This window comes from Miniopterus natalensis, chromosome 15 (genome assembly GCF_054644295.1).
Source record: "Miniopterus natalensis isolate mMinNat1 chromosome 15, mMinNat1.hap1, whole genome shotgun sequence".
Lineage (NCBI taxonomy): Eukaryota > Metazoa > Chordata > Mammalia > Chiroptera > Miniopteridae > Miniopterus > Miniopterus natalensis.
In genome coordinates this window covers 613,451-684,233 of record NC_142095.1, presented here as the reverse complement: position 1 = coordinate 684,233, position 70,783 = coordinate 613,451, and the positions used below count along the sequence as shown (strand labels likewise).

General features: G+C 53.2%; 1 protein-coding gene across 1 annotated transcript; it reads right to left on the bottom strand.

Moving 5' to 3' along the window:
- Positions 1–22,652: 22,652 nt before the first annotated feature.
- CHL1 (cell adhesion molecule L1 like) lies at positions 22,653–63,506 on the bottom strand. The gene is made up of 25 exons (XM_087825068.1): positions 63,222–63,506; positions 59,819–59,924; positions 57,779–57,966; positions 52,204–52,326; positions 50,754–50,924; positions 49,788–49,835; positions 48,648–48,768; positions 45,830–46,014; positions 41,721–41,852; positions 40,296–40,436; positions 39,470–39,581; positions 37,666–37,832; positions 35,946–36,111; positions 34,246–34,370; positions 33,456–33,557; positions 33,108–33,305; positions 32,435–32,505; positions 31,770–31,992; positions 30,583–30,698; positions 30,269–30,473; positions 29,963–30,085; positions 29,209–29,388; positions 25,027–25,158; positions 24,082–24,154; positions 22,653–22,869 (listed from the first exon to the last, which is right to left on the bottom strand). The coding sequence occupies exons 1-25, from the start codon at positions 63,310–63,312 to the stop codon at positions 22,653–22,655; spliced, it is 3,516 nt and encodes a 1,171-aa protein (XP_087681194.1). The 5' UTR covers positions 63,313–63,506.
- Positions 63,507–70,783: the final 7,277 nt, after the last annotated feature.

The window sequence follows — 70,783 nt, the reverse complement described above, 5'->3', positions numbered from 1 at the left end:
CCTTTGCTTTTCACCAAATACCACGTGCGTGATATGTAGGATCTTAAAGATGTTTTTTAAAGCTACATACTAAAAAAATGCATCTCTAAACCACACAGAGGACAGAAATGACTTTGAAGATCCAATTCTCCTTCAGCCTCCTGCAGTTTGTAGCTAAGGGCATTTTTAGAAGTTTTATGCAAGGTTAAAGATTACTCAAAATGTGAATATCAGATGAGTAGGTTCGCTGTAAAGGTTAGGAGACAAGATTAGAAAGACCTTAAATTAGCCTTTTTTTTTCCCTAGCAGGTTACAAGTTGAAAGTATTGAATGTAACACATTCCCAGATATAATTTAAGATCTCTGAGGTTACAGAAAATAGATTCTGTGAAACTAAACCCAGAGTGAGTATTATTTCTCCCAGGGTACAATCGCACCAAGCCCTCCGAGCCGGCAGAAACTCAGTCACACAGGGGAGCTGCTCCGGGGCCCCTTTCTTCCAGGGAATGCGGCTGGTGGGGGGCGGCAACCCCAAGTCACCGCCTCCCTCACCACCCGCAGCTGGTATGTTTTTTGTAGCAAGAGATGAAATAGAGGAAACAGTTCAGTGTATTGCATGTGCCTTTGACATAGATTTTTGCTTTTTTTTTTTTTTTTTTTCCAAGAAATGGGCCAAAGAGCCCAGCCGGTGTGGCTCAGTTGGTTGTGTTGGCCCTGCACCAAGAGGTCATGGGTTCAAGTTCTGGTGCAGGACGTGCCCTGGTTTCGGACTCAATCCCCAGTAAGGGGTGAGCAGAGGGCAGCTGATGGGTGTTTCTCTCTCATCAATGTTTCCCTCTCTTTCTCCCTCTCCCCCCTTCTTCTCTCTCTAAAATCAATAAAAATACATTTTAAAAAAAGAGAAATGGTGGTCAGGGGGCAAAAGCCTAATCTACCCAGCTCGGTGAAGTCATAGGAATGATAGAAACCTGCCGAACTAATTCCTGCGCTGCTCTCTCAACGTGATCAGGGTTGAGCAGAATGAGGCTCGGACGCCCTGCCACGTAGCCGGCGCTCGGGGACTGCGAGCTCTTGATGGCTTGGCCTTCACGCGGCCTGAGTCCTTCCTGGCGGCCAGTTCACGCTCCCAGACCGGCTCCACTTACACTGCCCAGGGATGGGGCATTTAAAGCCCAGAGAAGTCCAAAGACTCCCTGAGCCCATCACGGGGCACCTCCCAGGCCTCCCCCAGGGGGGCAGTGCGGGTGACGACGGAGGTGGCTGCCCTGGTCTAGGAATCACTGTGGACAAGGGACACTGCGGGAGCCCAGGTCGGGATGTGCCGGCAGCTCTGCTTCCCCCCCGCTGGATCTCCAGTGTCTGTAGTTCAGAGCAGCTCTGCCGCTGCTGAAAGCAGGCCCCGGCCAGAGGCGAGGGGTGGGGACAGCGAGACCTTTCTGTCTCCCCAAGATCACAGAGAAGAGGCTGTTTGCCATGTGCTCTCTCCCTCTCCCGTCTCCTCTTGCCCCTCTCCTCTCTCCAAAATCAGTGAAAAGACATTTTAAAAAAACACAAAACTAAAACTGGAAACGTTCTTTAAAAAAACAACAAAAAACAAAAACCAGAGCATTAGTGAGCCATTTTTCACCCTTTCCTTGGCACCACGTCTCCCAAACCCAGCCTGCGTTTTGCAGGAACAGCCCCTCCCAGCTCAGGGTCCTCACCTCCCCGGCCGCGCAGGCCTGGAGTAGCCTACGCTTTGCAGTTGTGTTGAAAACGGGCATTTTAAATTCATCAGCCCCTACCGAGGCCAGTGCGCGCATAATCCTCAGTTTGCTTCCAGCAGGAAAACGGCTTGAAGAGAAAAATCAGCTCCCAGGGGCATCGCTCCCAGCGGCCGGCCTCCGACTAAGCCAGCGTGTTGGGCCAGCGCCCCCTGCTGGCCACGCGCGGATTAGCTGGTGGGGAAGGAAAGTTCGGGGAGGCTGATGTTGGCCTGGACTCGGCACCAATGGGCAGTCAGGTCACCAGCCCTGGCCTATGGCACACGTTTCAGCCTCAAAAAAAAGTCCCCTCTCACCCTACGAAATAATCTTTTATCTTGAGCCAGTGGGGAAACTGAAATTGAGGGGAAAACAAATAAATGCGGAGCTGTTTCTCACTCAGCAAATCCACACGGGCCTCCTCGCGTCCGGAAATTTAAATAGGACAAGGGACTTTTAGGCCAGGGTTGACTGGGACTTTCTGGGCCTGTGTCTCCGGAAGCCCCCCGCGGCTGCTCCTCAGGACTCAGGGCCAGGACTTGGGTTTCCAGCACCAGCGGCCCCAGCTCCTCTGAGGAGCTCTGTGCCAGGAGCGCTCTGTACCCCCGAAGTCCTGTCTCCGAGCATGAATCTGGGGGGACACAAACCTTCAGTCTCCAGCAACCCTTCAGAACTTGGTTCCAGAGGCCGACCAGGTGACTGCCCAGCATACTCACCAGGTAGTCACCAGGGCCACTGCAGTCAACAGAAACATCAAGGCGCCCGGCAGATGAATCCTTGTCTCAGGACAACGGCGTGTTTTCATCGGTGGCGCTGTCCCCAGCCCCCCAGGACACGAACGAAGTTAGACGGTCACCTGTGCCCAAGCCAGCACAGGAACGGAAGACAGCCACAGTGTCCGAGCCGACACAGGGACTTGGGAGAAAGCCCACTCTGAGGCCCCCGTGGGAGCAGATTTTAAATACCCACATCAGCCTCACTACAAAAAGCAGGGAGATGTTAACGTCCTGGCACATGTGGGCGTCTCAGTGATCTTCCCAACATGTTACAATGTTGCAGGTTATGAAACATTGTTATTTTTAATCATGCGATCATGATTCATCTTGAGATTTTTTAAATTCCTGAGGACTTTTGAAAACTGTTTCTCTATTAAAATGCATTAAAATAAATAGCTACATAGCATGTGTGTGTGAGGGAGTAAGAGAGAGAGATGCAGATGTTTGTGAAGAAATGTAGATATTCATTGCGCCCCGGTTTCTGAAGCAAAGAAACTCTGTGAGCCTGTGGGGAGGGGGAAGGAGACTCACGCATCTCCTTGTTTATAAGACGCTCTGTCTGATAAAATCACATCGAGAGAGCAGGGCCGGCATGGGTGGGATCACTCAACCGGGGACTAACTTAGGGTTGATTGGAATGGAAAGTTGAAACAATTATCAGTAATTCAGTGAATTTCAAAATAATTGCCACAGCTCTGCACGTCCACGGTATTGAAGGCAGGTGAACGGTTCTAAATTAGAGAGAAGCAAGAGGGACCTATGACCTCAGTAGAAATTACATTCTATCGAGTTCTCATTTTCCTGGACAAGCCTTTATCTTTTATTTTCCCCTGAATTTGTTTCCAGAATAATAAAAACCCACAAGCAAAAAAATGTGAAAGCCGGTGATCTGTCGCTTCTATTAAGAAACAGGAGTTTGATTGTTTCTTGTCCCGCCCCCTCAGGGACGCCCACGCACTAGGTCACCACCCTGCCTCCGACCTCTGACCTGAGGTTGACGTCAGTCTGGTCCTCGGGTCCTGGCGCCCACACTTGGCTCCTCGTTCCAATCACCTGGGTGACTTTTTGGACGTTGGCGTTTCCAAACGCCTGACAGTTTTCATTCCTTAAGTACGGGGACCGTTTCCCTGGAGGGAATTCAAATACTAGGGAAGCCTCGTCAGTCTGCTCTTGGACTTGCTCTCCCCGGGAATCAAGGCTTCACCCTGCAGATGGTGCTCCCCCCCCGACCCCCGCAGACGCCTCCGTCGGTCCCCATCATCTTTCCAGTAACTGCGGACGGTCTCAGGACCCTCATCACAGCACCGCAGGCGGCGCTAAAGAGAAAACCACAGGCCACGAATGGCGCCACTCGGGCTGAGGCCACGGCACCACACCTGAGTCAACACCTGGTCTAACTGCCCCTTCAACCTCCCCCAGAGGCATCACCCTAATCAACCTGGGATTCCTGCCTGAGCTCCAGTGGGGTCCTCTGTCAGTGGCCCCTCCATCCCGTGGAAAGAAGAGGTGACCTGCATGGCGAAACCCTTCCCTGCTCTTCTCTCCGCCACACGAAGGGGGTCCTGGCCCCGAAACAATGCTCCCTCTTCCTTCCCCAACCGCTCCCTTGCCCACCCTTCTTCCTATAAAGTCCTTCCGTTCTGTACAACCCTTGGGAGCCCTTCTAGCTGCTGGTCAGGATGCTGCCCAATTATGAACCACTCAGTAAGGCCAAGTAAATCTTCCCGTTTCCTTGGTTAAATTTTGTTTTTAAACAGTTGCTACTAGCAACTGAAGTTGGGGGGGAAAGTGGAACCCATTTGCCTTAGAGAAGAGACGGAGTGAATTCAAGGCTCCGAAGGCCGCGGGAGGTGAGCAGCAGCGGCCCACATTCCCGCCGCTCCTCCACGGGCTGGGGCGTTCGCCCTCCTCAGCGCCGCGCCTGAGATGCGGGGATTTGTGAGGGAGACCGTGGGAACGGGTTTCGCAGATGCCCTGGGTCTCCTCCACGGCTCCTGGCCCGCAGCTCCCGAAGCCGAGCCGTGTCCTGGGCAGGAAGAGCCACAGGGCATCTTCTGCTACAGCATTTGGTGTCTTCCCCTCGGTTCCTTCAGACCCAGAGATGAAATGGCGTCTGGTTACTCATCACAAGCCCTTCCCACCTGGACTGGGACTATGCCAACGAGGTGACTTTTCAAGACGCCCGAGGACAGGGCTGGCTGCCAAGGAAACCAGCCTGCCAGGAGGAGGCCTGAACCTGCGCTCGAACCCCTGATTTCCACGGAGGGGGAAGGGCTAGAGGTTGGGTCAGCCGCCCATGGCCGAGGAGTTCATAAATCGCGCCTTTGTAATGCGGCCTCCATACAAAATAAAAATTAAATCAGGCACGCAGTCCATCATCAATAAAGGGGGGAACCCAGACAGCTTCGCGCGTCCCCCCGCCCACAGCTCCGACAGGGCAGAGCTGCGTTGGGGCCTCGCTGTGCGCGGCTCTTCTCCTGGCCGTGGGTCTGTGTCTCGAGGATCCTCTGCAGCCAGCGACCCCGTGAGTGGGTGGTTTTCCTGGGTTCCCTGGGCCGCTCCAGCAGGTTGGGGAGCCTGAGGGGGGGGATCTCCGATCCAGGCCCATCAGTGAGCAGCACAGGCTCCTTGAGGGGCAGCCTGGGCTGTGGTGTTTACAGGGCCTCCTGCGGTAAGATACGATTTCTCCAAAAAAAAAAAAAAGCCAAGCCTTGGGCCCCGCCCCGCGCCTTACAGTGCGAATGGTGATTAGGCAGGAAACGGAAAAAATGAGAGTGGACTTGAGGTGATATTAAAATGTGTGAGTTTATTAAAATCGCGCGATAGCCTATTTCTCTTAGTCTACCCGGCTGTGGACAGAGTTTAATTTCCAGCGCTTGGGGGACGCCACACGGCTAATAAAATATCCGAGGCTCGTGCAAACGAAGCAGGTGTAGTTCTCATTTATGACCCCGGAGCCAGGAGCCCCTGACGCAGGGGGCGGGCGCGTCGCTCTCACAGACCACACCAAGGGCGAGTGTCCGGCCCGGGGCTTGCCCTGGCCTCGTATCCGGGGAATTACCTGGCTTCACTGCACTGGGCCTTCAGACATGCCGCCTAAATTAAGGTTGGATAAACAGCTACTGTTAATAACTTCTCCTATGCTTGTCATAAATCCACACTTTGAAAGCAAAGGACCCACATCCACTAATTATTTCCTCACACAGTGTATTTGCTGTAATGTACTGTTTGGGGGACCGGGACCCAGCCTCCAGGCAGCTAATGAACACACCCGGCATCTACTTGAGAAAAAGGCTCAGCCACGTTGCCACGTATCTTTTTGTTAACCAGTTTTAATTTTAATCACTGGAACGGATTCTTTTTGTCTTTGGAGGGGTTTACAAATATATGGAGAGCCCCAGCCCCCGCAATGCACCCCTGGGAGCCTAGGCTCATGAAGCAGGAGTCTGGGGAGACTGTCACCCCCTTATAACCAAGCCCAGTGTTGTGTAGTCAGGAAGGAAACGGCCGCTTGGGACGCCCCCTTCAGAAGGAGGTTAGCTCTGTGTCCGAACCAGGGGCTCTCGCTCTGGACACAGGGCTGAATGGAGCCTCTGATCTGAATCATGATAAAAGCTCTTCCTTGGATTTTTTATTTTTATTGACTTGAGAGAGAGAAACATCAAAGCAAGAAAGACACAACCAGTTGCCTCTCGGAGGCACCCGACCGGGAACCAGGCCTGCAGCCTGGGTGTGCGCCCTGACCAGGGATCAAGCTGCGGCCTTTCGGCGCTCAGGACGACAGGAAGGTGCCCCAACCAACTGAGCCACCCGGCCGGGCTCTGCCTTGGGTTTTTAACATCAGGTTAAGTATAAAAGAGCCTTTTATATTTAATATGTCCCGGAAGCCTGCCCACCCGGAAACTTGTCTGGCGCTGGTGTGGGGCCAGCTGCCTCGGGAGTGATGGACGGAGCTACAACTGAACAGAAGATAGAAGGACGCATGTGGCCACTGCGGGGTTGCGGGTCCCGAGCCGCGACCCGGAGCGTGGCCCAGGAGGAAGTGAGGCCCAGCACCTTCGCGCTCGGCGTCCGCGAAACGGGTTAATATTACCCATTTCCAAGAACAATGTTGAAACCACTCAACAGCCGCTGGGCACGGGGCTAGGAAAACTGAGCAAACAGCCCTTTGTTCAAAGTAAGTGTCAGTCAACACGGGCACGGGGGAGGGCTAACTGGAGGGGCGGCGTTCCCGCCACGTGCGATCCTGGGCACAGGTGGCGAGGCCGACGTCTTAGCTGCGCCCTGCTCGCCCCCCTCCCAGGTGGCCCCGGTCGCTCTGTGTGACCAGCTAAGAGGCCGCAGTGGAAGGAGCGGAATTGAATTACACCCGAGGTGACACCCAGCAGCCACGGCGGCTCCCACGGCGGCTGCTGTCTCTCTGCTTCTCCTTGGTGCCCCCCCGGGGAGCTGTGCCAGGCGTGGCCCTGCGGACGGGCCCCGGCCAGGACCCGAAGCCCTGACGCCGTCCAGGTGGAACTCCCGGTGACTCGGCCGATGACAGGGTGAGGCCCCCGGTGAGGGACGCTGAGCCCGGACCCCGGCGGAGCTGCCCCGACTCCCGCCCCTCAGCGTCTCTGTGGGGGAGTAAATGTTTGTTACTGGAGGCGGCTGTTTCGGGACAATGTCTTATGGTGACCACTCGTCCACCATTTACGTGGCGTTATTACAGAAAGAGAAATGAAGAAAAGGAACATTTTAAGACAGACAGGTGAGTGGTTCCCCTCAGTGCTGACACCTGGATGGACAGACCTCCCAGACGGAGGCGTTTCCCAGCAGAGGCGGCGAGGAGGGAAGTGAGTGGGTTCAGCTGCGCGGGTCGTGCCCACATCGCAGCGAAAACCAAGCCGTGCCTGTTCCCCGGGTCACCTGCGTGACCTGCTCAGAGGGGCTGTGGCTCAGATTCACACAAACGTTTCGTCCTTTGGCCAAGACCTGTGCCTGTGAGGCGTGTCCCCCGGGCCGGGGCCTCTTCCCTGAGGAGCACAGCGACGCGAAACGGGCACCCGGGGATCTCGACCTTTTGGAAGGAGATTTTTCTAACTTCAGGCCTGACCCACCTCGTTTATTTTATGTGCATCTTTAGTTTTATGTCACTTTTCTCGTTAGTAAAATGAGAACAATTTCATCTGTGTAATGAGATTATGGTCAGAAGCAACTGAGCTAAAAGGGCCTCGCTCAGTAGGCTGGCACCTGGTCAGCGCTCGGCAAATGCAGTTTTCCTGTCCGCCTCCCGTCTGCTTGAGTCCAGCAGATTGAGAAGGTTGGTTGTGGAAGAAGTTGAAGGCCCACCAGAGGAGGCAGGATCCGTGATGCTCCCAGACGTGGAAATCGCCAGGGGTCCCCTCGGAATGTGTCAAGAACTGACGGTGGGCCAGTCTCCCCTCCCAGTTCCACCAGGTGAAACCTCAGCCTGATGCAAAGGTATGTGCAGGGGAGGCTGATGGGAGGAACTGGGTCACGAGGGTGGGGCCCTCGCGAGTGGGGTTAGTGCCCCGTCAAGAAGAGGCCGGCGGAGAGCTAGCCGGCTGCCTTGCTGAGGTGAGACAACTGACCACCTGCAACCCGGAGCAGGGTCCTCACTAGGAAACCCCCCCCCCCCCGCCGGCACCTCCATCCCAGGCTTCAGTCTCCAGAGCCCTGAGACAGAAACTCCCCTTGTTTATTAGCCGTGAGTCCGGGGCGCTGTGTTACAGCAGGTGGAGCGGAGCAGGAACGCGCCACGGACGGCCCTGAGCTACCTACCGGAGAGCGCCCCAGAAGGAGACGTAGGTAAGCGACAGGGAGGTGGGGGGACGCGATGGACGCGTAGAGAACCTGCATTTCACACATAGAGGGCCCCCCCAAAAGTGCGCGCACTTTCACAGCTGACCACTCACTTAATTTTCACTCCTTCTCAGGTGGAACTGATTTGAAATAGTGGGTGAAGCCAGACTAAGCTTTGAACAAAGAAAATTTATCCTGAAGTGCCACTCGACCTTTTTTATGGAGACACAGAAAAGATGAAGTTTATGGTACAAAACCAGCAACAGTTGATGCGTGGAGGATGCAGATACCACATGAAACGATTCCTGGTGTTGGCGATTCCACCGCTTCATGTTATCAGCAGGGCCTGGGCCAGAACGGCCATCAGTTTGAAAACAGGCCTCGACCAAAAAATTATTCATTTCTGTCGAGTCTTTTAAATTTCGAAAATGAGCTGTGCGTTAATAAGCGCTGACTTTATAGCCATGCAAAGTGTGTGTACATTTTTTGCGACACCCTGTACATGAGTCAAAGACGGTGACATTACTTCCCTGTTGTGTAATAATTGTAATAAATTTCCCATAAATAAGAGTGCAGGCGATTTCTCTCTAGATATCTAATTACCAGACTTACTCTACTAAAACGAACAGGGTTTACTGTGAAATGAATGGTCCTAATTAAAGATTCCTGCATCAATGTTCTATGTGCTCCGAGAGACTCAAAACAGGACAGGAGAAAATTCTCAAAAAGAAACAAGCCTTGTAGCAACGAGTCTGCACGACCAACAATTCATCTCATTTGGAGAAAAATGGAACAGACAGGCCCAAATCCCGCCCTCGTTTGTTACGTGGGGTTTTTAAGGGGAGAGCCCGGATCCTGGGGAGGCCTGGGGTCAGCCAAGTGAGTCTGCTGGCAGGTTGTCTGCGTTTCTCCGGGGTGGCTGGTCCCGCGCTGTGGCTGCCGGGTCCCCCGGAAGCAGGAGCCAAGGGCCCTCTGGGGGCGGCGAGGGGAGTTCGGTGGGACATCAGGGACGTGGCCTTGACTCCCGCCGTCAGCGCCCCGGTGATGCCTGCGGTCACTCCCTCCTGCCTCTGTTTTTACTCCAGATCGAACTTCCCAGGAGCGAGCATGACTTTGGAGAGCTCCGGCTCAGGCACCTCTCTGGCTGAGTGTTTAGCGGGTGCATCGGTCAGGCCGTGACCTGACTCTACGCTGAGGTCAAGGTCACAGGGCACTGCACAGAGATGCTTTCCCGGGGGAGGGGGCATTTCCCGCAGACTCCAGCCCACGTCCTCGGAGCACTGGGACCTCCCGGGGGGCTCGGCCCGCGGGACTCGGGGCCCCGCCTTGGATTGTTTGGGGGAACCCCGTTCAACATTTCTTCCCGAACAGTGATCCAGGCTTCAGAGAGTCAGCAGGACAGTGGGGGAATTATTCACGCGAGACTCCGCAAGATGGCAGGTTTCCCGCCCGGAGACGCGAGGCCGGGCTGGCGTGAAAGGGACACTGGTGTGCGAGGAGGGCGAGGATGGGGACAGCGGTGGCACAAGAGGACCTCTTTGCTGGGGAGGGAAAAACGCCTCTGGAGCCCTGGATGTTGCCCTCGCAGCGGGGAGCCCTGCGGATGCTCCGTTTCTCCCGCCAGGCCCGGTCCTTCCAAGGCCCGGGGCGCTCACCCGGTCCTGCCCCGAGTTGCTGTCGTGAGGCTAAGGACGGAGCCCGGCCCGCGCGCTCAGCGGGCGAGGGTCGGCATAGGAACCAAGGGGTCACCGTTCGATTCCCACGCCGGGCTGTGGGCTGGATCCCCAGCGGGGGGGGGGGGGGGGGAGGCGGCCGACCCATGACTCTCACCCCTGGTGTTTCCCTCTCTCCCTCCCTCCCTCCCTCTCTCTGAAATCTATAAAAACGTATTTTAAAAGTTCAAAAGGAAACAAAGGATAAGAAGGGCTATGAAATAGGCCCCGCGGCACAGGGCGGGCTGGCGTCTCCCCGTGTGGCGGGCGCGGGGCCTTGAAGGCAGAGCCTCCGAGCGGCGGGCCGACGGTCTCACAGGAGCAGCAGCGGCCGCCTCCTGGCAGGAGACTCGGCGAGGGGCCGACGCGGGGCAGCCACCCAGGGGCACTGCCCGCCCCAGGATGAAAGCCCCGGGGCGTTCCCCACATCCGCAGGACCTCAGTGTTTGATGCCAGGCTCCGGGCCTGTGGCTGAACGCAGCCGAGTCACCTGCCGCCCACCCCACGGAGCCGCGGGAAGAAAGCTCAGGGCGGATAAAACGCCGCCGGCCGGGAGGCAGGCGCAGGAGTAAACACAGACGGCAGCTGCTCCAGCTCAGCCCGCGCGAGGCCTGGCGCAGGGACCGGGGCGGGACCGAGGGGCAATGACGGCATGAATAATGCAGAGCCAGGGAGGCCCGCAAGCAGCCAGCGGGCCTCGAAACGCTCCTTTCGTTTTAATCTGCTTCTGAGCGCATGTCAAACACGGGCCACGCAGTCGGGCTGGGGAGCTTAACCACCGTTTATTCTAATTCGGCCGCAATTAGGGATTTGCGAGGACCCGATCCTGCCTTTCAGCAACGCACAAAGCGGTCGGTCGTCTGCCTGTCGTTATCCTGTGCTGACACCTAGGAAACGCCAGCCGGGACGTGACGAAAGTACGCGCGAGTGGGAGACGCCTGCGTTTTCCAGAACGCTCTCAAAGGTGGTCTGCGTGGCCTTCGGAGACGCGCAGAGCTGTTCTGCTGCGAGGGGCCGCGGGCCGGGGCGCCGCCCGGGCCGAGCTCGCCGACGCCCTGATCCTGTCGCTGTCCAGCGCAGATGGACCGCGGGGGACGGCTCTGGGCGGGGGACCTGCCCGAGGCGGCCCGGCCTGTTCCCTGGGACGGGGTTGCTGTCCCTGGACGTCCCTCGGGCGCCTCTTGGGTTCTAGGTAACGGGGGACTTTTCTCAAGACCAGCATCTCGGGGCCTGACCCGGGCTGGGGTTCTGTGGTGAAACATAAACAGCCTGCGCCGGCCCCGGACTGACGGGCCTCGGGTGCGAGTCCTGGTCAAGGGCACGCGCCTCGGTCCCGGGTTCGCTCCCCAGCCCCGGGTGAGGGCGTGAGCGGGAGACAACCAACCCATGTGCCGCCCTCCACCCGTGTTTCTCCCACACCCGTGTTTCTCCCACACCCGTGTTTCTCCCTCACCCGTGTTTCTCTGGTTCTCCCTCCCTGTTCACTGCCCTGCCCCCACCTGAGTAGCAGTGTGTCCCTCACTTTACTTTCTACCCAACCCCGGGGTTTCCCCTCTGCTGTCTCCCGCCTCCCTCATCTGTCACCTGTCACCGTGGATGTCACCTAACCCCTTACATCCCCTCTTTTGACTGTAACGTGTGAAATAAAGTGCGAAACCGCCATCCCCGGAGCGTCTTCTCAGTCGGTGAGATTCTGCTTCCCGGAAATTGCCGACGGTTTGGCTCAAACAAACTCACAAAAACCCTTCCCGGGTGCAGATGTTTCTTACGTTCACTCACTGGTGGAAACAGACGCCGAGGCCCGTAAGTGTCCTCGTGGGGAAACAGTCGCACACGGGGCCCGGCCAGGGCTCCTGCAGGAGAATGTCTGTCCCGTGAAGTTCCCGCGAGAGGGACCAGCTGGATGGAAGCCGTTTGTCTCCTGCATGACGTTCGCCGGTGGACACGACTGAACAAAGTCCACCCGGTCCGGCCGCCGGTCAACGGAAGGGCGAGGCGGGAGAGACGTCCTGGTGTGTGATCCGGCCTTAGGGCCCTCACGGGGCGCCCGACGTCGGGCAGCTTTAAACGTCGGCGTTTAATCCTTGCAAAGTTTATTAGACTCATCGCCCCCCGGGCCCGGGCCCGCTGCCGCCCGAGCAGGCGGCCGGTGTCGCCCGGATGCGCTCTCAGGGTTTAGGGGCCGCGTTTCCTGCGCCTGCGGGTCGCCGATGCCTCCCCTCGCGACACCCAAACAGTGAAAACCCATTAATACAGCAGAACTGTATCCGTCGGCGTTTGGAGGCAAATGTGGCCAAAGCATATGCGGAGCATACGTCACAGTCGTTGTGTAAATGTTTTCGTTTAAAACAGACGTTTTAAACGCTAACACGCCATAGCAGCAGTGAAATGGTTCAGATCAATGATCTGTTACACTCTGCTTGACTTGTGCCCAGCACTGAGCCTTACGGACACCAGTGGGTTGTTTCTCCCTCCATCCTTCCGCCCACTGCGCCGCGTCGTGAGAAGGCGCCGGCCGGTGCGCGTCGGACAGGCGGCCGACCCTGAGACCGTCCACGTCCGTGGCCAAGCCCACAGGCTGCGAGGGCCCCCGTTCCCGGCCCCGTGGGAGGCCGACCGGCTACGCTCAGGGGTCGTTAGGAGAAGCCGTCTCGGTGACTTTCCCAAACGCGGGCAGCCCCGCGGCGCCGGCGTGTTTCAGACGCGCTCGCTGGCGGCCCGACGTCGTAGCTGCATCATTTCGCGTATTTCTGCACCGTGAGCCCATCTCGGGAGCGGGGATGCCTGTGGCTGTCGGCCTAGACTGGACATCTCATTTCACCAGGAATTTCCCTACCTCCTGGTGAAGGCTTTGCCCTCTGACTCTCTTCACAGGCTTATAAGTGAGGCTCCGACCAAACTGAGCCGGAGGGAAAAATTATCCGGAGCCCTGGCCGGTTCTGCTCCGTGGTTCGAGCCTCGGCCCAGCCCGGGGACCTCGCTGTGTAAGGAAACTGAGCTGAGACCCGAGGTGGGGCCAGAGGGTTGTTTTAAGGGACAAAAGGGCCGTGGGGCAGGGGCGTCTGTCCTGGACCTGAGCTCAACAAACGAGAAACCTTTGCTTTGCACCGGACGAGGGAAGACTAAGAGCATTTATGTTTTACATTTGAACGCTTATTTGTGTATCTGTTGCACGACCCACAGGCTAAGTGGTATTCTGATGACCGAGTGCATGTCCGTGTCCTGCTGTGTCACAGGGGTGTCTGCTGTTTTCTCTTTACCAGCTAAAGTCAGAAAGGCAGGAAAACCACTCTTTGAATTAGACTTTATTAAGAAAACAGTCAGGCCCTTCCGTTGCTCCATATAAATCGTTCAATCCCTGCCTTTCCAATTTTTCGCTTCACGCCCTGCACCTCGGCTTGGTCAGCTGTGAGGCGGACGGACTGATACCGACCCCAGAAACGTGTCGCGAGGATTAAATGAGATAATTTTATAAAGCAGTTCTCGCTGCGGCTGGGATTCAGAGCTCATTTCACGAGATCTATTCATTTCCACAGTACTTTCCAGAACTCGTCAACAAGGCTCCGGATTTACAGTCCCTGGGTCACCAGTGGGAACAGTAACACTCGGCCCAGAAATTGGACGGAGGAAGCAGGCAGCTGGGCCCATGGCCAGCCATCTGGTCGCAGGGCCTGCCCAGACCTTTCTCCATGCGCTGGCGCGGCTCCCGGAGTCGGGGCTCAGCTGATGCCAGCCCCGTGCCCGCCATCCGGCCGTGTCCTCAGGGAGCCTGATCGGGGACGTGCTCCCAGGGCCACGTGGGGACAGCCTGGCCCACCTGGGCGTGGGAAGCTGACCCCCAGGGCTGAGGTGGGGTTGGGGGGCCCCACGGCCTCCCTGACGTCCATTCTCACCATTTGGGAAGCAAGGTGCTTATTTTTGCAACTCACTTTCTCTCCCATTGGAAGCCTTTTTTAAAATACATTTTTATTGATTTTATAGGGGAGGGAGGGAGAGAGAGAAACATCAATGAGAGAGAATCGCTGATCCACTGATCGGCTGCCTCCTCACGGCCCCGACTGGGGACCGAGTCCGGAACACAAGCCTGTGCCCTGACAGGGAATCGAACTGGGGACCTCTTGGTGCGCAGGACACCGCTCGGCCGCTGAGCCACACCGGCCAGGCGCCCACTGGAAGCCCCGTTCTCAGTCCGAGGCCAAGTCCACAACAGCCGCTCAAGACACTTTGGAAGGTTATTAACGTCAACCGGTTGTCAGGTGACCCTTCTGGCTCTAAAGGCCTAGAACACCAGGTGCAGAAAGTGAATTCCACCCACAAAGAATGTTCTCTGGCAGCAGCAGAAACTCAAAAGTACTCGTCCCCGAGAAGTCGGAAGTAGAGGGAAAAACACAGGAGTGGTTGGGGCATTATTGGGGTGTGGGCCGTGTGCCAGGACCTAGGCCGAGTGATGGGCATGTCCACTGGTGACGTGCCTGCATAGCTTTTTGAAATTTTAAATTGTTATTGGTCTGCCCGATTGTCCATGGGAAATATGGAGAATTTCGTAACTGCATGTTCTCACTGGGAAATTATGCCTCATGCACATTGAAAAAAATGCCAGAACCCCCAACCCCGACGGCCGCGTGGTGACAGCCGTAGATCTGAGGGCCACCCGCCCCTGCTGGGCCTCCTCACTGCGACGGCTTCCTCGCAGACCCAGCAGCCCACGCAGCGCCGTAGGACACGTGCGCCCCCACTCCCATCGCCTTTGCCTGCGAGGACCCGGTGCCTAAGGTGGAGGGACTTGCCCCAGATGCACAAACCTACGTAGCAGCAGAGCAAGGGCGGGAGCCCACAGGGCCCGACTCTCCCGGCGCAGGCTCCTCGCATCTCCCTGCTCTCCTAGGGGAGAGAAACCCTCGCGGGGCGGAGAGCGCGTCCGGCCGTTAGCCTCTTAGCAGGAGTCCTGGGAGAGGGACCCAGATTTGGGGACCAGCGGGAGGCGGCTGCAGGGAGGCAGCCAACGGCGGCCGGCGTGCGGGTGATGCTGACGGTGCCCAGGGCTGAGCAGGTGGCCTGAAAACGTGCCCGAGGCCCACGTCCTGTGTCTCGATTACGCCACCGACATGCTCAGCCGTGAGCAGGAAGCCGTACGATGGGAGTTTATTCTGCTTTTCCCTGGTTTGCCTGCCGATGAATCGTACCTTTCCTCAGTCCAGGTCCACGGGAGACACAATCAAAACCAAACCCATAACTGAGCCATGAATCCAAAGGGTGCATTTCGTGAACAGAAACAACAGAAAATAAAATCCTGCTTCCTCGGGGAGACCAAGGCCGTGTGCCGTTAGCCAGGAGGCTCGAGGTGGTCCAGCGAGTGTTTTCATTCCCTAAACGCAATAAATCTAAATTCACAAGACAAAGAAGAAAGGAGAGAAAGGGGGGAGAGAGAGAGAGAGAGAGGGGGAGGGAAGGAGACATTTAATTGCTGGAGAGGCAATGAGTGAAATCATCATTTTCCGAGCTCTGGTTTTCACAACTTTGCCCACGGTGTTCACAGGGTTCTAGGAAAACCTCTGAGAGCAAACATGTTTTCGAAACACTGGGTGAAGTGGGTCCCACCCGGTACTTTCTGTAGGAAGGGACACGTCCCTGCGGCTTCTCAGGCCCCGTGACGGGGGTCCCGGGAAGGAGGCCGCTGCTGCTGAACCCAGGTGAGGCCTGGTCACTGGGAGAGACATGGGGTCAGAACCGCACGGTCTTTCCACCCGGAGGGAAAGTCGGGCGGGTTCCTGGGGAGCAGGAACATGTCCAAGCCCAGTGTCCCCTGGTAGGGACGCCTCGTAATGAGGCTGCACAGCCTCGTAGGCCACCTCCGGTGTGCACCCCCACACGGTGGCAAGGCCGCAGCTTCTCTCTGCAAGATTTTTAAGTATGTTTTTTATTGATTTCAGAGAGAGGCAGGGAGAGGGGAGAGAGAGGAACATCCATGACGAGAGTCGCTGACCGGCCGCCTCCTGCGCTCCCTGCGGGACGACGCTCGCACGGAGCCACACGGGCCAGGCTCCCTTTGAAAGTTTTAAGTGATAAATGCTTATTTTTGGCACCCAAAGTTTCTGTCTTTTCCAGAGCCCGGCTCCAGCTGAAATAACTCATCCTAATGATATGCACAGACGCGCCCGGCAGATAAACTTCCTCGCCATCTGCGAGCGGAGCATAAACAGCGGAGAGAACTGCGAGGCCACGCGCAGCCCCTTCGGCGGGAACCGGGAGGAGCAGGTGCCGGCGAGGGTCGGGGTGCGGTGCCTCCCCTTTATTTATTACTTCGCACCCCAAAGTGCCACAGGAGCGGGACGCGCCTCGTTTCGCACGAGAGGGAAGGGCCATAAGCTCTTCGGGCAGCAGGAGGCCGTCCCTGCAACTTGGGAAACCGTGCAGCTAAAATCTGTCACAGCAGCTGACGGCGCTGGGTTCCAGGGCTGAGGTCGCCCTCAGACGCTGAGCCCAACACAACTGTCACCCACCCAGGACCCGCGATGACAGCTCGGAGACTGAGCGACCTTGAGCCGCGACCCTGACAGGCCGGCTCTGACGTCACTGGGCCATTTCCGATCTCCTTGGGCGACCCCACAACTTCAGCAAACGCCGGCTCTGTCGGCTTTCAGATCTGTCCTTCCTTCGGTACGAAAACAGTTGCTCAGATTTCTTGAGAGCAAGACCCACACCCGAGTCTAAGGGATTCCAACAGGGGAACTAGCTCTTTAGGACGTTCTGTCCAGATGCCCTGGCCGGTGTCGCTCTGGTTAGAGCGCCAGCCTGCCGACTGAAGGGTCTTGGGTTCGATTCCCAGTCAAGGGCATGTACTTGGGTTGCAGGTTTGATCCCCGGCCCTGGTCAGGGCACGTGCAGGAGGCAACCGATCGAAGTCTCTCCTCCCCCCTCACTTCCGCTCTCTCTGAAAAGCAATGGAAAAAACACCACCCAGTGAGAATTAAAAAAATATACGAAAAAAAAGTTCTGTATAGATAGTAATAATATCTAAAACAGGCGTGAGAACAGGTCATCTCAGATTTGGGGTAAACAGTGTGTGGTCTGTATTCTTTGAGATCTCTGAATTTTTAAATGACTTTCAAAATCGGTATTTTTGTGTGTGTATGGTACTGTTCAACTTACAAACTACCTTTGCTTGCATCACAATGAAACCTATGACCAGCTCGTCACAGGCGAGGTCCTTGCCTGAAGCCCAGTCATGGGATCGGCCCGAGAGCACTGGCTACAAGCAGAGCCGGGGTCCCCTCAAGGCCATGACCTCTGCAAGGTCAGCGCACCCCCACCAGCTCACCTGCAGAGGTGATGCCTCGGGGCAGTCAGGTGTGGACCTGCCAGAAAGGGATGGCCTGGGGGTTAGCAGGATGGCTGAGTTCTGTCTTCCACATGTGACAAACCTGAAGACACACCCTCTCCTGGCACCGCTGGCGGTGGGACAGCTGTCCTGAGAGCTCAGCTGTGCGCCAGGGGCCTGAGCGGGAGCATTGAAGGGTTCGGTTAATGCCGTAACGTGAAGTCGACACTGTGCCTGTGGCTGCGTGGTCACCCATCTAAATTCCTGCAGGTGGTGTTGGCACTGCTACGGTGTTTAGGAATGTGCACGCCCTTCCGAAGTGGTTTATCATGGTGCCTGGGCCATGCATATATTAAAGAAAAGACTACGAAATATCAGTGTGTTTAGAAATAGATAATATAAATAATTCAGAAACTACTCCCATCTGTCTCTACCGGAAGGAGAATGGGTAAACTGAGAAACTAGTTATTTTTATGCCCTAAGTATTGCAACTGATAATTCTATCACACCGCCGGGATTTGAAAAATACGGATCCCTTCGATATCAGAAAAGGCCTGTGTAAGTCACAAAACTTGAATTAATGTCAATATGACGATAATGAGACCACAATGTAGAAGCAAAACTTGTGTAAAATAACTTCTACGGAATACATGCTTAAATCTTTAAAACGGCCTTGAAGGGAAAGGCCCTGGACCCTTGGGTGCTTTCTGTCCCCACAGATATTACTTCTAAATGCTCCCCTCTAGTGGATGAGTCTTTTAATTACACCTTTTATTAAAACGGTACAATTTTAAGATGCTTCCATTGTTTAACTTCATCACAGAGGCATGGTTTGGTATTTTAAATTACTTTTAAAACAGTTAATTCTTATACGCTACCTAGGAATTCAATGTGTTATAATGTAAACATTTCTCCCCCAAATGATGCTTCTGCTCTTGAAACGCTGACTCTGAAGCACAGAGGAGAGGAAGTGAGACCTACAAGCCTCAGGTCTGAGGAGGATCCGGGGCTAAAGTCCCTCAAACCACCTGTGTGCACGTGACAGTCAGGCCTGGGACGGATGAGACAGTGAGGGACACAGTCCCAGTGAGACCCGGGCTGAGTCCGCAGACTCCAGGCTCAGTGAGCTTGGCTACAATGTTTCCCCCGGAGAACTGCAGCGCAACACGTGTACCGATTTGTTGCAGTTGCTGCTTTTTAGGCTGTACCGTCTGGCTGTTGACAGACATATATGATATTGATTGTTTCCCCTATGTATGCTTTGACCACATATCTAAAAACCAGGGCATTTCTCGACATGACCCGTTAGTCAGCTTTAAACCCAAGCTCATCTTCCTCCAGCGTTTCTGGGAGTGGGGAGGGTGCGGGCGGCAAGCACCCAGCGTGATTCGGGTCAGCCAGCTCTGCTCTGCTGTCGCCAGGCCACGCTGGTGACACTCACCGAGGACTTAACCGCCCTGTGTCTTAAATCCCAAACAAGAAGGTTTCAGACGTTAAACGCTGTAACATGTGTAAAATGCTTAGTACACATAAGACACTTTTAAAATTCACAGTTTTCAACAGAGTGTCCGCTGAGCCGGCCTGGGTGTCTGTTACCCACGAGCCTATTTGAAAGTATAGCTGCTGGACATTTTTGCATTGTTTTAAAAACCACCAGATGAATATACATTCACCTTAATTTTACATTAACCTTCAGTATAGAATTTATTGGCAGGTTACTTGTTGTGGCTATTGATTCTAAATGGTCTATTGTAAGTACAGTCATTCCAGTCAAACTACTGCATTTATACCTCAGTCACACCGACTTATCCTTCACCTATCGACAGCCCGGGCCCCAGGCCGCTGGAGGTGAGGCTGAGACGTAAATCCTGACTCTTCTCGGCTGGACAGAGAACACAAACGTGTTTGGAGCACATGAAGTCAGACTTTTATTTGGAAAGTTGAAACTCATGTATAATGAAAATATTTTTAAACCGTACAGATTCACAGGCAAAATACAAACACCACCTACAACACCGATACACTGGAATAAAGTTCTGCTACGAGTATCAACCCAAGTGAAGAAAAAAAAGGGAAGGAAGCGGGTAAACTAGTTGTACATACCTTTTATCTCTTTTGATGATGTCATCAAACAATTCAAGACACAAAGCGAGGTCTGCTTTGGCTCAACACTGGGAATGTCACTATGGGGACACGGGGGTGTCTACACCACCGCCGAGGACAAGCCCAACCCCTTTCGAACCCACTCAGCGTGGTTTCAGGAACCGTATCCTAATGGCATGTAAACATATTTAGGGTTTCAATTGGCAGTTACGTTTTCAACGCTTAGAAAGGCAAACCAATGTTCCTCACTATCGGCCTCTCTTCAGCTCCTCTCTCCCACGAGTATAAAACAGGAAAAAATACCATTTGAGACTTCCCAGCACAATCCCATTGTGCTTTACATTTTTATAAACGGGTACATCCAAAATAGCAGATGCCTTTACATGAAGAGAAAAAACCGACCAAATTCACACCTTCTTACAAATACACATGCAGGCCCAGGAAGAACACTTCTGTGCAGCAAAGACCCTGCTTCATTTCCTTCCGACTCGGCGTTTGAGGGCGTGTAACTCACGCTGCTGGGGAACAGCGGACTTATTGTATTTCCTGTAGATTTGTTTTTCTATAAAAATATATTTGTGCTCACAGGAAAAAACCGTGTTGGTGTGCGTGGGGTGACGTTTCAATACATCATCCGAGGGAAGGTTGGTTTGTCAAGTTCAAAGGCCTCTTAGCTTTTACTATTTTCAAATGTTTCTTCATAAAAAACAACACCCTGTGACAAAGAGAAGGTAACTGAGACCATCGTCAGCACTTTATAGTTGAGACCATTTGAAGCAAAGGGGGTCGAGCCACTTGCCTAAGTCGGGTTTTCTGTACAAAGTCAGCCCTGGGACCAGGAGAGGACTCGGGGTTTCCCAAGCCCTGGGCGGCTCTGGGGAGTCGTCCCCCCAACAGTCCTGGAGAGCGCACACAACCGATTACATCAAAGTAACATCGACAGGGGCTGGGGAAAGTCAGGCAGGGACCCGATCCTCCTGTGCTGAGGTTCCCAGGAGGAGCGGCCAAACATACCGCAAGGTAAGGGGAGACAGCGAACGCGGTCGTGATGCAGTCTCATGTCTCACGTCCCCTAGTTTGGGCCACGCAGGACGTGGGAGCAGGGACGCCCTGTGACCTGCCAGTAAGGGAGCCCTGCGCTTCAGGGAAAGGAAACATTTTATCACTTAGTTAACTTCTAACTAACGGGTCATTAAATGTATCATAATTCTGCCCCCGGTGCCTTTTTGAGATTGTTTCTAATTTACAAGTTTCCCTTAAGACCTTTCTGACCGACGACAAAGAACAGGAGGGGCTCAAGTCACCGCAGAGCCAAACTCCAACGTGCCGACGGGGCCTCGTCAGCACCCTCGGGGAAGTCAGCTCCTGACGGCTCCGCCTCCAGAAACGCTGTTCCTTAGACGTCAGATGGATGGAGCCAAGGCGCGCCCGCGGGTGTGCGGGTCCCACAGTCACAGGGCGAGGACCCAGGCGTGGTTCCCGCTGGAAACGCTCGCTCGGGGGGTGGTCAGGTCCGAACCCGAGTCGGTTTTGAATAAGACATTCCTTTGCTCCCCCTGCATTTTGGACAACACACGGGTCTAACCCGCAGCTAGGTATCCAGGTGCGTTACCGCGTTTACCGTTACGCACACCCCTCATCTGGGTCCTCAGGAAGTACCGTGGGCCGCAGAAACCAGAGTCCGGGATTTAACGGGCGCGCTCCCAGCTGCAGTTCCAAAACAAAGGCAAAACCCGCGCAACAGTTTCACTTAAGCAAGATCCAGGGTTTGGGGCGAGGTGAAGAAATGCCTCTGAGCGCTGAGGAGCTGAACACCGAGGGTCACGGACATGCAGGCAGGACCTTCACGCCCTTTCAGCCCATTCTCAGGGACCCCGGAGAAGGACAAGCAGCCCGCATGCGGGAAGCGAACCCCCTGAATCCAGCTGGTGTCGCCAGGAGAACACAGACCGACAGACCGACATCCCGCCTGGAAACATTCAAACCGTGACGGAGGCAGAGGCAGGCGCAGGGGTTTCTGCCGTGAACAGCGTCTCTTCCAGGGGCTCGGGCGGGAGCACACTCAACAACAAGCCTTATTTTCAAAACTATGAACACATTCCCCTCTATACTTATAGGACCTTTTATTTGAAGACTGTTGGGAAAAGCAACAGAAGAACAGAACCCAGGTGCCCGGCACAGCGTCCTCCGCCGGCAGCCCCCGTGGCTCTGGGACGGTGGGAACGGGCGGCTTCCCGCCTCCTGTCCTCGGGCGGCCTGGCCACGCTCCCGCTCTCGCCTCCGCATGCGACCGTCCCCCCTAAACCGGGCGGGTGCTGACCGAGCACGTGCAATGCAGTCACGAAACAGCTGCACATACAGTCACGGAAACGGAGAAAGGTGAGCGCCGTCGAGGGGGACACGGGGACACGGCGCAGACACAGGTGAGACCCACGTCTGCTCCTTCCCAAGGTGACCACGGGCAGAGCTCAGTCCAGGAAAAACCCAGCAGGCTGTGTGCCGATAGCACCGCCGAGAGACACAGACCCTTCTCGCTGCGGCCGCGAGAGCGAGGCCCCCACCTCAACAGGGCCGTCTGGGGCAAATAGTGAGAGCTCAATAAATACCAGCTGGCCGTCTACACGGGACTTCTACTAAAATTTAAATAATAAATGTTGACAGCGTACAGTCCACGGATGATTTTAATAAGACATTCACTTTCCTCTTTACACTTAAATAACCTGTGTGCTCGCCGCCTACCACCTTCCAACCTGCAGGGAAGCGGTCACTCAGTTCGGAGAGGAGCACGCGCTGCTGAGACCCCGCGAGGTCGCCGCGCCCGTGGGAACGGACCCCGCGAGGTCGCCGCGCCCGTGGGATCGAGGCCCCGCGAGGTCGCCGCGCCCGTGGGAACGAGGCCCCCGCACAGTGGCCAGTGCGACCGGGCCGGTACGGAGCACACTGATGGTCACTTTGGATTCGGTGGAGATGAATCTAAACACAGGATTTGCTTCGTCTGCATTTTCAGCACCTGTAAAGAAAACAAAGAAAGACCCCGGCCGCCGCGGCAGGCACTCGGTCTTTCTCGGCAGTGCTGCTTGTTGTTCACTCCGTCGACGGCGGGAGGTCGGGGCTGGGTGGCGCCTCCGGCAGCGGGCTCGGTCCCAGGTGCGCGGCCCGGCCCCCTCGAGCGCACAGACGCGGAGCTGGCGGGAACGGGGGCGCCCACACGTGGCGGTCACGCCCGCAGCGGGAACGTGGCCGTGGAGCTGCCGGTGCTCTCCACGGACCCCTTCTCCTTGGCCCCGGCGTAGGCCCCGATGAAGGACCCGTCCTCGCTGAACAGGCCGTGGTCGCCGTCCCCGTACTGGACCAAGCTGTCGGCGCTCTCTGTGGCCGGCAGGTCCCGCGTGAGGGACCGGAGGCTTCCTTTCAGGGGCTTCTCGTCACTGTCACTGGAAAACGACACGGAATACAGTTCAGCAAAGTCTGAGCTGAGCTGTTCACGCAAAGCAAGGTTCAAGCGGGAGCCTCACAGTGGTCAGGACACTCCTGCGACCACCCAGGAGGGATGACACATCCTAAGTGACAGGCACAGGTTTCAAAAGTGACAACCCCTCCGTGCCATTCGGAGCAGCTGAGAACTGTGTTCCACCATTCACAGCACTTCTGCCGCCCCTTAAAACTGGGAGCTGTGGATTAACAACAACAAAAATGATAAAATATAACTGGGAGCTCCGTGGGACGCGAGGTTCCACTTGCTGACACGGAGACGGACGCTGTCCCCTCAGCTTTCACCAACTTTGAAACCTGGGGTCCCCGAGTCTTCACCTCTGTTCTAGGACTTGCCCCCACATCCTTCCGAAAATCACGCTTTTGTTTAAATTAATCAAGTTCTGTTTCTTGTAACCAAAGAAGTTCCTTTAATAGAGTTTATAAACTCAGGTTTGCTAAATTTTACAAATAGCTGGCATTTTTAGAACACAAATCTACAAGCACCCTATACGTATGGTTTGGGTTTTAGTTTTCAGAAAAAGCAACTCTGAGTTAGTAAAAAATCTATAACACTGTACGGTTTTCTAAATTCCTGATCGGGATTCTTTTTAAGTACTACTGGCTATCACACTGTAAAGCTGTGTAGCAAATTGAGCGGTTTGATAAAATTTGAAAAAGGAAGAATTTGGGGAAATGTAAGTAGAATGTAGGTAACACATGGTAACATGTGGCCATCGGGGCTGTGGGGCCGCAGGCCCCACTCTCAGCGCTGAGGGCCTGGCCAAGGGCACTGCCCTTCCCCCATCACCAGGGACTCGCTGCCACCAAGAGCCAGCAGGGGTGACGTGTGTCACGTGCGAGCCAGCGCTTAGGGCCCACGTTGGGCTGGGTGCTGTGGTGGTCTGCACGGTCACCTCCCGGCCGGTCACCTCCAGCACCGACATCCCCACAGTAGCGAGTGCTGGACACATAACTCGGCAGAAGCCCAACTCGGCTGTCCTGACCGATGCGGGCACTGGCTCGGGGCTGGGACTCCACAGGGACACCGCCACCAGAAACCCGCGGACTGCACTGGCTCGGGGCCGGGGTGGTGGCGAGGAAACCACACTCGGGGCTGCGACCCGGCCTCCAGCACACGTGCCTGGGTCCGTTTTAGGTGACGCTGCGCTTACCTGTAGTCCCCAAAGGTCTCATCTTTCCCCGACTGAACTTCTGGGTCCGGGTGCAGGTCTTCCTTGTCTTTCACTGAAGAAAAGAGAGAGAAACAAAAATGCAAACGAGCTGGAAGACGCCTGCGGTGCTGCTGGGCGGCAGGCGATCGGGAACCGTGCAGTGCTCACACCTCCCGCGGCTACTGAGTCCCGTGTTTCTGTGGCTGAATCTGCCACAGTCAGTCACCTCGTACGGAAAATGAGGGGTTTCCTGGGTTCTCCCCCTTTGTCACCCAAGTCCCAGCACGTTGCAGATTTTCATGTACTTGCTCAGTTTTCTGTGGGCTACGAGGCTTAGCTGCGGCCTCTGAGCGAAGGCCAGATGACTAAGTGCACTTGGTAACAAGTCTTCTCAACACCTCTGGTATTTTAAAAATAACAAAAAGGAGCCGGGGATTCTGTGAGTCTCCTTAGAGTCCACGTAAAGTACGAGAAATTAGAAATCAGTACCCACCTGGAGACAATACTCCCCTTGGTTACTTACTAAGGAACAGTTTCTCCTCTCGCTACATGTGTATCTAACGCGCTGATACAAACTTGACTCAAGTGTGTCATTAAAAGAATAAGAGGCCTCCCTGAAGAGTGTCTCCAGGAGAGCATCTACTCAATTGAAAGTCATCTTGGAAACAATGTTACCTGTTCATTTGTGGCTTTTTATCTTATGTCCCACCTACCAGGGAAGTCATACGGCTCTTGCCCCTTTCCCACTTACTTCTCTTAGCACGACACTCTCGAGATTGACCCTGTTGTCACACACTGCAGGACCCCACCTTTTTCGCGGCTGCGTAGTATTCTGTCCCACAGAGGTGCCACGTCTCCTTCAGCCACTCGCCCATCTAAGGGAGCTCGGGCTGTTTCCACGCGTAGCGTTGCCCCGATAAACTTAAGAGAAAGTGGAGCCTCTACCTGAGTACTTCCCGCCCCTGTTCCTCTTCACAAAGCAGACGGTCAGCAGGACAAGCGTGAGGACCGCGATGGCGCCCATCAGCCCGATGAACCAGCCCTGGGTGGCGATGTCCTCGTACAAGCCGGCGTATTCTGTTGCACAGAGAAGTCACACACTGAGGACTAGGGAGTCACCGGGGAAAGTTAAACATCATTTTTAAACACACAAAATAGCGTCAGTTTTGTTCTTCCTGCCGGTGACCCCGGAGGGAATGTGGCTTGGAGGACATGTCCCTGGGCGAACACTGGCAAACGGCTCAGTGTGGATGGAGGAAGGCCCCTCTCTGGCCGTGTCTGAGTTGAGGACGGAAGGCAGAGGGGACAGGGCAGGGGACAGGGCGGGGGCCAAGGCGAGAGGCAGCAGAGGAAGCGCAAGCAGAAGCCCCCTGGGTGACTGCAGGTCGCCGCGGCGGTTCCGGGCCCTAGTTTGTTTTTTCTTTACAGTTTTGTTATTAAATAGTTTTTCTATTTAGTTTTGTTATTTAGTTTGTGTTAATAAGCAGGAGATACTTTTAGGCAACTATCCGGGGAAAGGCGACAGGGGCAGTGGGACCTCTGTGGAGGCTCCTCACTCGGATAGTTTGAAGCTCTGCGCGGACACAAATGGAAACTTTATGGCTAACGCACTGCACATCCACCTTCAGCGCAGGGAGGGGGACAATTAAACGGTCTACAGGACAGGACGCACTGTCTGAGGCTGCCCCGAACCATCCCATGTCTCACCTCTCCCTCTCGCCTCAATCACATCTTCAAAAATGCTATTGTTACCAACCCAGTTCTTAGTCAGTAGGCGGACTACATGCTCGGCGCCGGGCTCGAGTACCTCTAGCGGGTGAACCTTTTCAGTAACATTGACTCCTTCTGAGAGCTTCCCGGTCCCTTTACCTAAGAAATGTACACAGGCAAAGCACATACACTGTAATCATCGAAAAGCAGGACATAAAAGGTGGGAAAACATAGACGTTGTTATTGGAGACGAGTAAGGGAGCTGCTTGTAGCGTTTTTCCCCCTTAGATAGTTCTTGAATTATCAGATCAATACAACCGACATCTCAGGTTTCCTTTTTTACTATACTAAATGCGGTGAGCTTAATTCACGTCCCGGTGGGACGACGGACATGCTGACGAAACGGCACATAAATCTGCCCGGTCAGGTGCGTGGTTCAAAACCAAACACGGACTTTCGAAAAATGATTGGTTGTCATTTTGTGGCATTTGAACTTTTACAAACTGAGCGGGAGGCTGACTGTGGCCCTTGAGGCTTATAATTGGAGCAGGGACATCTCAGCTGCACGTTACGCCTTTCCCCTTGCTCCGCTCCATAAATACCGACGGAGTAGTGTCAGGATGTGGTCATATACTGTACGTGGGAAATTTGTAGGAACTTAAACTGCACAAAGTGCAGGTTTCTAGGCGCATTTAATTGAAATGCACTGAGACTTGGGCATGTTCTGAGAAAATGACGCTTTTCAAAAAAAACATGACTATGCCAATCGATTCATTGTAAAAACTCATAGTTGCAGATAAAAATATGAGTCAAGTGTAACTAAGGGATACATTAAATTTCTGGTCTTGCAACAAAATATCTAAAATACATTCTTAAATATTTTGCTAAAAATCAGCTCCAGAAAAATGTTAACAATTTATAATGAAATAAAGTATATTCCATACGTTGAGAATATTAGGGGCTCTGAAACTCTGTTCTCAATGGGACGCTATGTTACCTGTTCAACTTTAGTTACAATTTTTCCGTAGATGGGAAACTGATTGTATAGTTTCTGATAATGAAAGGGTTTTGTTACAAAGGGCTCCTTGGAAGAGAGGAGACCGGTTACGTTAGCTGAGCAAAGCCATGAAGATTGAGCGCCGCTGAGACAGAATGCCGTTAATTCCGACTGTGAAAAACAGAAGTATTAATATAACATTAGGTAGCACAAGCTTTTGAAAAACAGAGGAAAGCAGGTGTTCTGCCCAAACCAGTAAGAGACACACAGAAGACTATTTCTGACTGACTCTGTCTCTTCCCTCTTAGGTTACGGAGCGTGAACTGGGACGAGCAGGAATCAGGAGAACCAAGGCCGCACGTCCCACCCTACTCTCGGAATAAACACCCGGGGCCCTGGCCAGGCTGAGCAGGAAGAATGATCCCAGGACTAGCTCCCAGTTTGCACAAAAGTCATCACTTTGGGAGGGTTTAGTGATATCAAGATGCATCTCCTCTGTGGAAGCGTATGGGGCGTTTTTCCCAAAGATCGTGCTGAAATCCACTAGGAAGGTTTGGTTTCTCTCCTGCAACGCAGCAGACAAGCCTGCAGAGGAGAAATCAGTGAGGGCTGGGGAAGGGGCAGCTGCTGGGACATGAAAGCGCAGGTCCCTGGAAAAGACCACAGACACGCCCGCGAGAAGGTCCTCAAGCCCGTCGCCTGGGACAGCGAGCGTGAGGCACTCGGGCAACAGCTCCCTCTCCGAGCTGCAGCTTCGTTTATAAAATCACAGACACGTCTCCCCTCCTCTCAAACAGCGGTGGGCAACCTTTTCATCTCATGGCACGTAAACTAATTACTACAATCCTGCGGCACACCAAAAAAATATATCTATTTTGCCAACCTGACAAACAAGTAGGCGTAATTTTGATTCATTCACACTGGACGGCTGTTGTCGGGTGGGCTGCTGTCATTTTTTGACAATCTAAGGGAAAATAGTCAGGGGTCGCAAGTGTTAAATAGTCTTACGACACGCTGGCTGAAAATCGCCGGCCTGAAGACAATTTGTCCAGCGTGAGTGTAACTGGGTCCAAATTTTCCAAACACCCCCATGCTGAGGGGAGGGCACCCCAGCGCGGCCGCTCTGAGGAGCGCAGTGCCCACGGGACGCAGGCTGGCGAGGGCGCGACCAGCTTCTCTCACGCAGGCACGGTCCCGGCACCGTGGAAACAGCAGCCCCCCCCGCCGCCGACGGTGACACTCGGGCCTCGGCTGCTCTGACTTTGCTCCTTTGTATCGGACACTTGATGGGAAATAAGACCCTCGAGTGACCAGACCATTTTCATCTTTGAGCCTCACCCCGTGAGCGGGTAGATGGGTTCCGCCTGGCGACTGACGGTGGGTTTCCTGGGAGAAACGTCCGGACACATGTGCTTTCCCCGTAACGGGGTCCTGAACACTTAGGGAGTCCGAGGAAAACGTCGGTCTTTTATTATTTAGACACAGAAGGGCCCATAAGGGGAAGAATCTAACTGAACGTAAAGGTCCGGGCACAGCCACGCGAGCCCACACCCCGGCCTTAGTGACTCAACCCTGAACGTACTTCAATGTGAGTCTTTCATAAATAACCGACGATTTCATCTCCTCGGCACTAGTTCCTCTTTTCTTTCATCGGTTCTACCCTTTCTCTCCTCTAACATTGGAGGAAGCCCCCGTAAAGCGTCTGACGCGTGGTCTGTGACTAAGCGACGCTCTACTTCCCGGCCGTGCGGTTCGATTCCCGTCGGGGCAGGTGCCCGGTTTCGGGCTCGATCCCCCCCAGTGGGGGCCGCGCAGGAGGCGGCCCATCAGTGGCTCTCTCATCATCGATGTTTCTCTCTCTCCCTCTCCTTTCCTCTCTCTGAAATCGATGAAAATATATATATATTTTTTAATTAGTAAAATGGTGCAAATGAAACCAGATTTATTGGCCATTTCAGGTCGGATATTTGGCACCAACCGTTGGGCAGTGAATAAAACTGGCGCAGGATCAGCGAGCACGAGCCCCGGCGCGGGAGGGAAACGCGTTCATCGGAGCTGCATTATCTCTTCTCCAGGGCAAGAGATGATATTTTTTGTGTGGAAACATTTCTGAAACAAAAACATCCTCCTACTAACCTTATCATAACTTTGTGCCCTCGGGACCCCTATTCTAATTCAGTAAAAGGATCGTTCCTGACCCACACACCCAGGTGTGGGAGGACGGCTGCCGTGTGGAAATACAGACACGGATCCAGGGGAACTTCACTGACAGACGAAAATGCTCGGGTCTAAGTCAGCGGAAAACAAACGGCGGACAGACCGAGGCCACAGGACCCCTAATGTACAGCGACCAGACCCCTCCTTCCGCCGCCCTCCCTAAACGCCAGGGCGCAGACGGTGGGCCTCGGCGCCGTGCTTACCGCCCTCTCCCAGGGTGGCGCCCTCCTCGGAGACGGGCTTCCCGCAGCCCTGCGACGTGCACGCCCTCACGTAGAACTTGTACTTGGTGGTGGCGCTGAGGTTCGACAGGTGCCAGCTGGACTTGGACGGGGTGGTGATGTTGACCTCGCTTAGCTCGCCAACCTCGCGGGTGTCGTTGACTGAGGAGACAGAGAGCAGAGCCGCGCGCCGCGCCTCAATCACCCCGAGATCCGCTTCCCCGCGGGCCCGCGGCACGCAAGGGGCTGGCCCGTCCCTGTCTGTCCCCTCCCTTAACCCTACGAGGCGGACGTATTCGGGGGGCGAGCCGGGGGCCAGAACGAGCGCCTGGCCTCGGCCCGGAGCCGGGCATCGCTCAAGGGCTCTTATAAACGACTGTTAAGCACGTGTCCCGCTGGCCCGCGGCTTATCGCTTCTGCTGAAACTGGGTTTGGCAGAACTTTCAGAAGACAACTAGACTCTAAATACATTCGCCTTTGTGGCCCCTGGGGTGTCACTGTAACTGCTCGACGTGGCCCCTGCGGTGACAAACAGCTACGGACAGACAGGAGTAAACGGGCGTGGCTGTGTCCCAGTGAAGCGGGCGGACGCGGCTCCGAGCCAGTCGCGCAGGGCCCGGCGCCATCGGCAGGCTCGCCCGCAGGACCCGGCCGAGAGGCTCTCGGCAGAGCGAGCGAAGCGCCCGGCACCGCGTGGAAACGTTCGCAGGCGGCCCCAGGCCCCGTTTCTACCCACTTGTCTGGTACTGCAGCAGGTAGCCGGTCAGGTTCCCATTCAGCTTCTTGGGGAGTCCCCAGGACAGCGTGGCCGTGTCTTTCTCCACCGTGACCACCCTGAGGAAAGCCGGCGGTTCGGGAACTAGAAGACACAGGCCCAGAACAGACGCTCAGGCTTGGGAAATTAAAAAAAAACAATCCCAAAGCCCCACTAGTTATCGGTTTTCATAGAAATCGAGAAGCTGGCTCATGGGGTACAGCTTCTCCACTATTAATTCAGCCACCGGACCGTCCCCGGTCGGCACCTTCGCACGTGGCCCCTCACCTCCCTCTGGCGTCTGAAACGTGTAGGGCTCGCTCTCGGGCCCGGCCCCCTTGGCGTTGAAGGCCAGGACGGTCAGGCGGAACTGGCTGAAGGCCTCCAGCGAGGGCAGCAAGCCCGAGTTCCGCTGTCCCGGGAACCGCAGGGTGTTCACCTCTTTGGGATGCGTCCTGCCATCCGACAGGCTTTCTGTCTTCCACCAATTCACCTGCAATGGAGACGGGAGCCCTTTACCCTGCCAGCCGCGGCGGCCGACGGCCTCCCCGCTTCTGTTTGCGGGGGAGGCACTGGCAGCGAGGGGGAAGCCGGGCAGAGACCTGGTATCCTTTCAGACGCCCGTGGACTCGGTCCTTGGGCACGGAGGACCAGGTCACTTTCGCTAGCGTGCTGTTCACCACGTCCACGCCATGGATCACCGGGGCCGCATCGGGGTCTGCGGGCACGAGAGGGTGGTCAGTGTTTAACGATCCCCGGACGCGATTACCCGGACACGTTCAAAGCTGGTTTTTCAGGTGGTCGAGCCTCAGAGAAGCTCTGCCAGGGAATCGGCTCCCAGGGGCCTGGGAGTCTCTCCTCCCAGAGGGAAGTGTGGCCCAGGCGGGTTTCTAGGAGAGGGGCCCACGGGGCGCAGTGTGGGCGTCACCCGGAGTCCACACCAGAGGCCGGGGAGCGGGGCTCTGAGGCCGCTGCCTTCGGAAGCACGTGAACTGGACTAACGTGGTGACTACAGCCACGTGCGAGTCGCACGAATCCAGCTTCCCAGCAGCAGCTCCCGTGAACTGAGCAGGTGCTGAGTGGCTGAGGCCTGGTGTTGGCCTGGACTGGCTCCCGGGGCCCTTAGAACAGGCCCATCACGTTTGGGTGAAAACCTCAGAGAGCAGGCAACCGAGGAGGGAGCTGATCCACATGCCCGACCTCCATTCTGGGGTGAAAGCATCACCCCGGGAGCTGGGACGACCGGGAGCCTGACGCCTCCGGGGCGGTCACCGGGAGCGCAGGGTGCGTCCCTCCCAGATCTACTGCAGGACACATCGCGGTGCGAGTATTTAGTGATAGGCTCAGGTCGCCGGACTCCACAGCTGTGTGTGTGAGATCCTACATTCGGATCCGGCCGGTCTGTCTCTCGTCTGTGTGGGGCGGGCTCCCGACAGACAACGGAGACCCGGGCAGGGCGGCAGGTGGCCCGCAGCGGCCTCGGAGGTGTGAGGGCAAATGCAAAGGGGAACCTTAGGATAGTCACGCTGCTCAGCCCACTGCAGGGGTAATTTTCAACATGGCCAGAGCTTTATCGGGAAATTAAATAAAATGAAACCTTCCCCCTACTTCCTTCACTCCCTGGTAGGCGGCCTGCGGCCGGCCCTGAAGGGGAGGCGGGGGCACCTTCCCGAGCCCCTCCCCCAGCCAGCCCTCCCTCCCCGCGGGCAGGGTCGCCGGGAACGTCCCGGACAGAAGTCAACGTGAGACAGAGGGCACCGAGCGCGAGGGACCCTCGGGCGTCACTCACAGTCTTCTCCGGAATACAGGACCACGGACTGAGGCGCGGGGCCGGCGCCCAGGTGGTTGACGGCTTGGACCTGGACCTCGTAGGGCGCGTAGACGGCCGGAGTCATCACCCGCAGGCTGTGCTCACGGACGGTCTCCTCCTCCCACTCGCCCAGGGCCCCCTGCGGCTTCCAGGCCACCCGGTACTCCAGCCCCGGCCCGTTCTGCTCCAGGGATTTCAGAGGCTAAAGCGGGAGGCAGGATGCGTCAGTGACACACACGGACTTGCTGAGCCGGGGCGGCCACAGTCCCCCCGGGCCGCGCGATCAAGGCCGCGCATTTGAGTAACACTTTCCCGACAGGGCTGTCTGCAGAATTAGATATAAACACACAAAATGCTAGCGGTGCTTAAAGGGGGTGGCTATTATCGGGGTGTCATTCTTTTATACACAATATAATTAAAACAACCTGAATAATCTTTAAATCATCAACCGCTGTAAAAGTCCTCCACAACATGGAAATCCCAATGATTTTTAACACATACAAATAAAATATATTTATAAAACATGATAATATAACCCAAATATCTCCTTTTTTCTTAAAAACTACTGTCCTATCCTTACCCTCAGCAAACAGACCTGAGAGAGAGAAGGGAAAACACAGGGAGACACAGTCGAGGACACGCACCTCCCACTTTATAATCATTTCCTTGGGCTGAGAGGCCTGTACCCTTATGTTCTGTGGATTCTTGTCGGGAGCTGGAAAATTAAATGCATTCAAATTATAATATGTTCAACAATAAAGATAAATTTAAAATTAAATTATTTTTGCCATTGCATGGTCCATAGATAAATCATCAGGCTCCCCCCTAGCAAATAAATATAGTTAAATAACTTTGATATATTTATTAAATTTCTACCAAGCTCGGTGCTATATCCTTCTTAACAAGACAGTGCAATTTGAATATTTCGTGTGTTGCTAATTTACAAAACTTTTCGAGCTCTGTATGGGGAAAAATCTAAAACCCTAGGCCACTCTAGCAATTCTTTTTAGAGACAGTCAAAGACGGGCCAGACTCGCCCGGCCAGCGTGGCTCAGCATGGCTCAGCAGTTGAGCGTCAACCTAGGATCCAGGTGATCGGGGTTCGATTCCCGGTCAGGGCACATGCCTGGGTTTTGGGCTTGATCCCCAGTCAGGGGTATGTAGGAGGCAGCCGATCAGTGACTCTGTCTCATCATTGAGGTTTCTCTCTCTCTCCCTCTCCCTTCCTCTCTCTGAAATCAATAAAGACATATTTAAAAAAATTAAAAGATGGGCCAGACTAAAATGTTTGGTTGGAAACCAGACATGTAAACCTACCTGCCGGAGGGGTTTCATGATGGTCGGACGGCCTGCTGGGGTGGCTCCTGCCTACTTCGTTCACAGCGATGACCCTAAACTGGTATCTCATGTACGGAACCAAAGGGAGCAGGACCGTGGTCTCCTGGCCATGGACCGAGGTCAGCTCTGCCCACCTGCCAGGCTCCTCCCTGTTTCCTTCAAATTCTATGACATACTCTGGGGAAAAAACAGCAAATGAGTATGTTTAAGTTACAGGAAGACTTACACAGAGGAGTAAAAGTAGTAAAAGTTTTGAAGGAGACTCCACCAGCTTTGAGATGCATTTTGTTGGGAAGGTGAGAAACCGTGGTCCCCAGCTGTCCCTACCACTGATGTTGCTGTTGTGGTTGTCCCCAGCGTCCCACGTCAGCCGGACACTCCTGTTCTGTCGTTCTGACAAGCGGAGGTTTTCTGGGGGATCCGGAACATCTGGTTGAAAACAAAAGGTGCAGGTGAAGAGAAAGTAGGCGGTCGCCTCGTTTAGGGGCCCTCACCCACACGTGGCCAGCCTCCCGCCTCTCTGGGGCGTGTCCCTCCAGTTCCCTGCTGAAAGGATCATCCCCGCTCCAAGCACAGCTCTCGGGGCCTCTGGCCCTGGCATCGAATTCCTCAGGGCAAGTCACTATCAGTGATGACGCTCGGCCCAACCTGGGCTTGGGGCTCTGACAGAGGGGTAGGCAGAAGAGGAGGTTGGGCACCCTGACCCCACACACTAGCCATCTCCGTTCCTGAGCCCCAGTTCTCTGCACCCTGGGAAAGGGTAGCTTGAGAGCCCCCAGAGCTCAGATGCCTCCAATTTCTTCATGGACAGCATCACCTGCATCCCACTCTTTACCCACGGAGAGAAAGGAGATGAAGCAGTAATTAACCTCTTTAAAGATTAAATTAAATTAACCTAAAAAGTGAAGTAGTAACATAGTTTCTACTTAACTTTTTAAGTAGTAACACAGTTTTAAGTTGTAACACAGTTTCTACTGTGTTACTACTTAGTAGAAACTGTGTTACTACTTAATTGAAAATTTCAAACTAACAACGTATGTGCAGGGGCTCAAGTAACCACCGGCCGAATTTAACCGTAAAAGAGAAGGAACAGAGTCCTGGTCGGGGGGCCGCTTACCGAGCACGGTCACGCGGGTCCCGTCGGCAGCGCTGTCGAGAGCAGTGTGAGCCGAGCAGGAGTAGAGGCCTTGGTCCTCTGCGGTGACGTTGGAGATGGTCAGGTGGGCTCCGTCAATGACCACCCTGCGGGGAAGGAAGGACGCGATGCAGAAGAACACAGCACAAGCGACAGAAACACAATCCATTCAAACACGGGCATTCCCCGCTGAAAACCGCCCCAGAAGAGCGAAGGAAAAATACAGAACCAAGTTCATGTGACGCACGCCGTGCGAAAGGGAGCAGTTTGGTTTTGTTTTGTTTTGTTTTTTGGCTAATCCTCACATGAGGATTTTTTTTCCCATTGATTTTTAGAGAGACTAGAAGGAAGGGAGATAAACATCGATGTATGAGAGACACATCAACTGGTTGTCCCCCAAATGTGCCCCCACTGGAGACCAGGGATCGAGCCTGCAACCCAGGTCTGTGCCCTTGACTGGGGATCAAACAAGTGACCCTTCGGTGCACAAATGCCCTAACCACCGAGCAACACCGGCCAGGGCTGTTTTGTTAAGTTTCTAATGACCAAGCCCACCCAGCGCAAGCCTGGCACAGCGATGGGTCCGTGTTGCCCCGTGTGTCTGAGGGGTGCAGGGCCCCTCGCAACAGCCATGGCTGGGGAGCCACCGGGCAGCATCAGCTGGGCTGCGTCTCACAACAGTAGCGCCTGTCCCCCAGGACTACGGAGCCGAATGTCCCAGGCGGAGTCGGATAATCTCCGTTTCTGACCAGGTTCCCTTTCTCCACCCTCGCCCCCAGGCAGACCACACAGATGTCCAATAGCAGCTGAAGGACGGGATTTATCTGAACAGCAGAGGGCAGACAAGCGCTGCTTTTCGTAAATCCTCTGCACATAGCTTTTGCCATTCCTTCTATTTTTGCTACTTTGTAACCACGTTCACTACATGAAACATTGTTAATGTTAATGTAAACTATAACTTTTACCACACCTGTGTGTTGTTAACATAGCTATTCAAGTATTCTTTTAAATCAAGTTTCTTTACATTTGAAATATACTGACTTTCCCTCTTCCCTTGTCATACTGCCCACTATCTGGGGCTGTCCAGCGTCCACCCTCCCTTCCCCCACATTCCCTCAGCTGCATTTTTTCTGTCCCTCTGGACACAGCCTGGAAGGTGCACACGTGTACTTCCCAGGACTTTCTAGCAGGAACGATTTCAGGTGAGATTCAGGTTCTGCCCGTGAGACAGGCCCATGTGGGCTGGGAGGGGAAGGGAAGAGTCACTGTCCCCTCAGCTGCGTGAGCGGAGGGCACCGAGTGGCGAGGGCTGGACTCATAGCAGCACCACTGGGGGGGTGAGATGGAGCGGTTTGCACGCTCACATCGCTCCTGAGCGCCAGGTGACTGACTGAGGACCCAGAAGTTCAGGGAGCTGCCCTTTCTCACTTATCTCCTCAGTTGCCCCAAAGGTTTTAGGAGCCCCCAGCAGTAAACAAGCCTCAGACACCTGGAGGGACTGCTGTTCACAGCAAACAGGATGGTGCATGTTATACGCAAAGTCAGTCACCAAAACAAGACGACAGACATGTGAGTGAAAAGGCCAGTACCTGCCTGACCTTGGAGCCTGAAACAGATCAGTTCCCGTATCTGAATCCAGTGTTTGCCCCTTTACACTGTTTTCATCCTAAGCCCTCGCCCACCTGCTGTCCTCCGTGCCGTTGACCTCGAAGGCGTCGCCACCTTTGCTCCAGGACAGCCTCAGGCTCTGCTTCAGATGCGAGTCGCACCTGCTCTCGCAGTGCAGCTCCAGGGTGTGCGATCGGGGGACGCGGGGGTCCTTAGGGGAAACCTGAACTTCTGTAGCATCTGTTTGTACCAAACGAAGACACAGGTTACAACGACAGGACACACCTTACTCTGTATCCAAGGCCTGCAATTCAGTCAGGTCCTCTCTGCAATGGCTGCAACACTGTAACATCCTAACATCAGCGCCTGTTACTGTTTTCTTTCCATCTGGGCCTGGGCAACAGGCAAAGTTCAAGCAGAAGGAGCCGTGAATAGCTTAGCGATTCCCCTGCGTCCTGGGCTCGGGGAGGAGAGAGCGTGAGCAAACAAATGCCTCTCCGTGTTTAAAAAAAAAACACATAATTTCTCCTTCTAGCGATTCTGGTCACATGATCAAATATGAGCCCAGAAGTAACCCCAGAGCCCAGAAGGAAGCTGCGCACAGCAGGCGCGCAGTCAGCGCGTCCCCCTCACGGGCGCTGACCCTGGCAGAGCAGCTTCCCCTTCACGCAGGCTGGTTTCATGAAGGACACAAAGAATCAAAGGGGCATTTAGAAAATCATACATAACACTTGAAAAGACAGAGAGACATCAGAGAGAAGTGGACATCATAAGAGAATATTTATCTGCTTTAAAAATACTGTCCAGCCCCCAGGGTGGACGTCGGCTAGCTCAGGACAGAGAAAGAAACAGATACTGTGACAAACATGGGACAGGGAAGGAAACCAGGAATGAAAGGAGGAGGGGCGGGGTGTGGAGAGAGAGAAACATCAAGTTCTCCATGAAAACAGACGATAAACACACGTCCCATCTTCTCAGCAGTGACAGGTAGGAGGTCACGACAGTGACACGTGACACAGAACATATCCTCAGACATGCACTGTAGGACCTTTCTGTGTTCCTGTAAAGGACTCCAGGAGCAATTTTAACATCAAAATATTAGTGAAACCTGAGACTATTCATGGCTTCCCTGGACTTTGTACTGAAGGAAAAGAAATACAAAACTGTTCCTGATTCAAAACAAGCACAAGCCCAGCTGGTGTGGCTCAGTTGGCTGAGCACCATCGCCCTGTGCACCCAGAGGTCGCAGGTTCGATTCCTGCTCAGGGCACGTGCCTGTACTGCAGCTCAATCCCCAGCAGGGGGCGTGCAGGAGGCAGGAGATTGATGTTTCCCTCTCTCTCCCTCTGTTTCTAAAATCAATAAAAACATTTTTTTTAATGATGACAAAAGCCTCCCAGCCTGTCATCCCCTGGTCTTCATGAAGCTGAAGTGTCCTTATACATTTATTTGTGGAAGTTTTAACTCAAGGAGTTGATTACTTGTAGCGGCATGTTGAGTTGGTTGTTGAAATACAAGATAGTTACAGAAATACCAAAATAGGGCATTTTCAGATATTGCAGGTCATCCCAAGACCACCGAGCTCCCTCTTAGGTGGTGCAAAGCCTCGTAGCTATTGCCGGCCTGTCCCATAACTCTACGATGGTCTTTTGGACAAAACCCCATCCAGGAGTCTGGAAACATCCTGAAGTACTTTAGGCAGTACTCACACTTAAATCATATTTAATTTGGGAAAATGAAGATGAACAGAACCCGTGTGAGAATTCACGAAAAGTTGAAACAAAATAAACCTACTTCGGACATCCAAGCTGGCCGTGACTGCTGATTTCCCTTTAGAGTTTTCCACCCAGCAGGAGTAGGAGCCAGAGTCCTCCTCGGTGGCCCTGCTGACCTGCAGTGTGCCATTCACATGGACGTGGTACCGAGGGCCTTCGAGAGGTTTGGCTTCATCCACCTTCTGCCTGTGGACAGAGAGCACAGGTCAGCGTGGGCTGTGATAGTTGGGTACGCGTGGAGGTCCATCGAGCCTGTCCCTTCCTCGTGAGCTAAGCCGACCTCATGCAATTTCCACTGGGTTCACGTTTCCCCCAATGGGTCACCAGTGACTATCTTATCTGTCCCCACATCCTGTGCCCGGAGGAACTGAGATCCATGCCCCACGCTTCTGGTATATGGGGTGTCCCCCAAAACTGTATACACACTGTAACAGCTGATAGCTCAATTTTGAAAATGAAATGCATTTTAATAAACACTGCCTTTATAATTATTCACAGTGTGTGTATACATTTTGGGGGGACACCCTATATTTCTCCGAGAAATCATTACCACCCTGCACCTGTTCTCAGAGCTGAATAAATGTTTCCTGGCTTCTAGAAGGTGAACTCCCCAGTGAGTGATCGCTTCAGAGCTCTACAGAGGAAGCTGGGAATCGAAGGAGATCAAGACCCTCCCCACCTCCTGCTGTGCTGGGAGGACATTGGTCATTAGAGATGTGACAAGCCAGGGGGTTTTCTTGCCCTGTAGACGTGGTTCTGTCTACCCTGTAAACCCCAAGTCATTTCCCTACATTCATCCATCATCTAAGTACCTGCTGCCACAGCTGGTTCATTTCACAACAGGAGGCTGTGAAGCTGACATTTCACAGGACAAGCTGCTGCCCCACCAGGTTTCACTGGGCCCGGGTGATAGGGCTAGGTGAGGGAGGCATGGCCTCCGAGGCAAGGTTTAAGACGGTGCCCAGAATCTCAGTCCTCAAGATCAGTTATGTGTTAGAGGAGTGTTTTTAAAAATCAAAAACAACACATTAAAAATTCACGATGAGCAATATCCCCAGGTTTTAGATAAAGATAGGCTCTTACCCTGCACCTCAGTGGCCCTGCTCCCTGCCCCTTTCTAATCTCAGCCCCTAGAGCAACTAGAGCAACTTGAGAAGACAGGAACCACCCATGTGGGTCAGTGAGGCAACACATGTGTCAGGTCCACATAACAACACGGTGGACTAGTAACACTGTCAAGAAAGTGAAATTAAATTCAAAACCACATTGGAGAAGTTCTCAGCATGTGTTTGGAATGGAAGGCAAACTCGATAATTATTTAGACATGATCTAGAACAACAATGAAGGAATACCCGACCTTAGACTAGGTACCCAGAGTGGAAACCAACTCTATCTCTAAATTCATTTTCATAATCACTCAATTCTTTGCTTTCCCCAAATCCCTGAGGAAACCCCACAGGGTTGGTCCATGCTTCCAGGGGAGGGCGGTGATTACGGTGCTTCCCTATTTCTCCCAAGTGCTGACTACAGGTAGCAACATAGAAACAGGGCAGAGGAAGAGACAAGGGAAGGCCCACAGCCGACATTTTCTTAAGGAAACATTGTATCGGCTCACCAGGACACCATCGCCTTGGACATTTTCTTAAGGGAACATTGTATCAGCTCATCAGGGCACCATCCCCTTGGACATTTTCTTAAGGAAACATTGTATTGGCTCACCAGGACACCATCCCCTTGGACATTTTCTTAAGGAAACATTGTATCGGCTCACCAGGACACCATCCCCTTGGACATTTTCTTAAGGAAACATTGTATCGGCTCACCAGGACACCATCGGCTCAGGGGAGGCGAAGAACTCGCAGTGCAGGAAAGCACTGGACCCGACCACAGTGGCATAACTCTCTTCATCTTCTGTCTGTATCAGTGGACGGACATCTAATGGAAAATTACATAAATAGTTTTAAACTTTCTCGTAAGAAATAACATGTGCAGATCTTAGCTACTGTAAATTGCGCTGTCATGAACATAGGGGGCGTATATTCTTTCTGATTGGTGTTTCATGATATATTCCCAGAAGTGGGATCACTGGGTCAAAAGGCAGCTCCATTTTTAATTTTTTGAGGCTCCTCCACACTGTTTTCCACAGTGGCTGCCCCAGTCTGCATTCCCACCAGCAGTACACGAGGGTTCCCCTTTCTCTGCATCCTCGCCAACACTTGTTTGTTGATTTATTGATGGCAGCCATTCTGGCAGGTGTGAGGTGATATCTCATTGTGGTTTTAATTTGGGGGAAATGGGGAATATCTGTAATACTCTCAACAATAAATATAAATTAAAATATAAATAAATGAATAAAAAAGAAATAACATGTGCAAATTTTAATATTCTCTATATAGCCACGCAAATGTTATAAGAGTGGGAGAGAGCTGAATATTACAGTCCGTGTTCTTGAATTAGAAGACTATCCTAATTCAAAACACTTCTGAAAGTATAATTTTAGCATAAAGTCTAACACCCAAAGGTGAGATGGAAGGGGCTCTGGTCGCCCCGTGTTTTATGTGTGAATAGTTCAATGTGCCAATGAGTGTGACCTTGACCCCTGTCCCGTGGACCATGGCTGGTGGACAGTCTGCTCTGGGGGATGCTCACCAACGACATCGATGTTGGCATTGGCCAGGATGGTCCCATGCACGTTGGAGGCCTCGCATTGGTACACGGCTGTGTGGTTGGGCTGCAAGTCTGTGAAGCTGACCTCCCCGGGGGAGATGACGTCCCCGGCAAATGGGTTTTCTGCAGATTAGAGAACATCAGTTTGATAAAAAATAGGACCTAAAATATTTATATACCGTCTATCAAACGTGTCACACAGCATTTATATTTTAAGACCAGTTTAGGGTGAGTAATAGTTCATTGCAACTAATTCTTTAGACTCTCCTCACATCCCCAAGAATTTTCTTTCCGGACCCTTGTGCAGCTTCAGTGTTCCCTGAAACGGGTATTTATTGTCAAAATACCAACTTCCTCTGGCTCACTGCCTCTCCATAGCCACACCCAGGAGTGAGATTCCAGTTTTCTGTTTAGCAGGCAAATCTCACTATGAACCGGATGTCACTTCCTTTGTAAATCCAGGTCCTGGTACTGCCCAGCAAAAGGCTCACGTTAACCCTGCCTGGTGCCCACCCTCCAGCACTGGCAGTTGTCCCGACCCCATCCCTCTACCTCCTTCCTCTGCCCTCTTTTCTAACACACACCGCTCGTCTAAGGAGTCCTGCTTGCTGTTTAACCCCTTTAGGTACATGGTGTATATATTTCATTTCCCTTTCTGGAGAGGTTAGAAAACAGGGAAAAGGGCCCAGGTATGCCCTTTAATTTTGCATTAAATTCTGCCTCACTCCTGACCCAGGTATGATTCTGGAAATACCTTTTGGGAATGACAATATTTAACACTTTGGTGCATTTATTAGGGACCAAAGGCACCTGTGGGTGTGGTACAGGGGTTGTCTCATTAACTCTGCTCAGAACACAACCCAAGTGGGTGATGGACCCTCCCTGAGCCTCAGTTGCCACATCTGCAAACCTGAGAATGAAAGACTTCCTTTGCCGGGCTTGTTACGAGGTCAGGAGTATTGGATAAAAAGCACGTAGAGAAGGCGAGGCTGTCCAGCAGAAATAGCAATCATTTTGACTTAATGGAGAAATATGATGGATAGAGGATCCACAACCCCAGAACCATGAGCTCAGAGAGATTTCAGAGCCTCCGGTTCAGATCAAACACCAGGCCTGGGAGCCCAGCTGACCTGCCTGCGGGCAGGTGTGGGAGGGGGCCAGGCCCACGTTCCAAGGCCGGGGCTTTGGTCCCAGGGCCCCAGGCCCACATTCCAAGGCCAGGGCTTTGGTCCCAGGGAGGATTGCTGTCTGGCGTGCCTGTACGTGCAGCCTCGGCCTCCCTGTCCATCCGCACACCCGCTGGCCCAGGCACCTCCCAGCTCCAAGCTGACAAAGCCCAGGGTCTGACCAGGAACCTCCCCAGAGGGCTGGGCCTTCAGGGGCCCTCACCACCAGGGTTTGACTTACCCTCAATCGGGAGGCCATTGACTCGCCACCGGATGGTGGGCTCGGGCTCGCCTTCTGCCTCGCACAGCAAGATGCCGCTGGCCCCCGTGCTGTACACGCCACTCTGGGGTTTCTTCGTCCAGTGAGGGGGCTCTGGGGACAAAGTCAGGGGCTCCTCAGAGACTTAGCCACATGGGAGGGGCCACGGACTGCAGGGCCTGCAGTTCCACGACCCACCAGCAGGTGGCAGACAGAGCAGGGCTCAGGGCTGTTTGCTGGGTGTTCCGAGGACAGGTGTGCGTGTGCGTGTGCGTGCATGTGTGTGCATGCATGTGCTTGTGTGTGTGTGTGTGTGTATGTGCATGCATGTGTGTGTGCGCCTGCGAGTGTGTGCATGCATGTGCTTGTGTGTGTGCGTGTGCGTATGTGCATGCATGTGCGTGTGCGCCTGCGAGTGTGTGTGCATGCATGTGCTTGTGTGTGTGTGCGTATGTGCATGCATGTGCGTGTGCGCCTGCGAGTGTGTGTGCATGCATGTGCTTGTGTGTGTGCGTGTGCGTATGTGCATGCGTGTGCGTGTGCGCCTGCGAGTGTGTGTGCATGCATGTGCTTGTGTGTGCACCCAACCGTGTGTTCTCATTTGGACTTTCAGCGTGGATAAGAAATTCAACGTACTAGAAACAGTTATCTACAATCACTCTCTCACTGCACAGTATTTATCTCAGTAACAGAAAACGGAGGACCGGGCCGATGGTATGTTCACTTAGTGCTGCCTGCAGCTTATTTTCAAGTAGCAGCAGGGAATTTAAAAATGCTGATAATGAAAAACATTTTTAAATAAAATTAACATGTTCAGCATTCCTTGTAAATACTTCTTAATAAATGGCCTTACAGAATTTTATACCTGTATCTCTACCCGTCTATTTATCTAGGGAAAAAATTGAGAAGCATTATTTCCTAGAGAGAGTGTTTTGCAAAAGGGGGAGGGAACCTAAAAGCCATGTTTAGCTGTCTGCCCTCCAAGCAATGGAGGAAAAGACGTATTTCAGTTCCTTGCATCTCCCACGCCTGCCTCGTGCCCCAGCACTGGAACTCTCAGTGGAGCTCGGTGCAGAACCAGACGTGTCCCTTCAGTGCAAACACGCCCGCCGTGTTTTGTCACCTTAAGTACATCACCGTGTCAGGAGCAAACCAAAGATTAGATGAAAATGTGGAAGGTTTGGATAATCTGGTTTCTGAGAAAATTGCACAGTCCCTGCAGGTAGTAACTCCCGTCAACTGTCGCGGGGTTATTTCCCCCAAGACTCTGTCAATTTCCATTTTAGTCAAAAAAGGAAAGTCTTTAAAGTACACAGATATGTAACCATCACTTTAAAGTAAAGGAGTAAAAACAGATTAGATGAAAATGCCTGTAGATTTTCCAGGAAAACCAAAAATATACAAACAATCCCAGCAAGTTCAAGTCCAAGCAAGAGCAGTGACTTACCTGGTAAACCCCACCTTAAATATCCGTTTCCATAACCTACCGAAAGGAGCCCACAGGATGGTCCGGAATTAAGACCTTCTAACTGAAAATGGGTCGTGGCCGACAGTCCTGTCCCCGGCCTGCAGCTCCCCTGACAAAGGCCAGTCTTTACCTTCCCTGAGCCCGTCTATTGTCTTTTCACATCCAGGACACCAGGCCTTTGGGGTGTCGGGGTAACTGCCTTTTCCAGGCCCCAGCGCACAGCCTCCCTCCAGGACACGGACCACAGGGCCCCATGTTCTCTCGTTCCCTGGGCACCACCTCCACGGTCTGACCGAGAGGTTTCCCCGCGGTGCCTTCTCCCGCCTCCCTAATCCATCCCCGGGGACTTCGCGTGACCCCCTTGGACTCCTCCTTCGACTGTAATGGACGAAACAAGGGGCAAAACCCTCGTTCTCCGGAGCCTTTTCTCAACCCATTGAGATTTTCCTTCCCAGCAACGGTCGTGAGTTTGGCTCAAATAAACTAAAAAAAATTCCTGTGGAGCAGGTGCAGATGCCTCTTACGTTGACATAATACGTATACTACGTAATAAATAACGTAATTGCATGTACTCATATATCGCTGTGTTTGCCGTGTGTTAATTTATATGCGCGACGCATCTCCTTTACCAAGCACGCGGTGCTTACGTTGTGGGCATCTGGACAGAATGCTTTTGCCCACTCAACACCCTGGCTGTTGTTGCTTCTACGTATTACGGGACTCGAAAATGCAGTTTGTTTCCATATTTAGGCTGCGCGGCTTCGGACACAGAGTCCGCCTGTGTTCGGGATAAAGAAGGATCTCACAGGGAGCGGGCGCCACACAGCGCCAGCTCTGACTCCGCACAATGGGGCTTTGAGAGTGGACTAGAATTTCAAAGTTCACGGCGGCCCTCCCCCTGCCCGCGTGGCCAATCCGCTCATTTAATTTGAGTTTCTCAGCAAGAGACAAAAGGAGGGAAAGAGGAAGGTCCAGGAAGGCAGGAGGAAGTCGGATGAAAGCGGCCCGGCCGGCCCGTGTGACTGATGAAGGTCGTATGTATGAGGCTTCCGCACTTAGGGGGAAGGGGCCTGCGGCCGGCGGCCACGCGGTGGCGATGGTGCATCCGCGAGGGGCAACCCGAAAACAGCCAGGGCGCCGCTAGCGTTCCTCATCAGGGCGAGTATTAAGTGCCCCTAAAAAACCACTCTGCCTCTCGATGGCCCTAACGGCTGCGAATGAGCAGTGGGGACAGTCTGTCCCGGAGACGTGCGCCTCCTGGGGCTGAGTCAACAGCCCGAGCTGAATAATTTATTCTACCTCCTTGACTTTTGTTTTTTGGGGTTTTTTTTTGCAACCCTTGCAATTCTTTTGAAAGCTTGTCTTCCAGTCAAGGAACCGTGGCCAGATTGTTAAAATATTCAGCTCCCGCAGCAAGGCTCCGGCCATCTGGAGGGTTTCCAGTCGTCAGCAGCTCGGAGCCGGGCGGCCGGCAATTAGCGGGTCCGGGTCCTGGGTGGTGCGTGTGCTGGGCGGAGGCGGGGGATTCGGAAACAAGGCCCCGCCGCCCGGCGCAGCCAAACCATGTAGAACCTCGAGGAGGACTGACACTGTAGGGACCGCACCCCCCAGACCCTTCCTCCCATTTCCTCGGGAGTGATCCCCGGGACACAGCCCGTGTTCCCGTCTGTGCACAGCCCCGGTTTCTCCCGTCTGGTTTCCCGATGTTGGGCAGGGACCTGATTTCCCACCTCCGGGCCCGCGCCCCCTCACCCAGCGAGTCACACTGCGGGACGGGCCTCGGGAACTCGGGGTTACTGCCAACGGCAGGGCTGGAACGGCCGTGCTGACATTGGTTTGTGGGTGCAATTAGCGTCTGAGTCTATTTTTTCCACTCGAGGGGGTGGTGGCCTGACACAGGTGTCCCTTGTGCGGACGGGGGCTTGAATATACAGGGAAGCCCTGGAGGCCAGTCCCTGAGCCGAACCCTAAGAGGGACAAGGCCCTCAGCACCAGCCCCCACGAGGCTCATAAGGACAGACCCGGGAACCGTCCCGCCAACGCGGCCAACAGCCAGCCAACCGCGCGGGAGACCTCAGTGTGGTCAGGCCGGGGAGTGGCCTGTGTCGGTCGGACTCCCAGGCGAGACGAGGGAGCCTTTAGGTCTCCCGGCAGGCACACCCCAAGCTCTGCATCCTGGGGCCCCGGTTTTAACAGGTGGCATCGCTAACCACTTATTTCTACAATACCCCAGACCACAGCCCCCCCGCTCCTGACCGAAAGGCCTGGGGTCACGGAGGGAGAACCCAAACATCGTGTGGTCTTGCGCCTTTCGATAGAGAATTAATCTCCATACCACAGAGTCTATTATTGTTTCCCCGAAACTAACACAGTGACTATCCCCTGGACCCGAGAGGCTCGATTCCCGCCGGGGCACAGGCCGGGGCTGTGGCCCGATCCCCGGGGGGCGCAGGAGGCGGCGGATCCATGACTCTCATCACTGACGTTTCTCTCTCCCTCTCCCTTCCTCTCTCGGAGATCAATAAAAGCGTGTTTTTTAAAAAGTGGGACCAGCTCCCTGCTTTGGCTCACGTTACAGGTGTAGGTGCGTCGGAGGGTGAGTGAGGGTGGGTGGCCACCGTACCTTCTACCGTGACGTGGAAATCGTGGACGGCGGAGCCCAGGAAGTTGTGGGCCCGGCAGCGGTAACGGCCTCCGTCCTGGTAGGAGGCTCTCTCCACCGTCAGCGTCTTCCCGTGACTGTCTCCAGTTTCTCTGCCTTTGGGTAAATCTCCTCCCACTTTTTCCCAGTCGACCTGTGGAGTTGGCCTGAAAAACAATAAACGAATGATAAACGTTCTTAAAAGTGCAAAAGGAAACCGGGAGAACCCGAGGGCACACGCCCCGCATCTCATTGCTGTCTGGTCCCTGGAGCCCGACTGAGGGACGTCTGTCTGCGCTCCGGGGGCGCCGACCCGCCGTCTCCCCCCAGACTCCTCCCTCTCCTGCGAACAGGACTCGCTCCAGGTAAGTGCTGGGCGCCTGGGTGCCGCTAGAGGTGGACGGATAACCTGAGCCTAGAAACACGGCAAGATGGGTTCCGAGGGTGAACTCTCCCCGTGGGGATTTGAAGTGCGGGAAACAGCAGCCCCCGTCCCGGCAGGAGACTGAAAATCGAGGTGATGGAGAACCCGCGGCCAGCAGAGCGAGGCCCTAGGCCCCTGTATCCAAGGAGCCGATGCTCGAGAAGGGGCTCGGGGGAGAGAGCCAGGGTGTTGGGGCCCAGGGGGCCCAGGGTGGGGCAGGCGTGTCCGCAGCCCAGGGCGGGGTACCCAGCGTCTCCCTCGCTGCCGGGAGGGGAGGAGGGGGGAAGGGGCCCCACCTCCCTGGTCTCCAAAGATCAGAGCACCAACCAGGACGGACACGCAAGCCGGCAAAACCAAACAAAAACCAAGTGGATGACGTCTCCCTCGCTAGGATCCCTCTCCCCATCCCAGTAAGACCTCGGATCTGACCCTGACGTTCCTTCAACCACCTTGCGCGTTACATTGGCGCCCCTCGTATCACTCCCGGTGTGTTCTGGGAATCCGTGCGCTTAGCCAAAGCAATTAGCTATTGGTTAATAACCGAACAACTAACTCACAGTGTTCGCGTCAACCGTCTCTAATTGTACCGACAGCCAATGGTTAAAATGACTGGCTGTTGTGCCAGAAGACACCGGAGGTGAAGAGGACGGTGCTTTAATCTCCTCGCACCCCAGGCGTCCCCTCCCCCGGCTCAGGCTCCCACCTGCCTGCTGACCCGACGCCCTGGCGGACACTGGGCCAGGCTGGGGGCACGTGGCCCACGGCCGAGTGCGCGCCCCTAACAGGTGCTCCCCCAGGTCTCAGGGGGGCCTGTTTCTCACCCCATCTGTCACCAGGGCAACCTGCCAAACCGCAGGCTGCCCTGGACCCGGCTCCCCCGCGCTGGTTTCCACGAGGCTTTCTCAGTGGGGCCTTTGCTTCCTGCAAGATCCCCTCCCGCCCGTCCTTGAAAATTTGAAAATTAGTCTAATCCTCGGAAGAACGGAATGAAACGACTGTCAGGCGGTCCTGCGACACCGACACCGCTCCCCAGGGGCGCGTCCAGCCACATTCTTGACGGTGCTTTTCTCTCTCTCTTCCATTTAATTTAAGGAAGACTTGCCAACAGCGCTTGAGCGATGAAGGTTTGTGGGCAGGGGTGTTGCTAATCTCTAATTCCGCGAGAAGGTGAAAGTCTCTGGTTGGGCACCCGTGTCCCCGTGAAGTCCCCGTGTCAATAAACCGCGTTTCCCTTGTCACCCCCCGCGCGTGGAGATGTCCCCCACATCGTCCCCGGCTCAGAGGCCGTGCCAGCCCGCGGTCGCCCTCGGCGGCGCAGAGCAGCTCCTCTGGCTGAAATGAGCTGACGTGAGTTAAACGTCCGCTGGTGCAGGTCCAGGAGCCCGGGGTCCAGGTCTCAGGGGGGCTCCGCCCACCTCACCTGCCAGGGGCAGGAAGAAATCTCGCCCGGGCGTGCGGCGTGCGAGACACGTGCCTGACACGCGGGACAGGGGGGTGTCTGAGCGGTAATTAGCCTGTTGTGCAGAGGGCGTGGTTTAAAGACGCCCGAGATAAACACGTAACGTGCTGTAAAATTCCTACCGCGTCCCCTTCATCTTAAACAGGACCAGACAGGGTCCCCAGCACACACCCAGAGCCGGGAACAGGGATCCAGTCAGGGGAGTGGGTTACTCAGAAAACGCAACGATTTCAAGGTGTGTGCGGTGACTCTGGGTGGTGGGCACACAGTGCAGCCTCCGGATCATGCATCGCAGAGACATACACCTGTGACCTCTATGGTCTTATTAACCAAGGTCACCTCAGAAACTTAACTAGGGAAAAAAAGAGAGAGAGATGTGACCAAGTGAGGGAGCCTCACGCTTTCCTTGGGGAATTTGGAAACGTGCATTTTGTTTTCAGATAAAATCCAGGTAATTGTGTTTTCATATCAAACTCTCTTAAGTTGCACGGACGGGCCCTCCTGTGTGCCTCAGGCCGCGGGGAACATAAGAGGGAGACGGGGCAGCTGGGAGCCCAACCCGGGGGCAGAGCTCACGGCCCAGCCAGCAGGGCTGGCCCAGGTCCAGCAGGGGGGCCGGGACGCGGCCCGGCCTCCGAGGGCCGCGGGCTGGAAGGGCGGCCCCGCCGTCACCTCCGTCCACACGCTCACACAGGGACAGGGCGAGCTGTAGACCAACCCCAGCCCCGCCTGAAGGCTGCAGAGTGAATGGAAACTACTTCCTCCCGAGAAGTCGCGCTTATTCAAAAAAGAAATGGTTGGAAAGGCCGTGTGCGGGCACACCCAACAGGTGCCTCATTCGTTATCCCGGGCTGCAGGGACCCTCGAGGCTGGATGGACACAGGGCTGACAGACAGGCGGACAGGGCAGGTACTCACAGGCCTTCGGCGAAGCACTCCAGCACCAGCGTGTCCCCTTTGAGGATGGTGACCGAGGACTCGGAGCCCTCGGCAGCGGGAGGCAGCAGCAGTCTGGGTTTTCTCTGCTTGATGGAATTTGCTGAACAGAAAAGAAAAATCTCATATTTATCTCAAACAGAGAGTTTACGTCCTATGGCTCTAAATCAGACAACCCTGTGGCCTTATGTGTGTGAGTGCGTGAGCGTGTGTGTGAGTGTGAATGTGTGAGTGTGTGTGTGTGACTGTGTGTGTGTGACTGTGTGTGTGTGACTGTGTGTGTGTGACTGTGTGTATGTATGTGTGCGTATGTATGTGTGAGTGTGACTGTGTGTGGCTGTGAATGTGTGTGAGTGTGACTGTGTGAGTTAATATGTGAGTGTGAGTGTATGTGTGTGTGTGTGTGTGACTGTGTGTATGTATGTGTGTGTATGTATGTGTGAGTGTGACTGTGTGTGAGTGTGTGTGTGAATGTGTGTGTGTGTGAATGTGTGTGAGTGTGTGTGAGTGTGTGTGACTGTGTATGTGTGTGTGAATGTGTGTATGTGTGAGTGTGAGTGTGTGAGTGTGTATGTATGTGTGAGTGTGTATGTGTGAGTGTGTGTGTATGTATGTATATGTGAGTGTGTGTGTGTGAGTGTGTGTGTAGTCACAGACACGCTCCCCACATTCGAGCACATCTCCAATTACACTCCCTCCCGCCACACGGCCGGGGAGTCACGGGGGAGGCAGAGTCTCAGGAAGCCTGTCGTTACCACACCTCTGAGTCCCGATCCAGCCGTCAACCAAAACGTGGACAATGAAAGACCTTGGGGAGACCCCAAATGAAGGCTCCGTTAAAAGCATGTAGCTTTACTATGTGTACCTATGTATCTGTGTATGTTAATTATATTATCTCTAAACGTGTGGTTATATTTATATGGTTATGCATTTATAAAGATCACCCCTCTGCACAAATTTAAGGGGGGAATAGAAACCTCTATGCTCAGGGATCTTCCTTAACATGAATATTAGTATTTTAATAAACTCACAAAGACATAAAAAGAAAACTCCAGATTCTGAGATGGGAATGAGCTGCTGACTCTGAGAGAGCTGCCAGCCCTCTACGCAGGATCGACTTACCCCGGGAACGGGTTTCTGTGGGTGAACTCGAGTCATTAGCATGCTTTACTGAAATGAAAAGATGGAAGAAAAACTCACAAACACAATGGTGGATGCTGATGCCAACAAAGAATGAAGAGTCACAGTTTTTCCTTAGAAAAATTACAAAGCGAGGCACAGCCAGGCTTCGCTAGGACATCGCTTTAGGGAAGGAGTTGAGGAAATACTGACACGGAGGGAGCTTGACCTTGAACGACCGCAGGTGGATCCAGGTGGGGAGGGTATCAGGACACTCGGGAAGGGGGCAGAGGCTGCCGGGAGGCTCCAGGGGAGCCTGGCTCCGTGCATCACACATGACGATGAAAAAAGTCACCGACCGCATCAGACAACGGGACGGCCACGCCGGCTGCTCGCCCCAGGGCCAGCGATCCCTCCTGTGCGTCTACAGGCCGTCTCCCCAGGACGCTTTCCCATTTGGGCACCGGGACTCCAGCAGGGGAGGGAAGCAGTTCAAATAATGTTGTCAGTTTTGGAAAGACAGGAAAACTCATGTGATAAAAGTTACAGCCCTGGCTCTGTGGCTCAGAGGTTAGAGCACCAGCCAGAGCATCAAAGGCCTGAGAGCTCGACTCCCGGTCCAGGGCGCAGGCTGAGGCAAAAAGAAAAGTGTAACATTGCCCCTTTCTATTGTTGACTCTTATTTTCTCCGATGTTATCCTGCTGACTTATCCCGTGACCCAGAGCCGGGAACCTGCGTGGGAAGCGGGGGAAGAGCCTGTGCATCTCGCCCACCGGTCTGGTTTCCTGGCTGCTGGAGGGAGCCCCGCAGCCGCCGGGGCAGGCGCCTCTCGTCTGGGTCACGTCTCCGGAGCTGAGCTGAGCGACGCGGGAAAATCCCGTCCCAGCTCCTGGGGCGCCGGCCCGCGGGCACTACAGACACACCTGCGTGGGGCATTCGCGACGGAGCCGCGCGTTACTTGGACTTACAGCTGTTAACGGTCAGTTTCATCGGCATCTTCTGCACGATCGTCCTCAACCTCGGGAAGGCGGCGAAGCAACAGTAGTCGTTCCGACTGTCGTTTTCCTCAACGTTTGCAAAGTACAGGTCCCCCTGCTGGCTCATGTGCACCCTCTCGTCTTGCTGGATGTGCTGCAGCTCTGCAAAGAAACGCCGTCCTTAGCGGAGGCGTCCTGCCCGGCCCGCGCGGCCCAGCGGTTGAGGGTCAGCCTGGGATCCAGGAGATCGGGGTTCGATTCCCGGTCGGGGCACAGGCCCGGGTTGCGGGCCCGATCCCCAGTCGGGGGCATGCGGGAGGCAGCCGATCAGTGACTCTCGTCAGTGATGTTTCTCTCTCTCCCTCTCCCTTCCTCTCTCTGAAATCAATGAAGACATGTTTAAAAAATAATAACAGTAATAAAATAAAATTTTAAAAATACATATTTTTTAAAAGGGGGGCGGCAACGGTCCTTATTTGTCTCATCTCCCTTTTCAGCTTCTTTGTTTTCCATTATTTCACTTCATTTCATTTTCCACGTATGTTCCTCCCGGTTTTCTCACTCCTGCTCTGACGACAGGAGCAGCAAGTAAGGGGAAGAAAAAACAGAATCCGACAAGGCCCAGGGGAAGCACGATCCTCACCATGAACCAGAGCCGTCCTCGGGTGGACACCCCCCCTCCTCCCTCTCCCCCCTGAGCCTCGACTCTGCCCTGGGGGCCTGCGTGGGCCGATCAGAAAACCGGTCCGATCCGGATAATGGCCTAATTGCCCCATTTACTGTCCTAGGATCATATTTCTTTAAACAGATCCCCACAAACATGGCCTCTGAGACTGACTCTCTCCTGGATGCGGCCTGGAAAGCTCCGGGGGCTGCAGCGCGAGCGTCTGGCCCCCCAGGAGCCGCTCCGTCGGTTCCGCCCGGGAGCGCGCAGCACGGTCGCCTCCGCCGTGGCCGCGAGATAAAAGCTGCGGAGGAGCTGCCGGGAGGGACTTGACCAGCAGCTGGGCTCTCAACTCAAAAGTGAGGAAAACATTTTGGAAAAGTGAAGACGAGTGTTAATGCTGATCTCTCCGTGGGGCACGGCGCGGAGAGGGCGAAACGTTCCTAAGACAGAAACAACGCCAGCGACACACGGGCCGGCTCAGGCCTGACCTGGGGGCCGCGCCGGAGGCAAGCAGGTCGCCCGCACAAGGGGGCGCCTTCTTGGGGATGCGTCTCACTCATCACCAGCCTCCGCTCTTTTCAGACGGGGCGAGATTGAGAGGTCTATTCGGTGGTTCTCTAGCGTCTCCGTGTGCACCCTAAGTGTGTATTTAAACCCTGGAGCAGACTCTAGTTTATAAAACGCGTCCGACCCCACATTGAGAACCTGCTGACCGTTCCTGCCTCTGCCCAGTGTGTCGCCGACCCGCCTGGAGCTGACCCGGGCACGACTCACCGATGTTCATCCAGTAGATGTGCAGGGGGGGGAGGCCCGAGGGTGGGTTGCAGGGCAGGACAATGGGGTCTCCCTCCTCCACTTCAAGGGGCTCGATGTTCTCTTTGGGGAACTTTGGAACATCTGGTATTAAAAAAAGTCACTTTAAGCCATGATGTTAAAATTAACTTTCAATGTCACAAGTAACATTTGGGTGGATTCTTTTACAAAATCAGAGCGTTCTAAATAAATTCAACCCCCCCACCTGGGTTCCCGTCTCCCCTGCAGGAGAAACGCAGTTGGGAATCGGGGTGCATCCTGTACAGCTTTAGGAAAACGTGTGTGCTGTAACTGTCGGCCACAGACACGTTCCCGCGAGGCGACAATAAGCCTCTTTCCCTGCCCAGAGCACTGAGCTCCGAGCCACAGGCTCCGCGCGTTTTAGGCTTTGATGGATGCAGCACCTTTTTCTGCAAACACTGAGATTTCTTTTCAGGCAGAAACACGACCTCTTGCTCTATGGTGAAGCCTTTGAAGGTGATCGGCCAGTATTTCATTCAGAGCATGACCGAACCAAATGGGAAATTCAGGGCCCGGGCTGGGGAAACGGTGCAAGTGCAGTGAGAGGCCGAGCGTGGCCAGGTCAAGGGGAAAGAGAGCTTTGCGTTGGAGCTGCTCCCGGGAAATGAAACGTTAGGTGGCGGGGACGTGACATAGGGGAGGAGACACTGTGACCTCCCAACATTTTGTTTCTTCCCCGCACAGGACCTTCCCTGAGAGCGAGGCAGTGACAGCAATCTGGAGTCACACGTGCCGAATTCGAGGTCCAACGCCAGCCCCGGCTATTTCTATGAAGGTATTTATAATTTTCAAAGTGTGTTTGGCTGCACATTACGCTGGCACCTTTCGACCCTGTGAGGGGAACCTGGGTTACGGGATTTCCCCAGGTCTCAGGAGAAGGCCTCGGAGGGGTTAATAACAGGCCTCGCTGAGCAGGACCGGTTAGGGTTTCCCCGTGTTTCGCTCTTCCATCGTGGTCCACAGAAGATGGTCGTTGCTCACGGAGGCCGGAAGGTACACTCTTTTATTGTAAATTCTCTTTGCGAGGAGCTTGGCACATTTCCTGTAGGGCCCTGCTCGGCCGAGGGAATTGGCTGTTTCTCTCATCGACGCGCCAGCTGGCTGCCGTGAACTCTTTTTGTCTGAAATCAAGGACCTTCCGAAGCTCAGCACTGCAGGGGGCAGGGTGGGCCTTGCATGGCCTTGGCCCCTTGGGACAGCCGGCTTCTGTCATGTGATGGTCCCCGGAGGCTTCCCCCTGGTCACCTCTTCCTAGCTCATCTCTCCCGGCAGGTCCAGGAGCGTGTTTGGATGGCAGCCGCCCCGGAATCCTGCTTCTGCTCCAGGTAGAGCGCATCCCGTCAAAATGCAGGAACCTGCTCAGCGCGTCACCACACTCGGGTCCTGCAGATGAACATCGGTGCCACCTACCTGTGTGGCCAGCCCTGACTGAGGGCAGGTGTTACCCAAAATGTTGGGCAGAAAGTCTACCTCACCCGAGTCCAGCGTAGTGACTTACAGACTGAACCTGCCCAAAGCTCCAAATTCCAGTCCCTCGGTTAGTGCCACAGGCTTTACCTGAGCCCAGTGTTCACGGCAGTGAAGTTAGCAGGGCCGCTGGGTAGTTGCAGGGTCTGTTTATACTCAGACACGGGGGAAGCAGAGGAAGGAAACAGGTTCTGAGATGCCAAGACCACGCAATTCTGACTGTAACGAGCAAACTCCACAGGCCCAGCCTGAATATTCACTTCCCAGGGGACGTCCCTTGTAAAGTAGCTGATTAATATGATGTATGGAGCCCTAATTAGAGAATATCACCCTCGGAGCACTCAGAAAATCTAACGATTCAGACAGCATTGCCAGGGAAGCACGCTCATCCCTGCATTTATTAAATCTAGGTTATACAATTCCGACTCTGAAAAGGTAAATAATGTAATTCGAGTGGCTTCTAAGGCATCCATAATGAAAAATAAAGTAAAATAAAATTTATAAGTCTACCAAACCCTGTATCCTGTGCCAGAAATCTCTGTAACAGCTTTCAGCCAAAGATGAAATTATTACCTGGAAACAGGGAGAATATTTATATACGTAAGAATTTAAGGTCTAAGAAGAGATACGCCAAAGGATATTAATATGTGGGGTTTTTAGGTCCCTGTTCTTTGACTTTGAAACCATTTATGAGTGTGATGCCGGTTGGGAAGCAACCGCTGCGACATCCACAGGTACACGTGAAATGTAATTGCTATAACTCAGCGGCAGGCGTGAGGTCCGCTCTACGTCAGATGAAGACATGGCTCCTTTTAAAAATGACTCACCGGTGACTTTTGCTAATTGTGTTTCTCCGGCAAGAACCATTACATCTCTGAGTTTGGACACAGGCAACACTTTATAAAGTGAGTCATAAATGATGGTTTTTCTTTTGTGCTTCAGCCCGACGACTTATTTCAGACGAGCGGTCCTCATTCATAAAGTGGGAACTGCAGTGACACCTATTTCACTGATGGATATCAGAGTTTAAATGAATCATTTCATATAAATCGATTAAAACAGTGTTGGCTCGTAAAGATCACGTGACACTCGGTGGCTCTGGTTCAGGGGTCTTCCCGGGAGGTACACCCAGACCTCAGGGTGGAGACGCACGGCCCAGGGCAGGGAGCTCTCTCCTGCTCCGGCCTCTAACGGGTTTTTGAATATTTGGGATTGCCTTTCACAGAGGCGGCAAGAAGGGGGCCAGAGGCAAGAAACACTGTGTACAAGGTTTATGTTTGTAGGGACATAATGGGATTTTCAGCTACTGTGCTCAGGTCGGAACTTAGGTGGCTGGAGTCTTCGAGGTTACCAACTAAAACTTCAAAAAATGAGAGAGATGAGTTATAAAGCTCACATCACAAGGTTCTATTAATATAAAAATATAATCAAGTCTCTGCAGTGTAAGAAAAGACTCAACTGATGGAGGTCGTAGAGACCAGCTGTAGCGTTAGCTGGTCTGATTTATAAACGCCTGAGAACTGGGGTCTGGTCGTCCTCAAGATATAACTGATCACAGAGAGCAGTTAGGCGATCAAGTCATTCAGGAGGCTGAACACGATGCGTAAGAAACTAATTTATTTCTCTCTTTTCACAGCAGCAGAAAAAAAGGCGCAATTTCCCGCCACTTAGCTCAAATCCATGATCAGCTCTTAGCAGCAACGCCAGCAGGTTCTGGCCAGGATCCCCTGGCATTGTTCAGGTCTTGGCTCAATCTGCTTCCCTAGGCAGAGAAATATCTTTAAAAATCCTTTAATGGCAGAATCGTAGATGAAAATGTGCCGTTTCCTTCTCTGCGATAGGTCTGGCTGCTGCCTTCCCTTCGCGTCTCCATAGCAACCACCCGAATTCGGGTTAGGGATCGGCCTAATGCCAGGCCTTCTACACAGATTTTTAATAACCTCTCCCTCTCCCTCTCCCTCTCTGTCTCTCATTTCGGTTAATTTCAGATAGATGATTGATAGGTTGATAGATGGATAGATTATTGATGGATGGATGACAGACTGATCGATCTAGTTTTATGATCCTGGACCACAATTTCCATGACAATGCCTTTGGATGCAGAATTCATTAACATTTGCTATCAAATGTCACCTCCAACCCAAACCGCTGAGATCCTTTCCAAGTTTACGCGTCACTGCGCTGCCTCGGCCGGTGCTGCGAGATCCCACTTACTAACGCAGACAAACCAGCAGGCCACCGAAGCACCGGTGTCACGTACACAAAGGGACCATTTGTAAAGCAAACGGAAAGGGTGACAAAGGGGGAAAGCCTGCGGCTGACGCTCTCAGGCACCCCCGCTGCACAGGAAACAACTTCCCCGGGACCCGTCTCTGCGCGTCCGCCCCCCTCATTCCCTTAGAGGTCATCACCCTCCCCGCTTCTGTTTCCACCACGTCTTGTTTCTTGTTATCATTTTATCACACAAAATGGTACTCGCTGCTGACTCACGGTTTTCTCTGGATGTACCACCATTTACTTATTTGTCCTGCGATGACGGGATTCATGTTGCCCAGCATGTTTTTAATACAGACGATGCTGCCACAAATGAGCCTGCTGCTCGGGGACCACAGGCAGGGACCAGGCGCAGGGACCACAGGCAGGGACCAGGCGCAGGGACCAGGCCGCAGGGACCAGGCCGCAAGGACCAGGCGCAGGCGGGTGGACAGGACATGAAACTGCTGGGCGTGGGTGGGGCACCGTCCTCTGAGGAGGGCTGGCGGCCACTTCCACCGACCTAGCAGGCTGGAGGCTTCAAGGGACACGTATCCTGGGAGCTTCGTGTTCCCACCCACGTCGCTCCTCCCAGCTCTGGGGCATTGCCCAGCCCTGTGGGGTCAAGTGCTTTTATCACCTGGGTTACTTGGGTCAGTTTCTGCATTCAGGCCGTAGACCGGCTTCCGCTGGTGACTCCGGTCTGAGGCGAACGTTCTTGCCCTGGGCGTCTCCACTTTCCATCGCAGCTTTGCAAAATTATTCATAACTATGTAACGCTGTCTTTAGTTATATCCGTTGGCAACCATTTTTTCTCGGCGTGGCTTATAGTCTCCCTCTCTTCCTGGAGTCTTTTGGTAAAAAGGGGATCCAAACATCCGAGCAGGCCCATGCACCTTTGATTTCCTCTGTGAAGAAACCTTCCCAACCACGACGGCTGAGTTGTGTCCAAATCTCTTTCTAACATTCAAAACACCTTTCCACTTCACAGGGACGTCTCCGGTCCACCCAGAGGCCTCGGAGAAATGCTTCTCCAGGTGGGAACCTGTCCCTCGTCTCCTGATGGACTCTCACATTGAAACCAGGTGAGCTCAGGATTTGCCTGGAGCCACCCAACAAACTACAAATTGCCTGTGTAACTTCTCCTCAGACGCAGATTTTGATGCTCTCTGCCCCAGACCCCGACCGTGGCCACGGTCACATGCTGCGGCCACAGCACGATGCAGAGCCACCGAGGAGGCTGTGGGGGTCAGCCGCCCTGACCGACGGGCGGCCAGGCCCACAGCAAACCACGTGATTAAGGAATGACCCTGTGTGAACACGGCTGGGGATGAGTTGTTACTGCAGCGTTAACTGGCTGAGCCTAACTAACACCGTGTATAACTCAGCTCTCATCAGGAGCAAAGCAGAGGCTGCCTTTTCCCGAATTGGATACAAAGTTACCAGAGTGCAAAGCGGAGGCTGCCTTTTCCCAAATTAGATACAAAGTTACCAGAGTGCAAAGCAGAGGCTGTGTTTTCCCAAATTAGATACAAAGTTACCAGAGTGCAAAGCAGGGGGGCTGCGTTTTCCTGAATTAGATACAAAGTTGCCAGAGTGCAGCAGCCTCATTGCTTCCAAGGTCATCCCCTTCTAAGTGTCAAGACCTGGAGGATAATTCCCCTTATAAATAAAATATAAGCCGCGTACCAGCTGATTAAATTAATGATGTGCTGTCTCATTAGAGCCCAGAACTACCCCTACCTAACACTTGACAAAAACGTCTATAAATTGAAATCTCCGCTGTGATACTCACTGGGAACTATAAAGTCTATTTCCTCGGACATAGCGACTCCCAGCTTATTGGATGCGAGGCAGCGGTACTTCCCCTGGAAGTGAGATATCTGCCCCTCGTTGGGAATCCTGAAGGTTCCCGAGTTGTTGGAGACAATGACCCGAGGGTCGGAGAGGTCGAAGGGCTTGCCATCTTTAGTCCATGTAAATCTGTAAAGAAAACTCCGCTTAATGACGTGGATAAATCACAGCGTGTCCTGAACTATTTATACACAAATGCACAGAAATGACAAAACCAAGACATTTAATTTATGGTAAAAAAAAGATAATAATAATGGACTATAATAGAAGACATCTGACAGGCTGCTGTAGACTGATGTTTACATCTCCCCAAATTCATTTGTTGAAGCTTAATCCCCAGTGGGATGGGGTTAGGAGGTGGGGGCTGCGGGAGCTGATACAGTCCTGAGGGTGGGGTCCTCACGAATGGGGTTCGTGTCCCCATAAAAGAGCACATTCCTGCTAACCCCCCCCCCACGTGAAGTTACAGAGAGGGGCCGCTGCCTATGAGCCAGGAAGCGGCCTCGCCAGACGCCAAACCCACAGGCGCCTGGGTCTTAGACTTCACGCCGACCAAACAGTGAGAAATGAACGTGTGTTGTGAAGCCACTGAGCCTGAACTGACTGAAACAGGCCTAAAAAGCTGCTGTAACTAAGAGAATATACACATTACATCAGGCTTTGTTCTGTTCTTTTTGAATTAAAGTTGTTTTTTAATTTTTCCCATTAGAAAGGAATGCATGGTGTTTACTAATATTTTGGAGACTACAATAGATGGCCCATCGTTGAGACCATTATATTAATACATAATTTCGCTAATTGGGTTTTCTAGTTATCACAATGCTGATGAAGACAGAATCTTCCGTCCTATGGTTACTATTCAAGTCCCCTCACTATTTCCATCTCTTCGCTTCGTGAGCAACGCTGGGATGAACCGTCTCCGTTCGGCTTTCCTACCTGTCCAAATGGTTCTTTAGGCCAATTCCTCAGAAGTGAGAACGACAGAGCAATAACATAAGAAAAATTTTTATAGCTTTTAAAAATTTTGCAAATTGTATCACACAGAAATATTTATATATCTCACATTGGCTGGATGAACTCTATTTTATGTAATTTTGTCTATATTCACACACAGTAATTGAATGTATTCTATTTGGTGAAATAGACAAATAATGATAACTTTACATGTTAATGATTCACAGCAGATGATTTGTAAAATGTCAAATTATCTGGCAATAATAACATTAGTCACGATACAACTTCAGAAAATAAATTTTCACCGAACACGTGTCTCGGTGATGGGTATAAAATACCAAGCGGATGGGTAAAGCTCTGCCGCTGCTGCCAATTCTGAGTCACCAAGAACTTTAAAATCTGGATTTTCCCGCAGCCTCTCCCTCCTCGCCCCCAACACAGGCCTTTCGTCCTCCCCGACACCGAGGGCCCGTTAAGGAAACTTCATCGGTGACTGTAACGAGCGGGAGTAACTAGCACGGAACCCATAGAAAATACGACGCAGCGATGACCGCGCGGGAGGCATCCTGCGTCCGATGACTGAATGTTTCTCTGACGGTAAAAACACCCTCACGGCCTGTTCACTGGGTAACAAGTGCGTCGCATTTAAAGACAATAATTAACGTGCACAGAACACCGTTTATAGACGTATGAGCTTCTGCTTCATCGGCGCGACCGTCGCTCAGTAGAACGAGTAATCGGACCCTAGTGACCTGTCCACGCGCAAGGTGAGGCGCCGCTGAGAACCAGCACGGGGCCCGCGCCTCCGCCAAGCATTTAACCTGAGACGATTTATTTCAGGGTAAAAATAATTCAACCGGCAGAAAATCAGATGAAGAATAACCGGACTTTATTTTTATAGCCGCGGCTGCCCTTCTTGCTGACCCTCACCTTCCATCCTAGGTGGACTCGAGCCCCCCAAGCACACTGAGGTCGGAGGTCAGAGGTCAGAGGGAAAACAAGGAAAGCGGATCCCACACATACTCACTTTGGCTCCGGATTGCCTTTAGCTTCACATTCGATTTGAAAATATTCATCGAAGGGAAAGGCGACTTGTACCTTCGACTGCTTTGTGATTGTTGGAACCTGTTGAACTAAACAGTGAAAACGGTATTTAAGGAACATCTCCCAAAGCTGGGTGAGGTTCATTAGCTATAACGGAAATGCTGTAAACCTGCCTCCTGTATTGATAAGTGGAGGGAACTGGAGAGGGAGACCACAGAACACACCTGGCGTCCTCGCCCCACAAGGATTTAACTCGAAGGAATACAATTCAGTGCCGTTATTTCCTGTTGCCATATATTCCATTTTATTAGGAATTAGGACTAAAAACCCTTCAAAATAGTTATTAATCCATTTTAAATGATCCTATCACATGTTAAAATAAATATCATACTTTATCAAAAACACTGAATGTAGCCCGGCCGGATGCTCCAGGTTAGAGCATCGGGCCTCACGCCAAAGGGCCTCTGGTTCAATCCTGGTCAAGGGCACATACCTGGCCTGTAGGCTCAATGCCCGGCCCCGGTCAGGGCGCATGTGGGAGGCAAACAATCGATGCGTCTCTCTCACGCCCACGTTTCTCTCTCTCTCTCCCCCTCCCTCCCTTCCACTCTCTTTAAAAATCAAAGGAAAAAAATATCCTCAGGGAAGGATTAACCAAAAGAGTAAGTAAGAGTGTACTCAGGATGGACACTGAATAAAAGCAGTAACATCCAACTGCTTCAGGACGGGCAATCTTCAGCAAACCTGTTTTGTTTTGGTTTTTATTTTTGTTTTACCGAGAGTGTACGGTTATGAAGAACGCCTTGCGTGCTGGCCCCCCTGCTGCCAGGGCCTCGGTCTCTGCCAGGGAAACAGCATTTGCCCCTTTGCTTTAGTGACACAGTGCTCCTGTTCACACAGGAAAAGCAGACAAGACCCATAGTGTTACCGTGACAGGTCTGATCTCACGGGCGCCTGAATGTGCCTCTGAGGCCCTGAGAGGTCCGAGGTCACCTTGGATGGATGCTCAGCCTGGAATAATAACTTCTCGACATGCCCAATTTTAAAATTCGATTTCTTTACTTTCCCCTAATGAATCTGATCATTGAGTTTTACAAATTTAGGGACTTTAGCTCATGACATGCAGAAGCATCCGTCTCTTCACCGCCATTCACCTTGTCTCCGATTCCTGCTGTTTCTAAGTAGAACAAGTCTTGCGCTGATTGCAAATTCACGCTATTTAAATTTTATTATGCTTATAAATGGCAAGGGACGGTGCCCAATAGCGACGGTGCCTGAGATATCAGCTAATGACTTGTGAACAACTTGTTTATTAGAATATTATTCTTTCCTAAATTTGCTCAGGTTGTAAAGTCTCGGCAGTAACTAATTATTCGGGTAACAGAGCTCACAACCTTTGGGTGTTTATAAGAATATATATTCTACATTTTAGATCTTCTCTCTGTAATTAGGCCAATTATGGAGACACGGGTCCTGTTGACATTCAGATTGAATACCTGCCTCGGTTTCATTGGCTAGTGAGCGCTCCAGAGTGCTGAATAAATGGATAATACTCGCTGTTCTGAAAACATGCCATTAATATTTTATAACAATTCTTGTCTAAGGACAGTGCAGCAGGAAAACGCATAAGCAGCCGAGACAACTGGAATGAAAATGAGTGCTGAGAACTGAGACAAAATTTCATGTCCTTCACCACCGATGAGCCAAGTGAGGAAAGACAGGGAGGGAAGGGATGGTCTCGGAGGGTGGGCAGGGCTGTGAATCAGGACTCGCTCTGGGGAAAACGTGCAGTTATTAACCCCTTTCCCACAAGGATCACCGGGAACTTGCTCTTGCCCCACCAGTGTGGCTCCGCTGGCCGGTCATCTCCCTGTGCACCAGGAGGCCCCGGTTTGATTCGGGGTCGGGGCACATGCGGGGTTTCGGGCTCGATCCCCAGCAGGGGTGGGTGGGAGGCAGCCAATCAGTGCTCTTCTCTCATTGATGTTTTTCTCTCTCTCTCTCTCTAAAAACCAATAAACTTTAAAGAAGAAAAACCTTGTTCTGAATTAGGTATTGTCTACTCAAACCAAAAAAACCTACTGAAGACGAATTATTTCAGGCCCTTCCCAGAATGTCCACAACCAGGCTGGCCTATCGTGGATGTGGGCAGGAGGATTTCAGCTTGACTTAGAGAACCTCGAATCTGCACATCAGTGGAGCAGGTCAGTGGGGTTTCCTAAGAAGGGGGGACATGGAAGCAGAGGCCTGACCTGTCAAGGAGACTGGAGAAGGGTCTCCCACCTGGGTGCAGGCTGCCCACAGTGTGTGATGCGAGACGGATGCGTCGGGTGACTTAAGGAGGCCTCAGAAAGTGGTTTCAAGCACATTCTATGACACATTCAGAGCGGCCGCCTCCTCGAGCTGCATCCAGACTGAGTTTTCAGAAGTGTTGGCACCTGTAGCGTGTGTTCAACCTCAAGGCCAAGACTGATTCTCTAGAGCTCCGGTGGCCTGGGAGGCACCCCCAAAGCTGAGATCCCAAAGAACAGACAAATCCTCTTGTTTATAACTCTCAACATTACGCACAGGAAACACAGTAGGGAAAATACTTGAACTTTAAGGATAAAATATCTGAACAACCTCTCAAGAGTCTCATGTCCCATGTGCTTATAACAGGAGAAATTCCCCATATCTCAGCACTACACAGGTAATGCACTATTTCCTTGTGTTTTCAGGCACATTATATTTTTTACTTTTAATTATTCTAACTTATATGAACTGATTTACGGTTTATGAAGATCTGCATTCATTTTTACCAACAAATGCTAAGACGTGTATTCCGTAAAACCACTGACTAACCCCTTGATGTAAATTCACAGGACAGCTGCTTAGATTTTGCAGCGGATACCACCTGATACGTTTATCTGTACACTAAAATAATGGCTATTTAATATTTCCCTACCTCATTTTTTCATTCTTAAATATACAATCATTTTTTTAAAAATACAAAGTTTATTCAGTTCCCTTTCTGTCATGATTGGTTGGGTACCATTATTTCTAAGTCATAAGTGTCCCTAAAATAAATTTACCTGAGTATACAAAGGGAACCGTTGTTGGTCGTATTTCAGACTGTCTTCTATGGCAAAATGCCCCCTAATCTCCAGCTTATGTCCTCATGGGCCAAGTCTGCGCAGGAGGCAAGAAGCCTGGGATGCGAAAGAATTGCAGCCGGCAGCCCAATGTGAGCCATAAAAGCTGAGGAAGGCAGAGAAAAATCCTGCTGACAGTGCTGGGAAGCACACAGAAATAGGGCCAAAAATACCTCCTCGATCTGTACGTGTCCTGCTTAAAAATCAAAATGCACATCGACATTCCATAAATAGGTATTGACGCCGGCACTTTACCTGAAAGGGGTATTTCAACGGCGGTGGCGAAATTTAACAGGAAGGACACTAGAGGGAAGATCACCCCTCTGAGGCTTAGCAGCCTGTCCATTGCTCGTCCGGGAGGAGGGCGGCCGGGGGTCAGCGCTCTCGCGTCTCCGCTGCCCCCCGGTTTGAGGCTGAGAAGGACGTGTTGACCTGGAAACCCAGAGAAACAAAAACAAAGTCAGAATAACTCAGACTCGAAGCTCACACGCCGTAAAATGCCAACATCACGGGAGTTAAATGTATTTTCCCGTTGGCGATAATTTTCCTTATTACGAGACTGTTCCCGAATAACTCCACGTAAACACAACCACCACAGGAAAACAGCTCGTGGGCTCCGATTGTTTAGGAGGGATTACATGACTTTTGTCATTTCAGTGGTTTTAAGTACAGGGTCTTGATCCACGAAATGATCTCCCATAAAGACGATGGACTGACCGCCTGGCCGGCGTGGCTCAGGGGTGAGCGCGTCCGCCCGCGCCGAAGGCTCAACCCCGGCCCAGGCGGACACGCAGGAGGCAGCCCACCCATGTCTCTCTCTGGTCGATGTCTCTCTCTCCCTCTCCTTCCCTCCCTTCCTCTCTCTCTGAAAAAGCAACGGGGAAAAATATTCTTGGGGAGAATTAGCAGCAACAGCAGCAGGGACGGAACAGCGAGGCCCTGGCCTAGAGAAAGGTTGCCGGTTAGGAGGCAGGACGACCGTGGGCGGCCCCCTCCGTTTCCGGCGCACGAGTAACGGCGAATTCCACCCCGACCGTCTCTCCTGCAGGGCTTGGCTTCCACGTGCCTGAGGCCGCTACGCTAAGAGGCTGTGACATAAATTCCCTGGGAATTAAGACGTGACCCCTGCGAGGAGGACGCCAGGAGGCGGTAACGACAGCCCCCAGTAGCTTGCAGGGTAAAAGGGGGCAGCCGGTCGTTACATCACTGTCAGGATGCATACAGGGCGCACTGTTTAGCAATCACATTTAGAAACAGGAAGACAGCTGTACGATTATATTCCCATTTATCTTTGTTCAGAGAATCCGAGCTTAAGGCCACACCCCAGAGGAGAGCATGGATTGAAACTCAGGATGGAGTTGAAACTAAGAGCAAAATATACAAAACCTGTCTGAGACCCGGTTACCGAAAGCTGCTGTCCGATTGGTTCGTGCCAGTGACGGTCACTCTGTCCAACAGAAGAGCCGATGAACCGCCATGAATCTGGACAGATGGGGTCACACCCCCACCTTCCTCGCTCCCCCTTGGTAAGAAGAAACCCTCCTGACATCGAACCCAAAGGAAGCAGACGTCTTAGTGTCGCCAGTGAGGACCCAGCCCAGCGGCCTCTGGCTCCCTGGCGTGAGCAGTGTGGCAGGGAAGGGACAGGGGCGGGCATGCAGAGTGCGGGGAAGTGCTTCCAAACGACAGGGAGACGCGGCGCCTTGTTTCTCCGGAGCAGCCCCCAACAGACACACACACGTCAGCGTTCACCTTGCGGGGACCTCAGGTCCCTCCGACGCTCCTCAGTCGGCTCCACGGTGCTACGTCCAGAACCTACTCCCTGACCTTCCCCTGCTGCCGTAATAAGTGGACATGGGAGCGGGCCTGGCCTCTGTCCACTCACCTGGCCTCCCAACTGCACGCAAAGGCACCGCGGCCTGTTGACCGGCGGGCAGGGGAGGGTGACCTGCGTAAGATCACAGGCGGCGAGTCGGCAGGCGATGGCTCAGGGCCCCCCGGGCGGCCCTAGGAGTGACCCCGCCTTTCAGGCTCCTCTGCACAAGGGACAGAAGAGTGGCCGCCCTGTAGGACAGGCCCGTGAGGTCCGTGAGGCCACGCGTGTTTATCACACACGCGTAACAGAACAGGTGACACGCACGCGGCACACCAGCACCGTCTGTGTGCTGTGCCGTGTGCTCACCGCTCCTTGTCCGGGCTCCTCCCTCCGCCCTTTACCCCCCACGCGCCTCGACCTTCCCCACCCTCCCTCCCGCCATCTCCACTCCACTGCCTGGGTCTGAGTTTTGAGGGTTTTCTTGCCTGATCCCTGCACCTGCCATTTCTGAAGGCGGCGCCGGGCGCGCAGCGGAAAGGGGAAGGGAGGGCCGACCGGCCTCCTCCCCGAGAAACGGCCTTGGTTGTTCCGGCCACACTGACCCCTAACATCGGAACGAACTCCACGCATCTCAATTTTAAACACTTTTCCACTCGGGAAGCTGGAAACGGACCAGCGACTTTTATTACAGTCACGGGAAGGGATATGTTAGGACCACAGCATCCAAAGTGCAGTTGTAAAAATAACCTAATGGGTTTATGGAAGTCAGGGACGGAGCTCCAACTTAGAACTGTTTAAATTTTATTTTCTTTCCGCACTTGAGGGCTTAGGAATCGCCGAGCTGCGGGAGCGAGTGAGGACGGGGGCGCTGGGCCTGCTCCCTGCGTGTGACGGGGCGAGCGTCACCCTCACGCCCGCTGGCCGGTCCCTTCACAAAACTCCTCTGCGTGGCTGTCAGGCCAGAGTAAACCTCTCCCCGGTCCAGCTCCGGAATTAGATCTTCCGGGAGGAAGCCCCCGCGTTTCCATAAACCAGAGGCGTGCGCTGAGCCTCCGATTCCGACGCCACGAGACTGGGAAGGCCAAACACAAAGAGAACTCAGAGGCTTTTGTTCGACTCCCGCCTGGCGAAGACCATAAATCAATTCACAAGTGTCATAAACACGGGGATCCTGAGATAACTGTTAATGGCTTTCTGCTCTGAAAACAAAGGGAATATTGTACGTCAGGCCCATCCATTCACACTGTTCCCTGTCACCCGAGCGACTCAGGAACGGCTCCGAGCGATAGTCCACCCTCCCGCCGAGGGGCAAGGAAAGGCAGACCCCCTGCAAGCGAACGAACTTGACGGGAAACGTCGGCTTCGATGGGTAACCACGTCGGACAAGCTCACATCGTTAACACCACCACCGATTTAGGGAAATAGCGAAAGGCTGTGGTCGGGCTGCAACGGGAGCATAACTGTGCGTCTATAACCAACAGGTTTGGTTTCCCCCGGTTCTTATACCTCCAAATCCTTACTCAATAGGTGCTGTGATGATGCTTAATTCAAATTACCCCCAATGGAGGGAAAGAAAGGGAACCACCCAAAACCAAGACCACTTACTGCAGAAATAGAGAAATGATCTCCCACGAGCGTCGTGCTCAGGCCCATTTCTCACAAGACACCTTGTGTACTGGTCACGCTCAGTAGGGGATTTTTTGTTACCTGAGGAATAACACACGTGTGTGAAAATACACAAGACTCACGTGTGCAGCTCGGAGAAGTTTTACATAAGTTTAAATTCACGCAACCACTTCTCAAACCTTTCAAGGAGTTTCCGTCCCCCCAGGCATCCCACTGGCTTCATTCCCGAGGGTTTCCGGGGCCTGAGAGAGACGACCTGTGTGTGTTCCTCTAACGACCGCACCCCAACCAGGTGGCATCTCCCCCCGGGGGGCGTGTGGACCATGTGGGGGGCGGGTGGGTGGTCGCAGTGACTGAGGGTGACCAGCAGAGCTCAGCAAAGTCCCGCCCAGGGAAGACCCGCCCCCCTCCCCCAGCCCCACTGGGCGCTGCTCGGGGATCCGGTCCCTGCTCCCGCGAAGGCGGAGTGGGCCACACGCAGGGGACACGCCCTGTGCGCCTTTGAAAATTTCCGCTGCACGTCAGCATAGAAAGGCTAAGAACTTCATTTCGCTTTATTCTGTTTTCCACAAATTTATTTGACTATGGAAATGTGTGTGTGATTTTTATCAAAATCGCATGTAGAAGAAACTGCTCAGGAACCGTCAGCAAACAGCAACTGCCGGCTGCAGGAGACCAACCGTAAGGGCGACCGGACTTGGTTCCTGGGCAGTTCTCATGCGTCACGGCTGCTTTTACATGTGAACAGCCGTCTAATGCTCGCGCCTCCCTGACGTACACACGACCACACTGTCAGCACGGTGCCCACTTCGTACGGAAAGAAACTGAAATACGGAGAGTTCCAAAGTCACACAAGGACAGCGCTGCTGGGCGTTAAAACCAACAGTCTGCTTCTCGGACAGTTGTGTTTAACATTCGCCATCTGGACGTGACAATCTTCAAACCTAAAGGAATTTGTTTACTATCAGCTATAACAGAACTAGAATAAAGCCCCTCAGATTACGTAAGAAACGTAGGGAATGGCCACAGACAGTCTCCTACTGATTAATTCCACCGGCTGAAAAAAATGGCTGAAATGCAACAAGAACATTTTCCTCCAAGAGGATCCGCAAATACAGAGTCTAAACCTTCACGCCCCATTTTCAGATTCTCGACAAAGGAGTTTCCATCTCTTCTAATCTGAGTGAAAGCTTTTGTGGATTATATTTTCATCTAAAATAAACACACAGGCCCGGGCGCTGCAGCTCAGCGGTTGAGCGTCGGCCCAGGATCCAGGCGATCGGGGTTCATTCCCGGTCGGGGCCCAGGCCCGGGGTGCGGGCTCGATCCCCAGTCGGGGGCGTGCGGGAGGCAGCCGATCAATGACTCTCTCATCATTGATGTTTCTCTCTCTCCCTCTCCCTTCCTCTCTCTGAAACCAATAAAGATAGATTTAAATTAAATAAATTAATCACACAATAAACTTTCTAAAATTTGAGAATGGCAAGATATGGAAGAGAGAGATTATAGGCGTTCTGGACAACTCTAACCAGGGGCCAACTTCGGGGAGTCAGTCCTTGAATTAAAGCCCCTCACAGCCGCTGTCCTGCCTCCCACCAGCCCCGCTTCACGAAACCTAATTTACAGAAGGTCTCCCAGCGCCTAACAAACAAGCTGTTGCCGCCGGGCTGGCCGGCGGATCGAAGCTCACGGGTCAGAGCTCACCTTCTCCTTCCGACTTTCCTCGGGAGACAGACACCTCCCCTCTACTCATTCTCTCCTCAATTATTCCTCATATATGTCAACTTTGTTCAGCACCAAGGAAGAAATTTCCAAAAAAGAAATGGGGTGATTCCAGGTCAGTAAGAAGCTCTTATCTGTTTATCCCAATCGTGGGCCAATGACATAAAGAACATGTGAAAACAGCACCCACTGAGTCTGGAAATCTTTGATAAAAACCAACCATAAGCAAGGAATCTGGAATTTAATAATAATAATAATAATAAATAAGCTTCTGGGACCCTTTCTTGCCGAGTTCCAGCACTAATTCCTCCAACAAACCGGAAACAGACTGAGACCCAGGAGCACACGGTGGTTGCGAGGGGTGGGGGGGGGGGGCGGAGCAGGGTGAAGGGCTGAGAACCACGAGGTGGCGGCCACAGGACGCGACAGGGTGTGAAGCGCAGCCTGGGAGAGGGTCCGTAAGATCGCGATGACCATGTGCGGCGCTGGGCGGTGCCGGCCTGCTGAGGGGCGTCACGCGGTAAGTTACACAAACGCCCGAACGCTGTGCTGTGCTCCTGAAACTAATATAATATTAAATGTCAACTGCAATTGGAAATTTTTAATTTTAAAAATTAAACAAACGGAAAAAGCCGTGCCTCAAAGGTTACCAGCTGGGACACACCGCACTGAGAGCAGCGGGCAGAGCCACACGTGCGCGTCGCGTGTGCACGCCTGTGAGCCCACGTGAACGCGCGGGGAGTCCAGCTGACGGGTGGCAAGTATTGTTCACCTGGGACACTTCGGGGCGACACACTGTCACACAGCCCCTGGCACCCCGGTTACGAGAGGGGAGAGCAAAGCACCTCGCCTTCCCCTGCGCCTTGGAGGCTCCCGTGTCTGCAAGCAGGACCCGGGGATACGGCAACGCGCCGTTGGCCTGAGGCAGGCTGCAAACGTTAGACGTTAGTGTGGGCCGTAAACGCTCTGCTTATGTCCGATTAGATGCTCCTACGAATCTGAAGACGCACCGTTCACCTCAACCCGGGAGCGTCCGGGGGCTTCACCGAATGAACTCCAGCAGCACTCGGCCGTCAAAAGGCACTTAGGGATCTGACAGCGGCTGGAAAGTCACCTCGGCATCAGCTGATGGGCAGTGGGCAGGAGAGCAGGACCCCGATGAGCCTTTCGGGGGACAGGCGGCCCGAGGAGGGGGCGGGCCCACGGCCTGCGGAGCCCCCTTCTGATTTCTGTCCCCACTGTGTTCTTATAGCCCTTCGCTGTTTTCCCACCTTTTTTGCTTTGTGCCCACATTTCTTTGTTCATTCTCTGAGGGGAAAGCATCCAAGGCAACTTATTGTTTAAAAACGGTCCAGGCCGTAGAGTGATCCTAAAACCGTAGACTTGTTTTCTCTTTGAATTTGTAGTTTATGAAAACATAACCTCCTGTGAATTCAAAACTCTCAGGAGGAGCACATGAAGCCGACCAACAGCGACCAGGGAGGTCGGGGCACGGGGAGGAAATATATCGATGCGTAACCACCGTCCGGAGGTCGTCCAAGCGGGGTTTCTTTATTTAAATCCAAGACCCACGTAGAGGTATTTTGTGGGAAGTAGACTCACACGTGTACAAATGCCGAGAAACCGTAAGCTGGTCACTGTAGGGATCCTAGAGAGCAATCCTGTTCTCTCCAAGTCATAAAATACAAAGCACGAGTCCTCGCTACTGAAGAGAAACGTGAACAGCTTGTCATTTCCTCTGGCTCGTCCTCGCTGTGGCCATGGCTTCAGCGCCCGCAGCGCTGACTGACCACCTCTATACTTTGTGGGAATTCGTGCAGGTCCCTGGGCTGGTGCCTCGGCCTGCGGACGCTCACATCCTGCGGTCACTTCGCACGAGTAAGAAATAGGAACAAAGAGGCAACATCAGCTTACGTGTCGTTCTGAACTGATGACCTTCTTCTGCCTCGGGGACCACCTGTTACTCAGAGACGCAGGTCAGCGATACACAGGAATCTCAGGCCTTTAGATTCCAATACTAAAATACTTTTTTAAAAAATTATACTCCGCTTTCACTATCATGTACTATTTTAAATTAGCTTTTATATATTTCACGATAAAAATATATCCCTGTAAAGTTTCAAAAGAAAATAATTAAATTTATTAATATAGAGCATTAAAGATAATTAGATCAATAATTATAAGTAGATTAAAGATCACGTATCTCCCGTCTCCCTCTCTAGTCAACAAGGTACAAACACCCAAAGACATTTTTCTATAGAAATAGATATACCCTATGATATCGTGTATAATCTACCCTTTGCTACATAAACGCTATCACCTGTCCGTGACATTCTGTTAGGTGGAAACAGCAAGTTACAGAGTGATCTTTATAGAACCAACAGGTAACAACCATCAGGCTCTTCCTGGGAAAGTCACAGCTTATTTGTTATTCTAATTTCAATTTAGGAAAAAATTAAGGGAAAGCCATACAAGATCTTCAACTTCTCCGGCCATAAACTCACAACCCCGCAGACGTGGCTGCCAGGACCGTGGATGTTCTCACGTTTATCAGCTTTCCCAGCATCGGTTCACTCACTGAATGTGTCTAAGCCCAGAGAACCTTCACTCCGGTCTAGCACAGTTTTCGTTCAGGTTACACTTCGTGACTGTT

What these genes read in the sequence shown, in the direction of transcription:
- CHL1 (XM_087825068.1), bottom strand. Translation starts at nt 63,312, where the DNA reads ATGGACAGGCTGCTAAGCCTCAGAGGGGTGATCTTCCCTCTAGTGTCC. An exon ending in CAATGGCCTCCCGATTGAGG is followed by an intron (nt 40,437 to 41,720) that starts GTAAGTCAAACC and finishes TCTAATCTGCAG; the next exon opens with AAAACCCATTTGCCGGGGAC. An exon ending in CCTGCTGCAGTACCAGACAA is followed by an intron (nt 29,389 to 29,962) that starts GTGGGTAGAAAC and finishes CTGTCTCCTCAG; the next exon opens with TCAACGACACCCGCGAGGTT.